Source organism: Sinocyclocheilus rhinocerous, unplaced genomic scaffold (assembly GCF_001515625.1).
Source record: "Sinocyclocheilus rhinocerous isolate Xijiao unplaced genomic scaffold, SAMN03320098_v1.1 scaffold5589, whole genome shotgun sequence".
Classification (NCBI taxonomy): domain Eukaryota; kingdom Metazoa; phylum Chordata; class Actinopteri; order Cypriniformes; family Cyprinidae; genus Sinocyclocheilus; species Sinocyclocheilus rhinocerous.
This window is the reverse complement of record NW_015650801.1, coordinates 32,200-88,171: the sequence shown is the minus strand read 5'-3', so window position 1 is coordinate 88,171 and position 55,972 is coordinate 32,200. Positions and strand designations below refer to the sequence as shown.

Genomic DNA, 55,972 nt, shown 5'->3' with positions numbered 1-55,972 from the left:
TAGCAACCCGAGTCAGACCAGTCTGAAGGTCTGACCCGAGTTTGGAGGTTGTAGCTTTAAAAGTCTAGGAGGAGATACATTTTAAAGGGATCATATGATGCGATTTCAATTGTTCCTATCAGGAGAAACAAAAGCACACGCAAACTTCAGTGTCTTTCCACAGGCGCAGCTTGGTAGCGTCTGAGGTAAACACAATGCGCATCACCATGGTAACCCACAGCGCTGCTTTCTCTGGTGGCCAGAGCTGTATTGATTCAAACTCAGTCTTTAGTGGTGAAAATTGATAGATGACTGTGTGCACAATAATCTCTTCTTCACATCATAAATAAATAAATAAATAAATATTAATAACAAAACAAACATTGCAATTGTGAATACACAATGGTGTATCACACACTCCCCAACAAAGAAAAGATGGCTCCTGCCAACATATTCTTTCATCATAACACCTATTTTATCTTCACTCTTCTAGTACCCGATTGTCATAGGAGGTACCCAAAATGGAAATGTGACTTGTGGTGTAAGGATAGAATAAGGTGTACTAACGTAGGGTGTAATGTGGTAAGGTGAAATGTGGTAAGATGATAACCCCCAATATGGTGTCTGATTTATCTCGTAAGTCTCTAAACTGTTTACTGTCGGATATGACTGAATTGCTGGCTGACTGAGTGTTTCATAAGTTAAACTAGGTGTGGGTCTTCTGTCACGTGTGGATCTTCCGACTTGGCTTGTTTGGTCAATTTCATCTGAACTCAAGGTAGGTATTTTGAGAACTTCTTGCTTAGGTATATCACTTTCATCTATCTGACTACATTCTCCCTCAACCTGTTCCTCATCTTCTTCAGATCGTGCCCATGTCACTTGTCTTTCACAGGTAAGTTCATTCTCATCAGGAAGATTACAGATAAGTCTCATTTTCTGTCTGTTTTCTTGGTCTTTCTCTTTCAGGTTGTTCACAGGATCGTCGTCGCAGAGTATCACAGGTAGGTTTATTGTTCTCTCAAGGTTGTGCTCCCAGGGTATCTGTCCACTGTCTTTGTCTTTCTCTTTCAGGTTGTGTATGGTATCGTCGTTGTGTAGGATCACAGGTAGGTTTCTCGGCAGGTTGGTTAATGGTAAGTGTCTTTGGTTGTTCTCTCGGGTGTCTCATAGCCTTAGCCAATAGTAGTTCTCGTCATCCTGTTCCTCATCACTATCAGAGTCACAGGGTTATCCCATCTCATCTTGTGGTCTTGTTTGGTTTCTCTTGGTCCTCTGTTTAGATGCTCCCTCTGGCATCTCTACTGGTAAGTCGTTAACCTGATGCAGCAGATTCCTGTGTAGAACTCTTGATTTTGAGCTGTCCGTCACTGCTCTTATATGTACGGTCAAGTATGAAGGAGCATTTTAGTTATTTTCGCTGTCATCATTCAAATCTGCAAAAAGTTCCGCCGCCGGAACTGTCGACCCCAGGAGGTTAATAACAAAACAAACATTGCAATTGTGAATACACAATGGTGTATCACACACTCCCCAACAAAGAAAAGATGGCTCCTGCCAACATATTCTTTCATCATAACACCTATTTTATCTTCACTCTTCTAGTACCCGATTGTCATAGGAGGTACCCAAAATGGAAATGTGACTTGTGGTGTAAGGATAGAATAGGGTGTACTAACGTAAGGTGTAATGTGGTAAGGTGTAATATGGTAAGATGATAAACCCCAATATGGTGTCTGATTTATCTCGTAAGTCTCTAAACTGTTTACTGTCGGATATGACTGAATTGCTGGCTGACCTAGTGTTTCATAAGTTAACCTAGGTGTGGGTCTTCTGTCACGTGTGGATCTTCGGACTTGGCTTGTTTGGTCAATTTCATCTGAACTCAAGGTAGGTATTTTGAGAACTTCTTGCTTAGGTATATCACTTTCATCTATCTGACTACATTCTCCCTCAACCTGTTCCTCATCTTCTTCAGATCGTGCCCATGTCACTTGTCTTTCACAGGTAAGTTCATTCTCATCAGGAAGATTACAGATAAGTCTCATTTTCTGTCTGTTTTTTAACCTGATGCAGCAGATTCCTGTGTAGAACTCTTGATTTTGAGCTGTTCGTCACTGTGACCACTCGGTAGATTGGCCCATCATTTATCTGCTCCTTGACAATGTACACAGTTTGCTCCCAATATGATCTCAATTTTCCCGGTCCACCTCTCTCACTTAGCTTTTTCACGAGTACTCTGTCACCAGGCTGAAGAACAACTCCTCTGGACTTCCTGTCATAGTACAGTTTTCCTCGGGCACTTGAGTTCTTACTGTTCTCTGAGGCAATTCGGTAAGCTTCTGCCATTCGCTCTGCCCACTGTTTGGCATATCCTCTTGGATCGTTACTTTTCTCTCCGTTGGTCACTTTGAACACAAGATCAATGGGTAATCGTGGGTGTCATCCATAGAGTAGGTAAAACGGTGAGTATCCTGTCGCTTCATGTCGTGTGCAATTGTATGCATGCACAATCTGTGGTAGATGTTCCTTCCGTTTCTCCTTTTCTTTCTCTGCCAATGTTCTCATCATCTGGAGCAGTGTTCTGTTAAACCTCTCAGCAGGATTGCCCTGAAGGTGATATGGAGAATTCTTGAATGGCTCATTCCTGACAATCGGCGCAAAAGGTTTTGAAGAGGTCATTCTCAAATTCTCGACCCTGGTCATGATGTAGTTTAGTTGGAAATCCAAACCGGGGAACGAAATCATTGAAGATTCTTTCTGCTGCTGTTCTTCCAGACATGTTTTTAGTGGCATATGCCTGAGCAAATCTTGTAAAATGATCCACTAGAACTAGTACATATTCACAACCTCCCCTGCTGCGTTCCAGATGCAGGTAGTCTACGGATATTAATTCGAATGGGGAGCTAGTACTTATACTACCCATTGGAGCTCTCTCGTGTATCGCTAGCTTCTTCTGTTTGATGCAAGGACATTTTCGTGCAACATATGTCTCGATGTCTTTCTTCATGAATGGCCAATAGAAGCGGTCCCTGGCAAGGTGTACTACTCTCTCCACTCCCACATGGCCCATGTCATCATGTAAGTGCTGAAATACTATCTGCTTGTATTGAGCTGGTAGGACAAATTGATGTCATTGCTCAGTTCTTCTGTACAATCCTCCCTCCAGGTGTAGTCTTGACCATTCGTGCATTAGTTTCTTTACAGGTCCACTGGCTCTGTGCCTTATGTCATTAGTGATACTTGCATTGGACTCTTTCATCCTAATAATCTCACCAATAGCTGGGTTCAGTCTCTGTGCCTTCCGCAGTTCATCATGACTTAGCTTTCCTAAGACTTCCCCAGCATCACTCTCCAGTTGATCTTCCTGGGCCTGGTTAAAGGGGTCATATGATGCGATTTCAAGTTTTTCTTTCTCTTTGGAGTGTTACAAGCTGTTCGTACATAGATAAGATCCCTGAAGTTGCAAAGACTAAAGTCTCAAAACCAAAGAGATATTCTTTATCAAAGTTAAGACTCTGCCACGCCCCCCTAAAACGGCTCGTTCTAACATGCCCCCACATATCTACCTCACTATGTGGAAATATTTGCATAATGTGGCCCAAATGTGCACGCAAAGAAAGAAGGCGTGGTTTCAGTAACCACAGTTAGTGTTGAAGCAGCCATGTCAAGGAGACGCTGTGTGTTTCTTTCTGACTTTGCTATGACAATCTGGCGCTTCTGAATCAGCTACTGTTTTGTTATTAGTTTAAGTATTTGCTATTGACTGTTCAAATGCGGATTTGGATGTCGTGTGTGTGTGTGTGTGTGTGTGTGTTTGAGAGAATGAGAGAGAGAGAGACGGTCACATCACAGTGGAGTCAGCTGTCTTAACTGTGGCTTGTGTACTGCAAGAAACTTTTCCCGAAACTTTTCACAGATTGCCCACTTCAATGCAAGGAATTCGAGTTTCCCTGAATGGAGTCTGTAATTCCGCTCTGCTGGTGTCAGTGTTCTTGATCCATATCTGATGACTCTCATTTTGTCAACCTGTCGTTGATAAAGTACCGCTCCAAATCCTTGTTCTGAGGCATCTGTATGAAGTGTGAAAAGCAAGTCGAAATCAGGATACACAAGGACAGGTGGAGTACTCAAAGCTTCAACTAATCTGCACAGTATCCTTTGATGTTCTTCCTTCCACTCAATGGGTGTTCGTGATGGTAGTTGAGCATTCTTCTTTCCATCTGCCTTAGGATTTGTTTTGACAGACCCCGTCCCTTTTTTCACTTGCAAAAGATCATATATCGGCTTGGCAATGCGAGAGAAATCCTGGACATATGATCGATAGTAACTAAGAAATCCAAACATCCTCCAGACTTCTCCAACTGTGGTAGGTTTCTTTGCTTTCCAGGCTCGTAACAGCATCCAAATCTTTAGGGTCTTCCCTGACTCCTTCGGCACTGACCAGTCGCCCAACGTATCGCACTTCTTTCTTGAACATCTCGCACTTGGTCGGTCTTAGCTTGACTCCATATCGCTGTAAAGCTTGCAACACCTTCTGTAGTACTTCCACATGTTCTTCAAAAGTTTTTGCATAGCACAAGATATCGCCAAGTTAAGGGATACAGCATTCATCCCGCAGGGAGTTGAAAGGCAGCAGGTGCATTAGTTAACCCAAATGGAATTCGTACCCACTCATAAAGGCCCCAAGGATTAATGAAAGCAGTCAGATGTCGTGATAGCTCTGCAATAAAGCCTTGGTGATAAGCTTTCCCTTGATCCAAAATTCGAGAACCAGCTATACCCTCCCAACTTGTCAGTAAGGTCTTGAATCCGAGGCAGGGGATGCCTATCAGGGACGGTTTTCTTGTTAAGTAGTCTGTAATCAACAGAGAGTCGAAGTGTCCCATCCTTCCTTCTGACGCATACCACTGGTGCAGAGTAGGGGGAATTTGACTTCACAATCCAACCTCTGGCCAAGAGGTCTTTGATGTACTCTCTCACTTCTTTATGTAGGGGCTTGGGAACTGAGGAGTATGCTCTTTGAACAGGAATGTTGTCAATCAAGTTGATGGACATTTGCAAACTTGGGACACAACCCACGTGTAACCAATGTCACCGGTTCTAATTCTGCAACACACACTTATAAAATGTCAGATTTAAGACACAATTTAAATCAATTTTGGACCAGTCACAGAAGACTAAGTGCGACTCTCTGGAGGAAAAAAAAATACACAGCAAGAGCAAGAAGGGAATAACCACTCAAAGGTAAGTATTAACCATAGGAACTATGTATTTTTGTACCTCTTTTAGATTTTTTTTCTTAGTAACTCTTCAAATGAAACGGGGAAAAAAAACAGAAACACCATATAAACAACAGTATGTGTCTCGTTCAATTGGAATATCAAATGAGAAATAAAGACAATGTCTCAGTTCAAATTCAGTGTCTCAGATCAAATTCAAGGAAAAGTAAAAAAAATAATGAAGAGGGGTCACGTGAAAAAAAATTTAATAGTGCCTTTAGTCCATGAAAAATCAGTTTCTCAATCCAGCGGGTCCATAAAGAAGGGGGAAAAAAATTTGTTCAGTCCAGTAAGAAGAAAAAAAAAGAAGAAAAAAAAAACCGAAAGTGATTAAGGGAAAAAAATGGTTTGTCCTACCAATCAATATTTCACACTCTTGAAATAATGTCACCAGGTACGAATCAGATGGGAATGGCTCGCCAGTCCAAGCAACGTGCACACAGCAACAGGCAAGGACAATTCTTCGACGACAATCTCAACCACTGGAGCTCGGGATCGACAGCAGAAGAAACACTTACACACATATGCACAGAAAGAAAAGGGAAGAGAGAAGAAGAAAAAAACCCGGCCAAGGAAAAAATAATCCATACAAAGAAAAGGGGAAAAAATTAAGCGATTCTATTAAACACGTTGATTCCACTTCTCTTTGCGCAAATCTTCCTTTTCTTCTACTTAAAAGTATCAACACTAAAATCTTGTGTTCAATACAATCCAATTTCAAAAGTTTCACACTCAATTTATATGTTTATCTCTTATTATCTGAGCTCTGTAAAGCAAACGCACTCGTTTGATTTCTCTCACATCTTCTCTCTAACGACCTCTAGGGGCGGGACTAACCTCTAGCTTCATCCAATCAGCGATCTCAGATTACTCTGACTAGTTTCAATTTGGATAAAATAAAATTATTTTTTATCAATCTCTCTTATTATTGGTATAACATTTTGAGTAGAGTTGAGGATATTCTTTCTATTCTACATATGAAGCATAACATTTTTTTCAAGCTTCTATTTTAACTTTTTAGTGACCTGGGTTACACACGTCTTCGTCATTGCGTGCAAATGCCCTAGACTCTTCGTACAACATTCTCGTTGCTGTCCTTTGTTGCTCCTCAGTCAAGTCACTGTAATTCTGCTGCTGTCGGCTCCTTCTTGTCTCTCTGCATTGTTAACTTCCACAAGAATGGATTCTGTTATTTGGTCGGTCTCCACAATTCTCTTAATGGACTGTATACTCCCGATTGTCGTTCGTCGTGGTAAGGTAATGTCATGGCTCGTATGGTTTCCTATTGGAATGCTAATGAACGGCCTTTGTCTCCCACAGACTTCCAGCAGTCCATCTCCAAGGTCAAGTCGTTCAAGCTGTGGGTTATCTACATTAGACTCGAACAAGATGGCAGGCTCTGACAAGTCGAAAAATCTACAGGTATTGAACATTTGATGTGTGCCAGTTGACCCGAAGGAATAACAACATCCTGACGTCCAACTTTGACAATGGTCTCAGTGTCACAGGATGGCTTTTGTGTCTGTATAAAGTTTGCTATCACTTCAGCCTGATCATCTCCAATTTCCATGGCTCCCATTAGCAGCGTAGTGATTGTTGCAAGAACACTTCTGTCCTTTGACCAACTGTTCAATGATGTTAAATCCCAGGAGGGGTCGCTCAAGGGCCATTTTACCCACCAGGAAAGGAACTTGAATGGCTAGTTGTGGATCACTGTTGCCAGGGAGATTCACTGTCGCCTCAACCCACCCATCGAACGGTAAGGCATCTCCATTAATGGCCAAGACATGAAGAGGTTTGGACCCCATCAGTTCACTCAGAGGTCGTAAGTGCTTATCAGGTAAATATGTTATTTTCCAGGCTTGATCAATAATACTGACCTGAGCACCTGTATCAAGTAGGGCAGTTACAGCATAACCATTGATGTTACACTTTAACAAACATTTGCTTCCAACATCCTTGGAGTGGTTGGAATCAAACCTGCAACTGGAGTGATGCTGTCAGCGATATGCCCCAGTTCGTGCACAGTCAACATGTGTAGGCTCTTCTTTATGTTCCAGATGAGTCTTTTCCTCTTGTCTGCCATCTTGTCCAGCTTCAGACCCTCTCTCGACTCTGTAGCGATGCGCCGCCTTCCACTCAGCTCCGTCCCTTTTGGCTCTCTGGACGTTAGCAGCTGTCACAAGTCGCACGCAACCCTCCTTGTCGTCGTCTCGTCGCCGTGAGGCCTAAATCCCAGCACTAGCCTCACACTCTGGATGTGATGGCTTTTGTGTCTGTATAAAGTTTGCTATCACTTCAGCCTGATCATCTCCAATTTCCATGGCTCCCATTAACAACGTAGTGATTGCTGCAAGAACATTTGCACCACTAGTCTGTCCTTTGACCAACTGTTCAATGATGTTAAATCCCAGGAGGGGTCGCTCAAGGGCCATTTTACCCACCAGGAAAGGAACTTGAATGGCTAGTTGTGGATCACTGTTGCCAGGGAGATTCACTGTCGCCTCAACCCACCCATCGAACGGTAAGGCATCTCCATTAATGGCCAAGACATGAAGAGGTTTGGACCCCATCAGTTCACTCAGAGGTCGTAAGTGCTTATCAGGTAAATATGTTATTTTCCAGGCTTGATCAATAATACTGACCTGAGCACCTGTATCAAGTAGGGCAGTTACAGCATAACCATTGATGTTACACTTTAACAAACATTTGCTTCCAATTACCTCTGCTACTCTGTTCTGAGTTGAGTTTGTCTTTCTAGACACGGAAGAGCAGGCTGCACTGTTTGCATTGGCTTCATGCGCTCTGTTCTCTGGAGACCTTCCTCCAGTTGACAATCTCAGCTCAGCAGTTTGGTGAGTATTCTTTATACCTCTTGTTCTTTTACCACATCCAATGGCCCTGTGTCCTTCTTCTCCACAGATAAAGCAATGGTTGCATGAGCTGTTATTCTCCTCTATACACCTTGGACACCCGTATGGTCCTCCTCTTCTCACTGGCGTTGGTCTACGTACAACATGTGAACCAGCTCCCATCTGTGCAGAGCAGTGACATGGCTCTTTAGCTTGCTTTAAAGTGTCAATTGTACTTTTTAAAGCTTCTACTTGAGCGCTTAGTTCTTGTATGGTCTTTGTCTTGCTCTTTTTCTGCATTTTGGATTTTGATTCACTCTCGTCGAACCCTGAGTCAATTTGTGCACTATGAGCTTGAGTCTGTCTTCGCTGTATGGCTTGGCCTAATCTTCATTGGCGTTTACTTTCCTCACTTGAGATCTTTGTTACTTGTTTCAGCAGTGCTTCATCAGTTACTGTGTGATCTGTAAGCAAAGGTTTCAGTTCACTTCAGATGTCGCTGTACTTCGGAAGGAAACCTTGGTGAATGGTACGCAGAAACACATTCTGAACTGTTCGTGGCTCATATTCAATGTTAGTGTTGCTCTGCTTGGAAGTGAAAATTACTTTGTTTCAGTCCGATTACACGATATAGAAACTGTTGTGGAGTTTCATGTTCCCGTTGTCTTGTACTCATTAATTCCTGGAAAAGCTCACTACTGCCTCTCTCACTTAAATGCGACTGTAGGAAACTTTTCAACTCTGGCACAGTCAGATCATCTTTATTGATGAGCATTTCCTTGAACTGTCCTGGTTTCACTATCCGCAGGACAGCCTGAATGATTTCACTCTCTGAGTAATCCATCTTGATGCCTTCATCAATTTGTTTACATAGGTTATTGTAGCCGATGTCTGAAGCACTATCACCTATCTGACCACCATGTATCTTGAACTCTTTATGCAGTAGGTATGGAAAGTCTATTGGACACATTATGCTTTCTCTCTGCTGTCGTGGTAAGTAATCAGGGTAAGAAAACTGTCTTGAAGTTGGTATCGTTTTATCATCTGCCTGTGTGATCTTGTACTCGGACAGCTTTTTCCCTAACTCTTCATAACTAGCAATCAGTTTCTGATACTCATTTAACTGTGTGTGTGAGTGTGGCAGTGGAATCTGTGTGTCTGTGTACAGGGTATGCCCGACTTTCTTTGTCAACTTATTCTACTAACCCTAAACCTACCCTAACAGTCTACTCTGAGAGTTAGTAGACATGTAGTTGCAAATTAATGAGAATTAGTTGACATGTAGTTACAAAGTTACTTATAGTTAATAGAATGTCTAAAGTGGACTATCGAAATAAAGTGTAACCCAGTATTGTTTACACGACTCTCAATCAATTCATTAATCACGTCTCTTAATGTTAGTAATTGTGCGAATCCTTCATCTTCCAGTTTAAGTAAACTGTCACTCTGCATATAAGAAATGATGAAATTCAAACAGCTTTCCTCATCATCCTTGGAGTGGTTGGAATCAAACCTGCAACTGGAGTGATGCTGTCAGCGATATGCCCCAGTTCGTGCACAGTCAACATGTGTAGGCTCTTCTTTATGTTCCAGATGAGTCTTTTCCTCTTGTCTGCCATCTTGTCCAGCTTCAGACCCTCTCTCGACTCTGTAGCGATGCGCCGCCTTCCACTCAGCTCCGTCCCTTTTGGCTCTCTGGACGTTAGCAGCTGTCACAAGTCGCACGCAACCCTCCTTGTCGTCGTCTCGTCGCCGTGAGGCCTAAATCCCAGCACTAGCCTCACACTCTGGATGTAGATCTCGGTGGAACCTCCATGAATCTGTTACGGGTCCCGGTCGCGGAACACGTAGGCAGATTAAAAGTATCTGAATTATCAGGAGAAACAAAAGCACACGCAAACTTCAGTGTCTTTCCACAGGCGCAGCTTGGTAGCGTCTGAGGTAAACACAATGCGCATCACCATGGTAACCCACAGCGCTGCTTTCTCTGGTGGCCAGAGCTGTATTGATTCAAACTCAGTCTTTAGTGGTGATAATTGATAGATAACTGTATGCACAATAAACTCTTCTTCACATCATAAATAAATATTAATAACAAAACAAACATTGCAATTGTGAATACACAATGGTGTATCACATATACAGTTTTGAAACATTAGTTCAGTCTTTTGTATGCACTATAGTTTTATCAAACAAAACCAAATAAAAGTGTACAGAGACAAGAGAGCTAGTTCCAGATTCTTTCTCTGCTATTTACCATCATTTCGCAAAATTACCAATTAGTAGTTTTATGTAACAGCAGTGGCTCTGGGCATGTGACCAAAAGTGCAGTTCTTAATGGGTGGCTGGTTTTCTTCAGTGCAATGGAAAACAGACTACAACACCTGTCCTTGAAAATTGTTGCATGGACTGCATGCTAATGTTCATGTTGGTCTAAACAGATGCATTAAGTGCATTCAAACTGAAATGTTTATTGCACCGAACAGCTGTCTTGGTGCGAACAGGCCTTATTCCTACTTCTGTTGGACAGATTCCATCATCGGGTTGATCTGAATTTCACACAAATTGCTTGGAACTGAAGCCAGAAGGTTGGACACTGTAACCACTTGTGGACAGTGCTTTTCTACATGAGCCAGTAGACTACGTGATTGTCTAAAACTCTTCCCACATGAAAGGCAGTGGTACAGCTTTTCTCCAGTGTGCACTCTTTCATGTTTTACCAGGTTCCCAGACTCAGTGAAACCCTTTCCACAATGTGAGCACTTGAAAGGTTTTTCTCCAGTATGGATTATTTCATGCCACTCCAAGTCTCTGGCTCTCATGAAGGAATTTCCACACTCAGAGCACACATGAGACTTCACACCGCTATGTATTTTCTGGTGCTGTTTAAAATAGTCAAGGAACAGAAAACTCTTCCCACAAACAGAGCACAAATAAGGCTGCTCGTTTAAATGCGTCCTCAGGTGTCTTTTCAGCAGTGACTCCAAAACAAATTTTTGACCACACTTATCACAGCCAAATGGCCTTTCTCCAGAGTGAAACTGCAGATGAAATTTGAGGCTTTGTGCCTGCGTGAAACCTTTACCACACAAATGGCATGAAAAAGGCCTCTCACCTGTGTGAATTCTTATGTGATGCTTCAGATGTCCTCGTTGAGTAAACCTCTTCCCACATTGAGGGCATGTGAACGGCTTCTCTCCAGTGTGAATTCTTATGTGACTATCAAGATGTGCTTTAGTTGGGAAACACTTTCCACACTGAGAGCATGTGTAAGGACTCTCTCTAGTGTGGCCTTTTATGTGAATATTAAGACTTCCTTTGCGTGTAAAACACTTTGCACATCGAGGACATGCAAAAGGCCTCTCACCACTGTGAGTTCCTATGTGTTCTTTAAGGTGTCCTTTAGATGTGTAACTCTTCCCACACTGAGGGCAGGTGTAAGGCCTCTCTCTGGTGTGAGTTTTCATGTGAATATTAAGGTTTCCTTTCCGTGTGAAACTCTTTTCACATTGTGGGCATGTGAAAGGCTTTTCACCAGTGTGAGCTCCTAAGTGTTCCTTAAGGTGTCCTTTACATGTGTAAGTTTTTCCACACTCCAGGCAAGTGAAAGGCCTCTCTTGGGTGTGAATTTTAATGTGAATATTAAGGTTTTCTTTACTCATGAAGCCCTTTCCACACTGAGGGCATGTGAATGGCCTCTCACCTGTGTGAGTTATTAAATGATCCCTAAGGTGGCCTTTTTGTGTGAAAGACTTCTCACACTGAGGGCACTTGTAAGGTCTTTCACCAGTATGAATTCTTATGTGATACTTCAGGTGTCCTTTTTGTGAAAAAGTCTTTCCACAACGGTGGCATGCAAAAGCATTTTTTGCTTCTGTGCTTTCTTGAGAGAACCCCTCTTCAATTTGTGAACCACTAAAAGAGTTTTCTCCAGTTATGGAATTGGGAGCTTCCTGATTCTCCTCCTTTTCATTCTGTGCTTGACATTCCTTGTTCAATTCCATCAGTTCTAAAATAAACATAGTAACACATCCAAAGTAAATTCAAGAGGAACAAACTTTAAATTAAAGGACATTTAAAGGACAAGTCTGATAAACTGCCTGAAAGTGATTACTGAACAATCATAAATAGACAGTACCTCTTTGTTCTTCAGCCTCTTCATCATTCATCTTGCATGATTCAGCCTCACTGACATCTTCACTCTCTTTGACTCCATCTTAATTTCAGTGTCATGTAGAATGTGTTATTACATCAGACTTGATTCTTGCTGGCTTGAACCACTGTGGCCCCTTTTATGGGGATACTTCTAGCATGTTTTGTGATTTGCTGTGGGATTGACTTCACTGAAGATTGTGTTGTATGATTTTCTATGTGGCATGGTGGACCACAGGACCAAACCTGTGAAGATAAACAACCAAATCTTTTTTTATACTGCCAACTGTTAATACACAGCAGGGTGACAATTATATAAATCCCATGTCTGATTCACAGGCTTAAAGACAGGGCATATGCTATGAGCCCCCCTTGTGAATTCCTAACAGCCAGGTGTACCCTGCACTTACCAATTTCCACACGGCATACAGATAGCTGCCACATACTGTATACTTAGACACAATAACTGAAAGAACAAGCAGATCACATGTGTCAGTGACTAATGGCACATCATGTTCCCTCAGTGAGTTAAACGGCAGACACTGCACGATTTCTCACGATGTGAACAGATCTACATCAACCCTTCCTAATCTCACCCAGATCTGTAGTAATATTGGAGGGTGGATTCTCTTTTTCCCCACGTGAAGAAGTTATCTATGTTTATGACGCCTGGCATATGTGTTATTCAGAGGGAGGGCATATGCTACCTTCTCAATACTAACATCTTTTGCAGGTAACATCCTTACCGACTTGTATGTCCTGGTAAGAACACGTTGGTCTTGTATCAAGGCAGAAATGTAAATATGGTCTTGTAGATTATTAAAGTGCAAAATTCTGCAATTTGAGTAACTACAGAAAGTGTGACCTACATGCACTACAGACTTTAAGGTGGCATACTTCGGCTGCCATGTCATCAAGCACCACTGAAGGCTGTCTCAATTTGAAGGCTACTTAGAAGACAGCCTTCGTTCCATGTCCTTCATTCAGTGCATTTTGAAGAATGCATCAAGTGTATCCTTTGCGACTTCCAATCACCCACAATCCTTTGCACACATTCCAATTAATGAAAGAAAACTAGCTGAAAATGAATCTGCATGGGGCTCATCCAATTTCATTATGAAATGCAAAACAAACATCTTTTTGGATATGAAGGCATTATGTTTTGTAGTAAATTAATCACATAACGCTAAACTGCCCATGATGTAAACCACTGGGAGACCACAGGTTGTCATTCACTGTATGTATTGAAAAGAAGTCGGAAAATAAAGCCTTTTAACTTAATAAAAGGCCATATAGACTTAATAGATTATTTCATTTTAGCATTTAATGCTGAGGAAGACTCTAGCCTAGAAGCCTCAGAAGGATGCAGAATCAAAAGGAGGCCACTTGTGATTGGATCACCAAAAACACATTTTAATACCAGGTGGAAACGGGGCCTAAAAGGTTAAAAGTAATCCATACCACTTATGCACCAAGCTATAGGTTCTCTCATGTGTGTAACCACACCAGTCTCAAGAATAGATTGCAATCTGAGACTGTAAAAGAACCATTTAAAAATGTGGACTTTTTTAAAGTAAGTAGACAACTCATATGACTACTTTTATAGTACATACATTTTTTTCCCGAGTTTCAGTCTGCGGTTAAAAATTACCATTCTATGGAAAATGAGATGTGAGAACATTCAAAAACTCCTGGAATAAACTGAAGATATCAAAGACCTTAAAATGATCTGAAAATGCAATGCAAAGTAAAAAAATATTTTTCCCTTATGTGTGAATGTCCTTTACTATAATATTAATGTTTAAGCTATTCAAAAAATAAACATTAGAACTGCACCTGCACATAACGCAATACAATATTACTTCCACTGTTCCACACCATTTAACATTTCTAACACAATACGGCGTCAGTAATATTGCTATGTTGCTGGAGCACATTTGTAAAAACGTTAAACCACGTGTAAATGTTTTATATCGATTCATGCACCTAAAAACCACTGAAAAATACTCACCTCACTAACTTCCTCGGCACACCCAGTGGAATCCCAGACTTCAGGTAAAGTAGGACTCATAAGGGCGGTTGTCCCCTAATCCACTTCTGAGATGGTTTTAACTTTTCTTAAATCTTATTTCTCCCACAGAACGCCTGGCAGCGGACTTTATGACAACCTTCAACAGTACAATCTGCCCTATGCTGAGGACATATTTGAAATAAATTACTTTCATCACAATCCAAACCCTTTTTTCTGCTTTTGCCAAAGAGCTTTATCCTGGTAATTACCAACCCAATCTGACACACTACTTCATTCGCCTGCTTCATGATAAGGGACAACTGCTCAGGATGTACACACAAAACATTGATGGACTCGAGCGAAGTGAGTGAAGTTCTTTTGCCTCACATAACTAATGGTAAAAATACGTTTGCATTGAAAAATGATACCACTTATTCATTAATAAAAAATAGGGATTTCTATGTGTAAATAACATTCAGAAACTGCATTTGAAATGAATAAGGATCAATAAATAAATACTGATACAAAAGTAAACATAAGGATTGACATTTATTTATTATGATTTTATTTTATTTGACATGCACAACATATGCAAGCAGAGGCATGCTGTTTAGGTCAGGTTTGTGTTAAAAAGCCAATAACACATTAATTTATTTGCACAAGGCAAAAATATTCAGTAGTACAAGAGTTGTAACCTTTTAATGAAAACTGGTTGTAACATGTGCAGAGCTGGTGCAACCGGCCCGAGATTCATTTAATAATTAGGCTATTTTAATTAAATCTGTTATGTATTATTATCAAAAAGTCCAGCAGAATCAAAGTTTGTGTAGATCATTTATAAATGTTATCGACCTTTCATTGAATTCAGTGGCTGGCATTCCCCCAAATATGTTGGTGGAGGCACATGGAACATTTGCCACGGCCAAATGCACAGTTTGCCGAAGAGATTACAGGGTAGAGGAACTCCGGGTAAGTATGTGTCATTGAACTATGATATTGAATATTTTACCCGGAACGGCACTTTTCATATAAACCCATAACTGACCAACTATAAACAAGCATGTCACAACCTGATTCTGACAGAATATTCTTTTGCTGTGATTTGATTATGCTATGGCTGAAATAATGAGTTGAGCTCCTGACTCATGGCTGTCTCCCAACAGAATGATATCATGGAAGGAACAATCCCCAAATGCCCTACTTGTAAAGGAATCATCAAGCCTGACATTGTATTCTTTGGTGAAGAGCTCCCTCAGCAATTTTTCACCTACCTTACAGACTTCCCGATAGCACACTTACTCATTGTCATGGGAACATCTCTAGAGGTGAGGAAAAGCTGCTGGATCTGTTAATGAGCTTTTTGTAAAGCTGAGCTCTGGATTTGTACCCACTGAACAAATGCAGTGTGAGACCAAGCCCATATAATACATTTAAAACCCATTAGTTGCTGTATTTTACAGTATGTCTCTGAGGGCCAAGTCTGGTTGGCCTGCACTCACGTAGTTGAGTCTTTGGGTAGTTAACAGTAACTAATTGCTAAAAAATTATTGCATCTGTGCACTGCGCTCTGAAAACATCCTGCAATCAAATCACTTTACAGTAGTTAATAATAACACATTTCTATAGACAAAATGCATCTGGAAAATAGCGGAGGACAGAGAGTGAGCTGCTGTGCGAAAAGTGCATGACCTAAGTTATGACCCTAAACAAAAGCATATAGTTTAACACAGCTTGCCCTGTCAGGTTCTTTGACAGATAGACCCATGTGTGCTGCATTTGAGACATGTTTTTTCCTAGCACATAACTTCAATTTTTAGGTTGTATCCTTTTATGTGGGTATTAGGCTTGTGACAGCAAGTGAGTCTCTGTTAAATTTCACAGAATGAGCGCCAATGCATGCGTGTCAAACAGAATAACAGAGTGTAATTCTGACTAAAGTACACTGAAAAAAATTTCATTCATCCAATTAAAAAAATTTAGGGTAATGATTCACATCTATATTTTTTAACTTCGCCACTGATATGCACTATATATATATATGACTGTGGTGAAATGATTAATTTATTCTGTAACTAATGGTGGTTCCAAGATAAAGTGAGTGGCATTCTGGTCAGTGAGGTGGCCCCTATGAGGAAAAACCACCCTGATGAACAATAAAAGCTTTTTCTAGTATATGAGTGGAGTCTTTATCTTATGTGAGTGTACATCGTTTTTATTGTATTTGTCAAATGTACTATTCAATTCCTTGGAAAGAATAACTTTAAATACAATATTATCAAAGTACCGTTAAGTAAAATACATACGGAAAGGTTTGGAGCCTCCTGACTTTAAATACTTTACCCGGAGTGATTGTCAAGCACAGGGCATGCAAGGATGTTTTCAATGAGCTCACTGCTTAATTGCTTTTTTCATTCCCAAAATTGTGTTGCTTTTCCCCCTTGACAGGTCATGTCACACCCAGTGGTTGCATGCGTGTCAAACAGAATAACAGAGTGTAATTCTGACTAAAGTACACTGAAAAAAATTTCATTCATCCAATTAAAAAAATTTAGGGTAATGATTCACATCTATATTTTTTAACTTGAAAAATAAATAACTTGCCCTACATTTTTTTAATTGGATGAATGAAACATTTTTTTTCAGTGTATACATTGTGCTAAAATATTTATTTTTGGACAAATGTAGGTTTAAAATGTGATGCAATACAATTACTATATTCAGATGAGTGAATGTGTGTGTTCCTTGTACCAGTTTTACATTTAGTCTGTGTTTTTGTTTATTATTTAATTTAAGGATATTTAATTTAGCGATTTTAACCTCTGCTTAAAAATGGTAAGCAATCAGTTGTTGTTGTTGTTGTTGTTTTTTTAATGTAATGTTTATATTTTAACCCTTTTTGCACAATGTATAGCATAGATGCATTCACTATAATTGTTTTCATAGCCTTCAAACTGAACATTGTTTGGAGGACAATAGTATGTTTTTTTTTTAAATATTGGATTAAAATTTAAATATTTTTTAATTAAAATGAGTAATTTTTCATAATTAATAATTATTTGATTTTCCATATGATTAATCAAAGAAATAAAATTTAAAAAAACTAGTTAACATATTAATATCTAGGTTTTAAATATATATATATTTTTTTTTTTGTATAAAAGGGAGTATATTTTAAGTGCTGCAGTTGGCCAACAATTAATATGAGGACATTATAAACATGTAAAATAATTAGACAATAATTTTAAATGGTTGTGTCAGATTTACACCAAATATACCTGTATATAATATGCAGGTCATTTGCAAAAATAGGCCTTATGTTATGGAACAACATCCCCAGCAGATGTCACTGTTGGGTTATCTGTTGACTGCTTTTAAAAAGGCTTATTTTCTGAATTGTTAGGTGGAACCCTTTGCCAGCTTGGCTGGTGCCGTGCGTGGTTCAGTGTCACGGCTTTTGATAAATCGAGATCTTGTGGGGCCATTTGCTTGGGGGTCCCAACGTCACAATGATGTGGCTGAGCTGGGTGACGTAGTTAGTGGGGCAAAAAAGCTGGTGGAGCTCCTTGGTTGGAAGCAGGAATTAGAAGCCTTAATGAATGTTGGTGGAGACAAGGTAAGTTTTAATCAATCTCTGTTCTTACATATATAAATCATATGAGTAAATGCATGTAGATTAGTCTGCTGTACTCAGCAGAACATTCATAAAATTTTGTATTCTACAAGAGGTATGGAGAAAAAAAATTTTTTATGCACCTCTTGCACGATTATCTGTCATCTTTCATATACCTCGTTTGCCAGAATGTTCTTCATGACTTTAATTTTAAAGACTGGTCCAATATAATAACATTAACAAAACAGCTTGAAGCTGCTTTACTTAACTTTAACTGTGTTTAATGTTTCCTTCTTTGTTAGGAAATAGTCTATCTACATTTTTATTCTCATTTCAAAGCCCCCCCAAAATAGAGGTATCTGAAGTTTTCCCGTCTTTTTCTATAGACTTCAGTGAACAAGGAGGAGTGAGCAACCAAATTTCATCTTGACATGCGGTCTGGAGATCCAGAATGGGACTGATTGTTGGTTGGCCCTTTGGAAAGCCCAGTCATTGAGTTCTGTCTCAGTAGTGAGCATGCACTAGTGGGACTGGGTTTCATTTGTTGACAAGGTGTAACTGAATATACTGGGTTGAGCATGAAGATCTAGAACTAAATAACTAGGTCACCTCTGTATGTGCTGTAGGAATGTAGTAATTCATACACACTGTTTAAAATAATGAATACTGTAATGTAGCTGATAATTAAAGAAGCAAAAAATGTTTTAATTTCTGTTTGTTTAGCTGGCTGTTGTCCATCGTTTAAATATATATATTGCAAGGATGTTTTCAATGAGCTCACTGCTTAATTGCTTTTTTCATTCCCAAAATTGTGTTGCTTTTCCCCCTTGACAGGTCATGTCACACCCAGTGGTGGCTCCAGGATTTTTTTGTTGGGGGTGCTAAGGAGGGGCTTAACAGTTCAGAGGGGGTGCTAAAAAACGAATTAAATTGAGTGAAAGTAATGAAGGTCTATAAGCTTCAGCTATCTAAGCATGCGATAGCATGCAAATTCGGGAAAATCGCGATAACCTCCCCGTGCTGAGATGCGTTGTATCATGTGTCGACGATAGCCAGAGATATAGTCAAAAGCATCAAAAATTGGCAATATTAAGAGGATTTAGCATTTAGCATCCAGTTAATGTAGGCCTGTTACATTCTTCTTATTATTAGGCCTATTATTGTACCGTTAAGTAAAATACATACGGAAAGGTTTGGAGCCTCCTGACTTTAAATACTTTACCCGGAGTGATTGTCAAGCACAGGGCATGCAAGGATGTTTTCAATGAGCTCACTGCTTAATTGCTTTTTTCATTCCCAAAATTGTGTTGCTTTTCCCCCTTGACAGGTCATGTCACACCCAGTGGTGGCTCCAGGATTTTTTTGTTGGGGGTGCTAAGGAGGGGCTTAACAGTTCAGAGGGGGTGCTAAAAAACGAATTAAATTGAGTGAAAGTAATGAAGGTCTATAAGCTTCAGCTATCTAAGCATGCGATAGCATGCAAATTCGGGAAAATCGCGATAACCTCCCCGTGCTGAGATGCGTTGTATCATGTGTCGACGATAGCCAGAGATATAGTCAAAAGCATCAAAAATTGGCAATATTAAGAGGATTTAGCATTTAGCATCCAGTTAATGTAGGCCTGTTACATTCTTCTTATTATTAGGCCTATTATTATTATTAGGTTACTTTTATTATTAAATTACATGAAATTATTGCCCAGCAATAATTTCATAGCACACCACTGCATGACGCGCTGTGAGCATAATTAAAGTTTAAGCTATTAGCTTACTCCTCATTGAAAATGTTTTTAAAAAGGTCTATTAATCTATACAATGAATTATATGCTTATAATTATAATTATTAACACTGCAGTCATCAATGAAATTAAGAGCAGCTTTATTTCGTGCACAGATTTTCAAAAACAACCTGTTTAACGCGAAATACGTTTCTTCTCATGTTTTTCACTATACGGGCCACAAGAGAAATATTAAGGGAATAATTTAAGACAGTTAGGCTATATACCGTTATCAGCATATGTTGAAGTAGTTTCGTCTCTCGTTGTCTCAGAGAATATGCGCCGTTAATGCAGCGTTAGAAAGTTCCGTCAGTTTTTTTACTTTCACTTTCTCTTTCTCTATAGTGAATTGACTGACGTTCACAGGCATAACTCTTGCGCACAGTTTGCGCGTTGCTTGCTTGTGTTGCTTGACCCCTACACCCCATAATATCAATTGTTTATAGGCCACATATTAGGCACTTCTTTTTTTAGGTTTTTAATGTTTATTTTTCAATGTTAATGAAAGTGACACCAAAAAACAGGAACATCATTAGGAAATCCTTGGGGGGTTGTGCCGGGGCTAAGCAAGTTTCTGATGGGGCACCTTCAAGCCCCGCCCTAGCAGTAGCCCTAGCGCCACCACTGGTCACACCAAAACAAAATTTAGTCTAAGAATATTACATATAAATACAAATACGTTGCATCAAATCTGCATTACAGGCTTTTGAAAGGCACTTATGTGGGGAAAATTTATGAATGTCAAAGTGGCATTGTTATAAACAAAGACAGTACAAACATCACAAAAATAAATTTGATAGACATACTCTTTAGTGGAGATTAAAAAACAGATTTGAACATTTTCTGGAAGTCAGCATAGTGGAACACGTCCATAATTAATGTGATGAACTACACCTGTACTTGTAAGGAAATCGCTCCCTATCCCATTATATACTGCACTATTTGAGGGGACAGTCATATGTAGTGGTGTCTGAAATCATAGTGGACATTATCGTGTGCACTCATTCAGTCCCATAATGCACTGCAGTAACGAGTGTACAACTGATGTTCACCCATAGCCACTAGAGAACTGTGTAATGTGAGGTTTACACTAAAAGAAGTCCCATGTCTCTGATGAATATGGTTTCCACTGTTTTTTTGTTTTTTTTTCGCCACTTAGTTTCTGAATTCACAGTTTCATTTTCATTCTCTACTTCAAGCGCACTATATTAGTGGGGATGTAGTGGGGATGTATATAATGTAGGGGATAGTGAATAAGTGTATAGGGGGTGATTTTGGACACATACTTCAAATATTACTAAAACTTATGCCAATTTTGAACTCTGAAAATGGTGTTAAGTTCTATGAAATGCTCTAGCATCATTGGTTTAAAGACACTACTTGGTTTGGTATGTTCTATTATCTAATGTCTTTCATACAATTAAGTGTCTACTCACATCTATCTACTAACATTTGGCCCTATATATCTTCCAGTATTGTAACCGTATAAACTCAGAAAAAAATAAACAAAAAAGTGTCCAGTGAGACACTAATGGATACAGTCTCCAGCCTGTGAAGGTAAGACTGTAACAGATACATTTAGGTTCTGAGTCTCTGGCCCGTGAGGGAGAGATGTCAACAGACCACGCCCGAGTCTCCAGCTTTTGAGGAAAGTCTTCGTCCAATGAGACAGCAACAGATGCAGCACGTCCTGAGTCTCCATCCTAGAGAGACAACGCTGATTGATCAACTTCTGAGTCTCTAGCCCAGAGAGGCAGAAGACATACAGTCCAGACATTTGCAACAAGGTTAAGCTCCGGCAAGCAAACCTTCACTTCAAGGTACGTTTGTGTGCGTGTTCCAGTTTAAGCACCTTCTGCACCTACTCCAGGCCTCGTCTGCATTCCAGATCTTAGGACCCTTTGGTGCTCCAGGAGATCAGCATCTTACAGCGCTTCGTGTTCAAAGCTGTTGAAAAGGATTCCTGCTCCTTTCCCCACTGCATTGTTACCAGCACAACCAGTATATCCACACCGGTGCGATGACTGACTGCCACACATACTCTTCAGAACATTAGATTCATCCGTGCTGGAGCCGTGCCGACTCACAACCCACGCAAGCTAGATAATTCCGCACACAGCTGCAATTCCAGGTTTTCAAACAGAGATGGCGACAAAGAGGCAAAACTTACGGACTGCAGCTTTAAGAACAAATAATCTTTTATTTATTTGTTTGAGGCATAATAAGGTTATTCACCTTATTACTTTCAGTTTATCTTTTCGTAAGAAAACTTAACTCTGCCACAGCAACACCCAACTGAATCACTTGAATTTTATGCATCTTATTGCATCTTATTGCACTTTATTCATTTTTCATTTATGGTATTCGTTTAGTAGTTGTTGATAACTCTTGTCTATCTTTACAATGTATTTTATTACACTTATGTCTTCCTTGTGTTGATAATACAGTAAGAGATTCTACAAGTTAGATATCCCACCAATCTTTCTTATCTGATCCAAAAATCATAACGTCATCGGTGGCGTGAGTACTCATTACTACATTTCGCCTCCCTAGGTTAGCAAAAGCAAAATCATTACATTTGTAAAATACAAATAAGCTTTTTATTTGGATAGGGTATAAAACATTAATGGATGTTTTTCATGCTTGTTCAATGAACCATAAACAATTATTGCACATGCACCTGTGGAACATTCCTTAAGAGACTAACGGTTTACAGGCAGTATGTAATATAGTTACAATAACTTAGGACAGTAAAGAGACCTTTCTACAGACTCTGAAAAACACCAGAAGAAAGATGCCCAGGGTTCCTGATCACCTGTGTGAACATGCCATAGTCCTGCGGACTGCAGATGTGTCCAGATGAATAAACTGCAATGTCTGTAATGTAAGATGCCTATAAGAGTGCTACAGGGAGACAGGAAGGACAGCTGATTGTCCTTGCAGTGGCAAACCACATGTAACCATGCGTCGCCCCAGATGTGTTTGAAAACTTGCAGATGGCTTATGGTGGAAGAGTAGAGTAACATCTCACAGCAAGAACTGGCAAACCTGATGTAGAACATGAAGACGAGTTGCACTTCTGAAAGCAGCTGGTGGACACACACAATACCAACTGTGACTTTTGATAGTGTTCAGGGACTCATTATTCCATTACTGTTCATCAGATGCCTGTGAAACGTGTTCAGTTTATGTCTCAGTTGATCTTTTTATGTGAATACAAATATTTACACATTAAGAAATTTGCTACAAGTAAAAGCAGTTGAATGTGCTGAATGTACTTTTTTTTGCTGAGTTTTTATCTTTACATTGATACGTGTAAATATACTGTTACATGTTATTACCACACTGTCCACATTTAGATGCGTCATTTGTCCAGTAAAAATAGCAATGCATTTTCTGGATTGGTTTATCATGCCATGTAACTTCTTGACAGTGTGTTGACATTGTTGGAGTGAAAGAAAAGCAAAAGTTCTTTGCTCATCACATTTATAAACTGCTATAAATTGACACACATTAAGGAAAATAGTTGCAGGCTGATAATGCAGAGGATTCATTGTTTGGTTGTGTTGTTTGTTGAGAAGGTGAACTGCTCAGTTCATTGTGTCACGGTGTTTGAGTATGCCAGACACTACCTCTCTGTCTAATTCAGTTCGGCCTGCTGGCTAGTCTGTTGCTCTGTACCATACAGGGTCTGAACGGATGAAGCAAAACAATACCCTCAATTATCCGACAATTCAAGATGTCTAATGGAAGAAACAAAAATCCAAGAAGCACATCATATGACATGATGGGACAGACAGACAGTGTAAAGACCAGAGCAGAATGGTGATATGACAGAATCGCTGGAGGTTAAACAGAAGTCAAGCAGTATTTTAGCAATATTTAAGATGCTCTCACCAGGGGACATACAGAATATGCAGGTTGGTTGTCATAGAGGAGGTGGCATGTAGTCAAGCCATTAGATTGCTGTGTCCTGAACAAGAAGCTTATTAGCTTAGTGGTTTAAGAATGGCCTTAATTTTCTAAACAACACTGAGAATGAAGCAGATGGACCTGCATGACAAGTGTCAGATTGTGATCACACACAAAAAAGTTCATATATACGGTTCTTGAGCTGTGTATATAGTTCTTCATGTGCATTCTTCGAAGTGCAAGTACATGGTTTTCTAAAGAACCCTAGAACGAGAATTGTTCTACAATGGCATCATGGCAAATTAAAAAAGGTTCTCCTATGGGATGAGACCCTTTTTTGAAACTTCATTTTTAAGAGTGCAGGGTGACACCATGCATTTGAACACAACCAAAGAAATTAAACAGTGAGACGATCAACTGAGATAGAGGGAAGTTTTGATTAAAAAAAAGAGAGAGCTCCACCTTTTTTGATTGAGCTATAAAAGTGACGGATAGGAAACCAGCTGGTTTCAAGTTTTCTGTCTACATGTTATATATTTTTGTTTTAATATGTAACTATTGATTTATACATGTATATTTATTCAATAATAGTACATTTTTGCAAGAATCTGATGAACAAGGGTACCAATACTTGGGAAGGATAGATGTTCCCCAAGGCCTTGGTTCTGAATTCTCTAAGAAATGCCAGTGACAGGCTTATGGGAGAAGCTGCACTTGATCATGCAGACATTTTATTTATAATTCAATAAGAGAAGGAAAAAAGAGACAAGTGGGAATTCTGCCCAGGTGTCTGATCCTTTCTTCACTGAACACAGATGATGTGCTATAAGAATAAAACTAGAACCAAGTATCGTAATATCCTTGGGGCTTTTCAGGAACTTCAACTCAGTGTAACATTAAGGAAGCCCTGATTCAAACCTCAGTTAGAGAATCTAGCAGCTTTATCACAAATGTCTCTTTTTAGCAATATGCAATTCCATTTTCGGAAGAATGAAATCTAAACTCAAACAGTATCTATAGAATATTTTAAAAACTTTACCAAAATCAAATGTATCAAAATCTGCAGTGCCACTTGAGGGCATGTGCTGTTACTAAATCACAAAGTTTGTACATTGTGGTCTTTTAATTTAAAATATTCCTGCAGGCAATAACATCTCATTGATCTGAAATATGAAATGCATTATGAATTTTGCATCATTAATCTTAACTTAACTAAGACTGAGGCATATTTTAAAATGCTGCACAAATGTTCTAGGCACCACTGAGAATGTTTTGTTGAACTGAAGAAAAAAAATCCACTATATATATATATATAAAATATGGATGTAGTACATGGTAGGCACAAACAAATGAAGTATTGGTAGGATTATTACAAAGCAACAAAATTAAAACAGTTGCAGTCCAGTTTACAACTACATGTCTTTAGCATAAATTATGGCAATTATGTCTTGGATGTTTGGTGGATCTCAACAGCAGCGGGGAAGAAATCTTCTGAAGAACTTTCTGAATTCAGTGTTGAAGACAGTGTAGATAATTGGGTTCAGAGCACTGTTCACGTAACCTAGCCATGTCACTGTGCTCATCAGGTGCGGAGAGATGTGACAGGATTCACACAGGGCTCGTGTAGTGTGAACTACAAAAAAAGGAGTCCAGCAGAAGAGGAAGACACCTGCAGGAAGATCGCACATCATGTCTCATATTTGACATTATCGAATTGAGGTACAATTCGGTGTATTTTCAGAGCATTTTCTGATAAACTATTATACAAACCTTACATAAAAGTGTACAAAAATATGTTTAAGACAAAGCAATTAATTTTGCTTTGCTAAGTTCTTTTTTTTTTTTTTTTTTATCAAAAGAATTCTAGTTCCTCAGCTTGTAAAAACAAGCAAAATTTTCACTTGCATTAAAAATTATTTGAAGAAAGTTAGCAATACATCACTTGCTCACAAGTGGACCCTCTGCAGTGAATGGGTGCCGTCAGAATAAGAGTCCAAAAAGCTCATAAAAACATCATCCAGGTGGATGCTGCACACTGGTGGTGGATGAGGAGATACCCCCTGACAATGTAAAGCGCTTTGAGTGCCTAGAAAAGCGCTATATAAATGTAATGAATTATTATTATTATTATTATTATCATCCACAAGTAATCCACACAACTCCAGTCCATTCATTAACATTTTGTGAAGTGATTTGTTTTATAAGAAACAAATCCATCAACACATTTTAACTTTAAGCTGTAGCTAAAATATAAGACCATAATTTGAAATAATGCTTCTAGTAAAAAAATTTAAAAATCCATCTTCTGTTGTCCTCTCACATAGAAATCCACCGACATATTTGTTTAGAACTGTTTTCGCTCATGAACAGTGCTTGATATGTGCATATTTCTCTCCTGATTTAGATGAGATTGAATCAGAAAGCAATATTATGGATAGAGGATTCACATTTTATCTGGAAGCAATAATTTGAAGTTAAAAATGTCTTAATGATGGATTCATTGATTACGTTCATTAATGGACTGGAGTCGTGTGGATTACTTCTGGATTGTTGTGATGTTTGTATCAGCTGTTTAGACTCTTATTCTGACGGCACCCATTCACTGCAGTGAATCCATTGGTAAGCAAGTGATGTAAAGCTAAATTTCTCCAAATCTGTGAAGAACAAACTGATGAAGAAACAAAATCATCTACATCCTGGATGGCCTGAGGGTGAGTAAATTTTCAGCAAATTATATTTTTAATAAATGTACAATTGAAGTGTATGGGCCAAGACATTGCACTATAAATGTTAAAATCCACACTGTCAAGACATTAACATTACATGAGTTTAGTGTGATAAGTTTTATTAATATTTAAGTAAGTGTCATGACCGTTTCCAGTCCAGAAAACACGTAAAGACTGCATGAGTAGAACGGTTTACAGACTTTACATAAAATCCACCCACATGAATTCCACATAAAACAGTAGTTACACTACTGAAAGGACAATGTATATCGGTTTACTGATTAAATAACTCGCGTATATAAGTGCTTTCAAAAAAACTAAAAGCAGCAGCTGAATCTGCTTTTTAACCTCCCAGAACGCTCATTACTGTAAATGTGTTTTTTGTTTGTTGTTACAAATTTGATGGATTTCAAAATGATTTTCTCTGATAGATGACAGTATGCCATAATAATCTCAAATTACTCCATTAATAGGCAGAATGTTGTGGTCAGACTCCTACTCCTGTTCTGATAAAGCAAAAAAAAAAGAGCAGTCAAGGCTCAAAATATTCATGAATGACTTTAAGAGCTCTGGAAAGCTTTGGATAACCCAGAAACCTGCAAAATCACGGCCATTAATTCTGCATTATGCAATGCTGGCATAAGAATCTCTTACGAAAGTGACCAAACTATGTCAAATCAAATGTTATGAATAACATGTGAGACAAAGCTACACATATAAATCAACCTCATGTATATTATAGATATTAATGCGCTCCTCCAGTGGCCTCAGCTCTGCTGAATTATTCAAGTATAGTAATGGTATTTCTATAAATACTCAGTAATGGAGTTAGAATAAGTTTCAGCTCATCTGCATAACTTCAATGAGATGTTTCTATGATGCAAAAAATGTTTACATCAGATTCTTTGGAAACTATCCCTTTCCCTACTTCGCTTTAGGTCCTAAAAATCTGAGAAGATAAAAACAATAAAAAAAAAAAAAAAAAATAGAGATTCTCATTCCGTTCACAATAAAAATTGGAAATGTCTTGTCGTTACCTTAAGGAGTAATTTAACCTATAGTCATGTTTAGTCATATTAAATAACATTTTTGACTTGAATAAAACTCCTTCTTTGAATAAAACCACATAAAGCACATTTTAGGTAACCTGACAAACTATTTTACATTGTCTGGATATGTGATGTATTGTCTAATGGCTAACAAAACAGGATGCTAATTTCATGAAATTCTATATAAGGGATAGTTCACACACACACACACACGCGCTTTTCCAAACTTGTTTGACTTTCTTTTGAAAAATGACTTTTTTGTCAATAAAATTAAAACGGTCTAATTGTGTATCGTCAATGTGTATGGATCTGGATCAACATGAGGGTAAGTCCTCACAGAATACAATTTTTGGGTGAACTATCACTTTAAGTTGTCGTCTAAGCAAGTACAAATGACAAAGATAAAACTCATTTAAAACTCATTTTCAACAACAACAATAATAATAGAAATAGAAATATTAATAATAATGAACACATTTCAAATCATTGCTGTATGTCATTGTGTTAATGAATGGTGGCCTAGAAATTAGGTTAAGGCACCAGGTGAACCATGACATCATAATTGGATAGAGGGATTTGCCTGTAGTTAGTTTTATCTGTGTGTTCCAGGGAAATTCAACTTCTGTGGCAATTTCATTCAAAGTTTTGAAGCTTAACTACCTACACACAATAATTAAACTGATTTGTCGATAAAAGCTCAGGAGCATTTATTAAGTAGTATTTTTATGTCGTCTTTCATTCTGCTTTTTAAAGTCACATCAAATTAGTTATATATTAAGTACGGTCAACTCCAACAAGACTGAAACAGACCACCAGCACATATGCAGCCAACACTTTAAGAAATGTACAGTTATTTCAACACTTACCCACAACAACAGGTAAAACCCTCATGGCTTTTCTCTCCCTTCCATTGATCTTAGCCCTCTTCTTTCTCTGAGCTGGCTGGCCATATTGAATGTCAGGGTAGGCCACAGTCTGAATGGTTCTGTTTTTGTACTCAGGTGGGAAGGGGCAAACGGGCTGTGTGAAGTCATCAAGCTCCTCAAGACTGGACTGGGCCAAGTCCCTCTCAATGACCCGGGGCAGAGACGCAGGCAGAGCCCCCAAAGGCGGGAAGGTGGCAGCCACTGCAGCATGCTGTAAACTGCGGCAGGCCTGGATACTGATTCTCAGTTTGGCTTTGCGTGATTCTTCCCACTTGCGCAAGCCATGGAATATCCCAAAGTACAGTAGGAGCATGATGGGACACGGGATGAAAAAGGAACAGACAGACGAATATACTATATAATTGTTGTCTTCAAGTTTGCATTCTCTGGGGTCTCTTCGTGGAACAGTGTTTATTCCGAAGATGACAGGAGATGCCACAGCCAGCGCCAACAGCCATGTGGCAGAAAGTAATAGAATCTGCCGATAGTCAACATGCTTTCTGTTGTAGTTAAGTGGTATGGACACTGCTATAAACCTGTTAACAGGATGCATATCGAAAGTTACCATCGGGACAAACAGAAATAAAAACTTTCTAAGCACTATGATCACAGCAAAACCAAAGTTTATACTCAAATGGTTCTCAAGTGGTTTTGCTTTAGGACCCAGATGAGTAAACAAGTGTGTCCTGGTAACTTAATGTTTGCATTGGCCCAACATTATGCTAAATTAACATGAAATGCTGAATAGGAAAATATACATGGAGTGTTAGGTTTCATGTGCTTAATAGCCAATAATTCACTGCTCAAAATATATTGTGGTAACCAGAAACCATATATTCTCATTGCAACAGAACCCATATTTAAATTAGTCTGGGTCATATTTTCTTTCACTTTTTGCATAGCTTTGTTCATGGACTTTGATGATGAGGGCATGTCACACAGCCGGTCCATGTTTAGCATCTGCCTAATTTGGCTGGCTTCTAAGTGAACAATGAATTTGCTCCAACACTAGACACATTGCCTTTGACATAAACAACAGAAGACATTAAGCCTATTTATTCTGATGCATTTTATTATTTGCATTTAGCATTATTTTCCTATCTGCTATTAGATCAGACCTTTTTTGGGTCACGACTCACCAGTTGAGAACCACTAATTTACAGAATATTGCTCATCTCAACTTTCTTTAATTTAGATACTTAAAGAGCACTCTGTCCAGTTGGAAACACCGATGTGCTGGAATATAGTCTTTTGCACAATAAGAATGAACTTCAAAACCAGCATGACCTGTTTCTGCAACCCCGATTACGTCAAAATAATATGCTAAAAACTGATTATGCAGTCTGCATTCTTTCTCGAGAAAATGCCTCAGGGCTCCCAAAGCAACTTTTCTCTTTCCTCAGGAAAAGTAATGCTATACAAAAAAATCAGGGATATTTGACTGAGATTAAAGAACAAACCTGTCCACACTGATTGCACAAAGGTTGAATATTGATGCTGTACAGAGCATTACATCCATGGTCATTAGTCCATCGCAAAGAGCCACATTTAAGGACCAGACTCCACCTTGAAACTGGAAAGACAGATTTATTGTATCAAAAAGAGTTTTAAGTATTTAGAAGAAACTGCACACTTCCTCACATTGAAGAGCATATTCTATTCATTTCAGACAGGTAACCAACTTGTTTTGGATACAGATTCAGACTGTCCTTGATTCTCTGAATGACTCAAACTAATGAGCCTTCAACTTGAGGATAACAAGATAAGTGGCCTAAAAGCTAAAACGCTTGAGAAAGAGATTCAAAGAGGGAGTTATATGTAGTAACTCTTTTCAAATAAACTATCTATCTATCTATCTATCTACACATACATACACTATAAACACATAATGAATAAGTTATATTGGTCATTTATTATAAATTAGAATGCAACTGTAATCCTATCTTAAATTTGTCAGTCACACTATGGCTATATGTCTCAGTGCTCATTCATACTGATACAATGACAAACAGTATTATGAGATACAGTTGACCTATAGGCTATGCCTATAAAAAATTTCACATTTTTGTTAATAATATATATTTGGGAACTTAAACAAAACGAATTACACAATTAACTTCTCATTATATGTCTCAAACATACAGTATTTGCGCTTAAACACATCACTTACCTCTGCATAGACAAACAGGGGTAAAACCAAAACTGCCAACAGCAGATCTGCCACAGCCAAACTCACTATGAAATAGTTTGTCGTTGTCTTCAATGCTTTTTCCTTATAAACACTAAGGCACACAAGCGCATTTCCACAAATGATCACTATAATGAGCAAAACCCCAAATATGAGAGCAGGAACATTGTAGGTAAAGAGATCGGGCTGAAGTGTACTGTTCAAGCTCGAGACATTCACAGACATTGTTCTTGATTCGAGCGACAAGGGCTTCTTCGGGGAAACTTTTCATAAATGTCTCATGTTGTCCTGTCCACTGTGGTCCATCGCTGCTCATCTTGTGTTAGACAGAAGACAAGCCATCTATAGCAACAGCACGGCGCCAGATAGAGCCATTGAGTAGGTCAGTCCATCTGCTGTCTCACCTTAAACAACACAGTCCGATAATCTGGGAAAGCCGCGATCTGCATTTCGTTTAATGGGAGCTGCTGTCAATATGAAACTGTTCGACGATGAGAAAAAAAAAAGATAGTAGCCGCTCCAACAGCTTAACCAATGTGGACGCACTTGCAGGCGGGCGGACGGTCGGTGTGGCGCTAAGGGCGCTCATTTATGACTGCAGAGTACAGTACAATTTGAGTAGTCTACACGTCCGCTCATCCTGCCCATTTATACAAGTATAAATAATATAGAATTAAAATATCAGTAAGCTTAATATATATTTAAAAAAATCTAAATGTATTGGGTACTTTCAATTGGGATGTGGCTGTCCCGAACCCTAACCCCTAAATTTCAATTTATGAAAAATAATATTGGAATAATTTTTGCATTTTTTTTCCCATTGTTGTTTTTAAAAATATCTTTGATTGTTTTTTCAAACTGAAGTTACAAAAAATATTTTATATTTTTTTTTAGAATCATGAAAATTTGTAAAAAAAAAAAAAAAAAAAAAAGTTCCGCGCATTTTCATGTCACTACCGCAACAGTGTATGTTTTAGTCCATTGGCTGAGACTGATTTTAACTACACCCCTATGTTTATGATCAGGGATTATTCCTGTGTCCCTCTCTCTCATAGCTACATGGTGAGTAGATTAATTGGTCCCATCATTTTGAGGTTCAAAAGTCTTTAACTTCAAGGAAAATCACTACCAAACATATTTTTTTCCCTGCAGTTAAGCACAATTTTCTGGGTGTAATTTAATAAGATTTAGTTTTTATGCATGTACAACTGTTCAGAACTGTGAGTGTGATGGCTAACCATTTGCTGATTAGCATTATTGAGTTGGCCTCAAAAGTAGGCCTAATTATGTCACTATCATAACAGTCACGACCGAAACATGTAATTGTTTTGGTAGTGACAAAAGGTAACACATAATCGCTTATTTGCAGTAAATAAGCACATTTTTTGTACAGGTATGCAAATATTTAGTATGTTTTAGCGTCTTAGTATGCAAGTTAATTTTGTAATGTTGCTACTAAAACATTGTCACTACCGAAAATGTGCAGTCATGACTGAGACATGGAATGTTTTGTGAAAAATAATGTATATTGAATTATCAGCTCAGATGATATGATCGTGTTTGGTTCAATGTATAGTCTATTCAAACTATTGAATCCTTAACTTTGAAATCAGTATGATTAACTTTATGCCTTTCACAAAGAAAGACACAACAAATTCAAAATAAAACAAATCTCAAATTACATTTGAAATGTTAAAATTGTAATTGTTATTGAATATACATGTGAAAACTTTAATAAAATAGCAAAAAAAACATTAATAATAGTATGTTGACATATTTTGTTTACACCTTGTTAAATTATATATAATGACAAATTTGGGGAGAGGAAAAATATTCCAAAACTTTCTGAAAATACAATGAGAATTAATCAACTCTGACTTTGAACCAATTCTGTAGAATGGCCCATAATATATATGGGCCATTCTACAGAATTTCACAGGTATATTCAATATATATTATATACATATAAAACATTTTACACCTAAAAAAAAAATCTCTAAAGACATAACCTGTTTTCTGTTTTTCTCCCAAGTGGATTTTTTTTAAGATCACCAAGATATGGAATTATAATGGCCTACATTTCTTAAATAAACTATGATATTTAATTTTATATATTAAATTTATTTGTAGGTTGTATAGGGGAGACTCACAGTGTCACACTCTTGTGAAGGGAGGCGCACGAAGACGAAGGTAATCCAAATAATATTTAATAGTAATCCAAGATGATGAAGATTCATACAAAACACAGGGTAACACAAGCAGCATACATAACTAATAACCAGCCAGGAAGAACTGAAAGGGAGCAACTTAAATACAGACCAAATGAGGATAATTAACTAACACAGGTGAACAGAATGAACTAATCAGACACGAGGGAAAACTAGGTCAAGGGAAACATGAAAGAAAACAAACAAAAAGTCTATGAACGGAACATAACTGTGACACACAGGTTGTCATACTTGTTCAGTGAATATTTATCAGGTTAGGTTTATTTTTGAAGTCAGTTTTTTACGGTGGAAGAGAAGTGCAAATCAAATCACAATTCTGAAAAAAAAAAAAAAAATTACAAACGCAAATGCAAGTCTAAAAAACAAAATAACAATTCAGAAAACACAACAACAATTCAGAAAACATTATAACAAGTCTGGAATTAAAAATACGGGGTGTCTATTTACATTTAGTTAAAAGTAGATATAATTCATCAGCTCCAGTGGTGCAGATGGATAAGTGTGTGTCGTTGGCTTTTTGACGCGATCGACCCGGGTTCGATCCCGCCTTTTGCCAAACTTTTTTTTCCTTCCTTTTCAAATCTCGTATTAGCAATGGATTATATTTACACTAAGTGGAAATAGCAGTATTTTTAGCAATATGCTATTTACACTAAGTGCAAATACCTATTTACACTGTTAAAATAGCAGGATTTCTGCTATCAAGTATACTACTTGTTGCAAATAGTGGCAATTATCTGCACTTCAGTATTGTAGTACATTATAAAACAGTATGCAATAATAACGTATTGAGTGTAAATTATAATTTTAATTTTAATTATTAAATGGATGCCACCTTATTGGTACAATAAAGCCCTCCCTACACCTACCCTAACCCTACCCGATACTTTATTTTCAACTTTTTGATTATTTTCCTTAATTTTCATTGAAAATAAATGCCTTTACGATGTGATACGAGATTTGAAAAGGGAGAAAAAAAATTTTCGCCAAAAGGCGGGATAGAATCCGGGTCGATCGCGTCAAAAAGCCAACAATATGAGCTTATCCATCTGCGCCACTGGAGCTGATGTTTTACAGCCACTTTTAACTAAATGTAAATATACACTCCGTATTGTCTATTCCATAGTAAGGGCAATTCATACAATACATTTAAACTGAGCTACTTTAATACCATCTCCGAACTTTCTACCACGACTCTGCTGTTCTTCGGCTGGTTCTTCCCTGTATACGTTGATTGACAGATGTCTCGTCCAGTCAGCGGTGAGTAATCCAAACCAATGGCGCTGTCTCAAACTATACCTGCCTTTTCCGGTTTGTCTGATTTGTCTTTGTGTTTTCTGACTTGTTATTTTGTTTTCGAATTTGTCATTGTGTTTTCTGACTTGTTATAATGTTTTCTGAATTGTTGTTGTGCTTTCTGAATTGTTATTTTGTTTTTTAGACTTGCATTTGCGTTTGTAATTTGTTATTTTGTTTTCAGAATTGTGATTTGTTTTGCACTTCTCGGTCACCGTAGTTTTTGTACATGTACATACCTTAAAGTATTAATAAACAAACAAAATACAGTAAATTGAAAAATTCCACTCTTATTGCAAGAAACTTGCCATTAAACAGCCTATAGGCTTCTCAGCTAAACTAAACAGCTAAATAATTATGAAATACAAAATTCATTCACTTATGAAATAGTAAAATGGACAGAGTATGTTTTGACCAACAAATATGAAAGTGAATAAAGTTTAAAACTTGTGAAGATTTTCACTGTATAAACAAAAAGAGCTGAAACATTCTTCAAATCTTCTTTTGTTTGCTGCAGAAGAAAGAAAATTATGCACCTTGTGGAAAAATAAGTGTGATTAATGGCACTGAATGTGCAATTCAATTGTACTGTACTTTAAATCATACTTTAAAAGTACATTAGAAAAGCATACTTGCAGATAATATAATATTAATTAAATAAAAGTCCACTTAAATGTACTTAAACGAAGTACACTTTCATGACTGTTTCTTAATCACTAACATACTAAAGCACATGTAAAGTACTAGATTACACTGTAAAATAACAGAAAAAGTACTGGCAGCTCATTACCGGGACATTATCCATTAATTTTATGGACATTTCTGTTAACTCTAAAACACTACACAATGAAGTGTAAAATTCAAAATGGTAAAATACCTGAATGAATGAATGAGGAAAATTGGTTACACTTTATTTTAAGGTGTCCTTGTTACAGTGTAATTATACATTTAAGTACTGAGTAATATTATTTAACTACATGTACTTACTATAAGGTTAGGATGATTTAGGGTTAGGAGTTTGGATTAGGGTTACTTGCATGTGATTATGCATAATTAATTGTTATTATAATAGTAAGTACATGTAACATGTATATTGAATTATCAGCTCAGATGATATGATCGTGTTTGGTTCAATGTATAGTCTATTCAAACTATTGAATCCTTAACTTTGAAATGGCACACAAGAACGAAGATACAATAAATAAATACTTTAATGACATCCAGGAATAAGGGAATCCACAGAAGGGTGGACACACACCAATACAAACATGTATGTTGATGTAAAATACCGAACGAAGACTAGAACTAAGGAGTGAGTTTAAATAAGGCAGGCAGATGACGACACACAGGTGATGGGAATTAACTAACGAATCAATGAGCTAAACTAGGAAAGGAACAGAACCAAATATGGGCACAGACGAACTAAACAGACCAGATGACTAAACAGAGTGAAAAACAACAAAAGAGTTCATAACCGTTACAGTTCGCCCCCCTCCCGGAAGGCGCGACCTCGCGCCGTAGAAGAACCAACAGTGGAGGGATGGCGGGGGTTTGGAGGGGGACGAATGACAGAGTCCAGGGTGGTGATGAAGGAGGGAGGAGCCAGGGTGATGACAGAAGGGAACTGGAGCAGCAGAAGGAGTTAGGCGGGACCCAGGCCGCAGTGAAGCCGGAGTGACAGAGGACTGAGGTGGAGCCGGAGGGAAGGAGGAGCCAGAGGGACGAGGTGTAGCCAGAGGAGTGGAGTCCCAAGGCGGCGGATGGTAGACGACTAACCAAGGCGGAGCCGGAGGGTCGATGGAGCCTGGTGGAGCTGGTGGACTGACGGGCCACGGTGGAGACGATGGAGCTAGGAGCCATGGTGGAGCCGACGGATCGATGGGCCGAGGCGGAGTCAGGGACTCGGAGGCTGGAGGAGGAGACGAGGGATCCTCCAGCCATGACGCCGATGGAGACTGGCAGACCCGCGGCGATCCCACTGCACAGATGGTGGGCTGAGGGTGAGCAGCGGGGCTGACAGGCAGCAGCAGCAAAGGGGCAGAAGATGGCAGGGCTGAGGCAGCAATGGTAATATGAGGCAGGAGAGGGAGGGTGGGTGGGGATTTGTGAGTGTCCGGGTTTTCAGGGATGGTGTGTGCTGCCCACACACACCAGATTGACACTCCCAATATCGGGAGCACAGCAGACAGGGGAACGATCTCCATGGTCGCAACAGGACAGATAGAATGTTCATAGGATGGCAGGGGAAGAACGGGCATGTCCACATATAAATCCAAGTTTGAGTCAATAGAGTCCACTGAGTCCAGCCCCTGTGCTCCCTTGCATCATCCACCGGCGCACGCTCGTTTGCCGGTTCTTGCACCTGGTCAGACGGGTCAGGCTCAAGCTCCGAGGCGATCCTCAGCTCTGTCGCCCCCTTTGGTGATGGCTCGTCGGTCGCGGCGGGCTCTGGCTCTCTGTCTGCGGTGGGCTCAGGCTTAGCGGCGATTTGTTGCTCACCAGCACCCACTCCACAAAGGCGGCGAATGAATCCCAAGGTCCACCAAGGACAACCGCGCTCTGCACTCCTCGTTGAGGCTCGTCCGGAAGAATGCACAGAGGCTGCTGTCCGGGTTGCTGGAATGGTTGGCGACCTCCACAAAGATCGCCGAGTGGACCTCGAGAGGCATCTCCCCCTGCTCCAGCAGCAGGAGGAGGACATCAGGATGATGTCCCTGCTTCAAGAGGGGAAGGAGATCCTTCAGGTAATCCATAAACGAAGAAAATAAAAACTGACAACAAACGGAAACAAAACGGAGAGAAGGGGCGTCGCTACTTTAATTTTTTGAGGTTCGGTATTCTGTCACGGCTGTGTCGAGGAAGGCACACAAGAATGAAGATACAATAAATAAATACTTTAATGACATCCAGGAATAAGGGAATCCACAGAAGGGTTGACACACACCAATACAAACATGTATGTTGACGTAAAATACCGAACGAAGACTAGAACTAAGGAGTGAGTTTAAATAAGGCAGGCAGATGACGACACACAGGTGATGGGAATTAACTAACGAATCAATGAACTAAACTAGGACAGGAACAGAACCAAATATGGGCACAGACAAACTAAACAGACCAGATGACTAAACAGAGTGAAAAACAACAGAGTTCATAACCGGTACACATGTGTAATAAGGACACCCTAAAATAAAAACGTTACTGGAAAATTCCTTCAAATTAATACAGCACACTGTGCCCTATTTTTACGGATTTTTAAAGTGTAAAATGTAAGTGTAGGGTGTTATTCAATATTACATTTCAGTCAAAAGTATACTTTAGTTTACCATAAATGCTTGTCATTACATTTGGCAGTACACTTTAACCAAACATGTTTTAATGACAAAAGTAATTATACAATTGCATATCAAGATGTACTTAAGTCCTACTTTTTACATTTTTTTAACTCTAAGTTAAACTTAAGTTGCTCTTTAGTTGTTCTTAACTAATTGCATTTAAAATAAATTATAAATAAATACATTTTAATTTAACCGCAGATAACATGCAGTTAAGTGTTTGAAAACATTATATTCAGTTTGCACTTAAGTATATTCTTTTAAAGTGTATTATTTCCGTAATGCTTCTTTCTGTACTCTTTTTAAAAGTATGTTTAAGTGTGCTTCTTTTTCACAAGGTTAAAATGGCATGAGGGTGAGGAAATGGTGGCAACATTTTAACCCCGGGTTAAGACCATATTTAACTCTGGATTAAAGGCTTGCTCCATGGCAGGGTTTGCACCACAACCCACATTCTGGTGCCAGAAGCATCTAGTGTACATTTCTAGTCCAGGGTAAACTATGAACAGTGTAAAACCTAGATTAGCAACTTAGCATCCAGGTTTCAAGTTTTCGCTAAGTTCATTTGTAAACCTATATCTTAAAAACATGTTAACCCACAGTAACGCATAGTGTAAAAAAAAAAAAAACTTTAATATTTTGGCTTTTGGTTGACCATCTGTTCTGTTATTCTTTAACATTTAAGGTTTTCCTGACGTTGCTTCAGTATGCAGCATATGTTTCCTCTGATCATATTGCCTGGGGCTAGGAGATGAGATCTCTGTAATCATGTGTAAGATGAAGGGCTACAAGCAAGATGGTTTTAGTCTGAAGTGTTTTGAGCCCTTTTGATCCTTTTTCCTCCAGGGAAAGTAGACTCCAAGCTTACACTCATTGTCTGAATACTGGGACTGTAAAGAATATTGTTCTCATATTTTCACCTCCGTACGCTCAGACAGAAGATGAAAGTGTAAAATGAGAATAGCAATCTGACCGATTGTGGGGGATGATAAAGAAGAGGCCAATTATAGCAGATAGTTCATTCAGAAGGGAAATAAAGTCTCATATAACTCGTGGGTAACCTGAAGATGTAACCTTGTCTTCCTCAAGATTCTAATAAAAGTAATTTCCACTTTGTAATATGTATAGACTGCAGGCTGTAGTCTACAGAAAGTTCAACAGATGTTGGTTTATATATATAAAAAATACATTCTTTTTGTACATAAAGGGATAGTTCACCCTAAAATGTCATAATTTACTTACCATCTTATCTTTCTAAACCTGCATGTCTTTCTTTCTTCTTTGGAACACAAAACATTTTGAGAACAAGATTGAACCCATGAGACTTTTTTTTTCTCTCTAAAATATATTACTCCACAAAAGAAAAAAGTCTTACAGGTTTGGACCGGCATGGTGAGTAAATGATGAAAAAATTGTCATTTTTGGGTGGACTAACACTGAAGCTAATTCAGCTGAACTGATTATAAACAAATGGTTTGCAGTGTTCTCAGTGTTACATTATGCTTGGAGTCTCAAAGAAACATAAAACAAAAAAAAATGCAATTAATTTTTACATGCTAAAATGAAAAGATTAGCTAGTGTGTTAAGTGTATCGGATTGAAACGAAACAGAAACAATGTTACTATATTTTTCTGAAAGTGCATGTCTAGTTACCTACTTGATACCAAACAACAGAAGGTTAAAGCTATAATAATATCTGCCGACTGGATTAGGTCAGAGTAACATATTACTGGTATTTGAAAGGAAAAGGTTTTCACAATTACTATTATTATTTTTACATATACAGCTTTTTGGGAAGAAAGTCAATCTCAATAGAAAATTAGAGTTAGCAGGTTTTCTCAGGCTGTTATCAAATCAAATACAGTCTAATTTGATATTTTAAATATTTGAATAAAAGTTTCCACATTCACTATTTTGATATAAACTCTATACAGTACAGTTCATAAAACACTTTATAAAACTTAGTTACAAGCATTACTGATTGATATCTAATAAACAGTCTCAATACACCAGAGAATAATCTAGTGTTATGTGTATAAACTGGCTTTTTAAGTGATATAGTTAAGGCAAAAAATTTTAAAATAAAATAAACAGTATACTGTAGTATTGAGAATAAGATGAAACCGTTTAAATAAGCTCTGCGTTCAAGATTGTTGACTTTCACATCATGCTGAAACAACAAGTTATTGTGTTATTATATATAGGCCTATATTATATCATGCCTTGTTATTGTTTTCTGTTCCTCTCATGATTGGCTTAGAATTTATTAAATCCTTGTTATTTTAATTTTTGCAGGCCTAAGGACACACCTGTTTTCTCAAAATGGCAAACATGTACAAAGTCAAACAAATGTTATGATTGGATTTTATCCAAGGGCCTAAAAATAACTGTGTGCCTTTTGAGAACATCATAGTCAAAAACATACTTGAACCCTGTGATCTGCTTTTAAATAACTTATCAATTTTTATTTCATATTTTCATGGTTTCTTAAAATTTACAGTTAAAGAGTAAAGTGTTTTTAAAGAACTTTTCTTTTTTTTTTAAGGCCCTTTTAGTTGTACACACTCAATACTGGATATATAGAGTTATAGATAGTACTGTAGTTGGATGCAGTGTAAATGTCTTCAAAATAGGTTAGCTATATATACAGCCATCTATATGCAGACTCTCTAGAGATTTCCTTTTCTGGGTTTTACAATAGGACATAGGACAAATTTTATTTATCTGGCCATACAGAATGGACCAGACCACCACTGTATTGTAAAGTTGAATAAAAGATATGCTACTGCACAATGATTAAGGTAGCAGTTACATAATAGACATTTTTAGACATTTTCCCTTATTTTCAGTAGGTCCTGTTAGTAAATTATTGTTACTGCATTTAATACATTTGTGATGTGCAAAATATGGTATTGACACCATAAGATGATGACAGATCAAGAGGTGAAGCTGAAAATCAGTTTGAAACCATCCTGTAGTTTCAATCGGTTCATTAATTGACCTTAATGCTAAATTTGGCAATATTTCTGATAAATATTCAACATATTATTTTGTATATGATGGTGTATATGATTATTTTGTATATGACTGATTGATTTATATAGAATTAATTGTATTTTTTGTATTTTTTTTTTTTTCATTTTTTGTTCTGTTAGTCAATAATCAATGTATGAAACTAAGTACTCTTCGGCTCTGAGCTTTGAGAAGATTGTCCCTTGTGCAACACATTCAACAACCTTCTAGTCTGGTGTTTGGACTGCCAGCATGTGCTACTAGGTTCAGTGCCATCTAGATCCGTTTGTAAAAAAAAGTTAAGTTAATTATTCCATGCTTCACTAAATATAGCCTTACAGAAGAAAGGAACGTTTTTTTTTTTCCATATGACAAGACAATGAATGCATTTCGGACTGTGCATTTTGATGTAAAATACCCTTCTCAAGACTAATGTTTAGCTATAGGGTGAGCTAATGTGGAAATAACTTTCTCATGAAATGCTTTTGCTCATGATTATGGATCTCTCATAATCATGAATATTGTGAATGTGGTCTATACCGCATGGCAATAGACCAAGGAAAAGTCTACATGTTTCCAGCCAGTAATAGATCATGACCCAGATTTTGATCCTAAAATCTAAGAAATAGATGGAATATTGTTTAGATCACCGCAAAGGTGGAGAATGTGTATTTGTTTTGGTTGCGAAGATGGTTTTAAATTAGGTGTCTTTGGACTACTTAAAGTAGTCTTTGTCTTTGTCATATAAAACCATGTTCACTTTGTATCCTTTCCTTTCATTTGAAATGAGGAAAGACAAAAAAGTATGCCAGCAGTTCAGCGAGGCAAGACATTCTCAAAACTGTGTTCTAAAAACAACGGGTGACCTAAAACAGGACGTTTTCGCTGGCTACACTTCTCCAGTATACTTCATAAACAGCCTCTGAGCAACACCATACAAACCATGAACCATAATGTTTTTGTGTCACTGTACAACATAACTATCACAGTCAAAGTACACAGCACATGTGTGACTATTTGACATCATGTGAGTTACTTTTACCAAAGCAAAGTTCTCCAAAGCTTTATTCCAAGACAATCCTTAGAACTTGTGCGTGTGATAACGACTTGTATTTGTACAGGTAATATTGGGTAATTGCCTGACAACAAATATATTGTTGTGATATGTTGGAGATTTATGTCGCTTAGCTTTTTATTACCCAGTAGTATGTAAGATGGGGTGCAGATAAACTCAGACTGTAATATATATATATATATATATACAGAGATAAGAAATTGAGATATTAAAGAAATATTTCAACTAAAAATGTAATTCCAAAATTATTATTTCTATTTTTTTTAATGAAACAAAAAAGGAGAATTTAAAATGATACAACAAGTGTTCATTGTGACCATGTCTGTCAAACGTCAAAAAGGACCATTACACTCTAAAAAATGCTGGGTTAAATATAACCCAGCGCTGGGTTAAAAAGGGACAAACCCAGCTATTGGGTTGTTTTGACCCAGCGGTTGGGTTCAAAACAACCCAACCGCTGGGTCTGTCCCTTTTTAACCCAGCATTTTTTAGAGTGTAAAGTGATCTATACTAATTGTGCTCTATAGTCTCATTTTGCAGTATATTTTTATGATATCTCAGTTGCATACATCATTGTGGTTGTCTCATTTCAGAAAAGTAACCATTATAAAATTGACTGTTATTCATCATAAGGTGTAAGTTATTGTAATTTTGCTCTTACTTTAGGATGCAATGTTTACTTTTCTGAAATGAGACAGCCTCAATGACATATTCAGCCGACAAATGCGACCTCCGGAGTGTGCAGCCTTCCAAATGAGACACAGCAGACATTTAAAGTCTTATGAATCATGAGACCTTTGTGTGAAGAACACTGAAAATTAAATCATTATTTACTTAAAAATCTCTGGTTAAAAACCCATGCTGAAGCTTTTATTATGTTCGTTGTCCTTTATCTGAAAATCTATGTTGTGTTACACATGTGCAAATTCCACAGTAAAAATAATTACCACTGGTAATGGTAACCTAATGTTTTAAAATATTGATAGCTAACAAAGATAGCAGGTTAAATTCTAAGAATCAGTGACCCCAAAACTGTTGTTGATGTGCTGAGATTGTAATACTCAAAGTGGTAACTTATTCATATGAATTTGTACAATCTCATTCACACGTTTTTGTACAATCTGCTTACGCCCCAGTGACAGTATAGGGTGACAGTTCAATGTCATATCTGGATCTTCTTGTGAAAAGGACATACTTCTCTCTGGTGATGTGTGCAGGACCTCTCCAATTATTTAGTCTGCTTAAACCTGGCCCCTGCAAGCTTGCGTTCATCTGCCTCGGCTTTTGAGTGGAACTCCCTCTCTTGCGATAATCCGTCAGACCCAAATGTACATCACAATACGGAAGACAAGATCTATCGCTACTTCAGTTTCATTGGGACTTCAGATAATATCTATGTTATGTTATTGGCATCCTGTTATGCTACAAGTCATTTAGCAGATTATGTGACATAACATACATCAATTACAGGGAAATTGTTTTGAGGCAGCAGGGTGTTGAGTGGTCTGCTCACCTACTGGACATAACTCACAGATTATAAATCACTCCTTTCAAGGAGTGAACCTGCAACGTTTGTGTTACCATCCCTGAGCCTTAACCACTAAGTTACATTTTTCTGTTATATCAGCTACTGATTGTGTACTGAACTATTTCAGTCGCTGAAATTCTCATCAACTCTGTTTCCTTTAATGGTTAGCTTAGGGCTTGTTTTGAAAGATTGATGTTGCCAACCAATATTTTTTACAGCTTATCTTGACAGCATATTACATGCACCCAGTTACTTTAATATAGCAAGAATTTGTGACATCAATGCTAAAACCTGTTTGGTCAAACCCTGTCCTAGTTGTCAAGCCAAGTTGGCATGGTTTGGGAGAAAATAGGATTTACCTTATCCTTTCTACAGAAGGACTTGTGAAATGGAGCATGCTGTTTTGAGAAGATTAACACATTGTTGGTATTTGTATTTAAATACTTTGCATTCCCCTAGATTGCAATTCATCACTGTATTTCTAAAATATTTACACATTGGCAGATTCCTGAAAATTCATAAATCTTTCATGCTCATAAATTATGCTTATCCATTTTAAACTTCTCATGCTCCACTTTATATCTACTCAACTCATCTTCAAGGTTTAGCTGGTTAGCATGAGCAGTTAGCCTCTGCTGGTAGATGCTGTAATACGCCGTCTGGCTTAACAGCCATTCAAATCATCAGCGTATTCTGACTTAATAAACTCTTTTCCAAGAAACATTCAATTGCAAACATTCCATTTTATTATAAACATAGTTTGAAATTAACACCTACTAATTGTGGGTGAAAATCAACCGTGGCAGTTAATGCTATCAAAACACTATAGCCAATTTGGCGGGTTATGATTACTGTATATTCTTTCATAATCCCTACAGAAGTTGCCAACACAAAACAGCATTGCTAATGCACTGGTGAGGAGGCGAGAGGCTAAATTTTAAATGCTGCAAGACTTTTGTACAATTTGTAACTTTGCAACTACATGTCAACAGTTATTAGAGTGGAAGTATACTATCTGCGTAATATCTCCAAACAGTTTATTTTGATGGTCCCCCAACAGACAATCGACTATAAGTAACTTTGCAAGTAGGCCTGCATGTCAACTTATTCTACTAACCATAACCCTAACCCTTAGTGTAATATAAAAGTTCACTAATACGCTAATGAGAGTCAGTTGATGTGTAGTTGCAAAGTTACTTACAGACAACAGAATGTCTAAAGGGAACCATCAAAATAAATTAAAATTAGTGAAACCCAAAATTCACAATTCAAAATTTCCTGTCGTTTTCCTCTACTTTGCTGATCTTCTGTAATTCTATCCCCACACTACATTTCTTTGAATGCCATAAAACCTAAATCTAACTGTTCTTCATTTCAGTCTAATATTTAACATTTATGTCTAGTTATGTCTCTTTTCTTGGTATATCTCTTTCTTTGCACTTCAGTCTCATTTCCTTTTACGCCCACATGAGCTGGTACCTATAAAAATGTAACACCTAATCCCATTATCTGAATCCTATATATCATTTGTAATATTTCATTCAAGATATCTGCTCTACTTTCAGTATGTTCTCAGAGTTAACCCTATGTTAGCACAACACTAACTCTAACATATAAATCTGGGGAACATATGAATGAACCCTGGGAACATCGGAATGAACCTGTTAAGAATGTTCTGTGGTCCCTTGAACCAAGAAGGCAGATTTTAGATTACTTGCATACTTCCACAAGGTCCTGTTCCAGCTTAGCCCTCTGCATGAATGGGAATGCTACGGATTTCTCCATATATAGATAGATCTCCTTGAATCAACTCACTCATTACTTTAAGCCTGCACAGCACTGACCTCTGCTGGTGAACGAAAAACTTGCAGTTAAAATGGCCTTGCATCAAGTGTGCCTTGCTCACGTCCTGAAAATTGAAGCCAAAACTCTTTGATCGCTCCCTGGTGGCTGGCTGCAGTATAAGTTTTCCCAACTCTCCATGTAGAGTTTTCCCAAAGATAGTTTCCATAATTTTAGGTAATTCTTATCACGCTGATGTGTGTTCAAGTGTTCCTTTTTCTAATAAGTTTACTTTTAGTTATTCGAAGCTATAAAAATCAATCAAATTAAATCAGCATCAACAAAATCCATCTTACCATTGAATACAATTACAATAACAAGTGCATAAATAATGTTATTATTGATGTTTTATATATAACATTTTGAATATAAATGAAATGTTGGAAAAAAATTTTTTTATGTTACTATGATATATGAAACTGCAATAGTTGGTGGCAAGTCTTAATAAGTGAATCATAGAATCATTGATTCAACTGATTTATTCAAACCCGCTGATTCATTCATGAATGAAGCAAATGACCACTGTCTTAATGAATGGGTCATTGAGTTGGTCATGGGTTGTTGTTCAAAAACGCAAAGGCAAGCTTCACTATTACAGCATATTACATTTTGTAACACTGTTCTTAAAATATATATCTAAACCCTTATAAATCTGAAAACACTGAAACTTAAATTGGTCTTCTAAAAATGTTTTAATAAATGGTGCAACCTTTAACTCTTTTCAGTGATTTTTTTTTCTATAAGTTTGAACACTTTTTAATTTTACTTGTATAGTTTTAATTAGTTTTAATAGGACCGGTTGTAATGGTTTAAATATTTGTTATTTTTATATCTCAGTGACCAAGTCATTTATAAAGTATAGAAATGGTGAAACTGTTTTGAGAGAAGCATTATATTAGCCTGTAATTCTTTCAAAAACCTTGCAAAACAATGCATCCTAGCTCCGCTGTGCAAGGCCTGCTCAAGCAAATCCATGACAGCAGCACACATGTACATGGCTGCACAATGTGTCTGCTTCATGTGACACTGTGTTCTGTTGTTCCCACACAGAGAAGCAGTGGGGGTGGCAGAGGGGCTTCTTCTTGTTTGTCTCCAAACATGTATTATACCAGCTGATGTCACGGTCGCATGTGGCGGAGAAGAGCTCTGATTGGCTTGGAAGGAGGCAAAATATTTTCAAGGAAATTAATTAAGTACTATCAACAAATAGGCTAAAATAAATAGCACACTGCATAAAGAGGGTGTGTTCTCTCACTCTCAGACTTGGTCAGAGCTGATCAGTGGCACACATTATTGCATAAGACTTCAGAAGACATTCGGGCCAGTACTTTCACACATCACAGAATCTGAAATCAGAACACTTAAATGTGTAGTGCAGCAATGATTACTAGTGCTGATATATGGTAGATCTCTCATCAAAAAAATATGATCTACATTAGTCCAAAATTTGGAATAATTAAGATTTATTTTTAATGTTTTTGAAAGAAGTCTCTTATGCTCACCAAGGCTGCATTTGAAAAATACTATACTGAAATATCATTGCAATTTAAAATAACAGTTTTGTATTTGAATATATTTTAAAAATGAAAAAGAAACATTTCTTAAATCACTACAGTTTTTTAACCATGATACACTACCATTCAAAAATCTGACAAATAATAATAATAATACTTTTATTCAGCAAGGTCATGTTATTGATCAAAAGTGACAGTAAAGACCTTTATAATGTTTCAAAAGATTTCTATTTCAAATAAATGCATTTTATTCTTTCTAGTCATCAAGAAAAAAATACAAAATATATTACATTTAAAAATATATTCAGATAGAAAACAGTTATTTTAAATTATAATAATATTTCATATTATTTCTGTTTTTACTGTATTTCTGATCAATGCAATGCAGCCTTGGTGAGCATAAGAGACTTTAAATACTGAGCATATGTCCTTCGATACTGCATATAGATCGCAGGATTTTTTTTTTTTTTATCTCATACTGTAGACTTTACTATTATTCTAAAATGTGGAGAAGAGTTACATTATAGAATGCAATACAGTAAATGTGTCTAAATGTTTGGTTGTTATCTCATTATTAGTATTAACTAATTATTATTATTATTATTATTATTGTAATTTCACTTTTTATGAATCCAGTGTTGCATAAAGATTTAATTTACAGTCATCTGGATAGACAGTAATTTAAGCGTATTTCACGTTATCAGATTTCACACGGCCTCCCATTCCAGGGTGCTTCCACTAATACAAAATGATCTCTCAAAAACAGATGCAAGTATTTGGGTGGGAGGGAGCAGTCCACTGCTGGCAAGCTCTTTAGGCAATATATGACCGTAAGATGAAGTCACAAACATTGCGACTGGAGTCAACTCCCACTCATCGGCCAGCACAGTCAATGCTTTATGCGAAGAAGTACCAGCTGGTGCCACGGTCTCATAGTCCTCCATACTTATTTGTGTGCATCAGAAACTGGGAAATGGACATAATATTTAAGCGTAAATCCATAACTACCATCTTTGGGTGTTTATTTGCATTATTCCTTCACAAAATCTGCATTGCTGATAAAAGTAAGTAACTCTTGTTTCAGTTTTTAGATTTAAGTATTTGCTAAACTCTTGTCAGCAACGCTATTGTGTTGGTACGGCATGTGTCAGTCTCTTTTTGTGGGTATTTTTATGATGTAAGTAATTTCAGTTTAGTCAGTGGCAATAAAAAGATGCCATGTCTGTTCATTGTCATTTTCTACAGACGACAGGAATGCAGAGCTTCAAAATATTGTCCTACATACAGTATATTGTGTCATCACAGAAAATAAACTGCCCCTCAAAAGCTTTAATGTGCTATAAAAACTGCTTTGTACAATTTCGAAAAAAAAAAAAAACAGCATTTGGAGTTTAAAATATTGATATGTTCACACAATTCTAGAATAAATAAATGCAAATTAAAATAGTCAATTGAATTTATTAAAAAAAAATTTACATATTACAATCAGATTCAGAAAGTTAAATTGACATGCTGAACTGAGTATCATATATCTGTGCATACACATTTATACATTCACACAACAAAGATATCGTATTAATGTATTATCTATAAAATATGAATTTCTACAGAAAATATTTTTATTATTGTATTTTATTACATTATGACAAAACATTTTTGTAATATCTGCTAGGTAAGAAAATGGTAATATGTGACCCTGGACCACAAAACCAGTCATAAGGGTCAATTTTTTAAAATTGAGATTTATACATCATCTCAAAGCTGAATAAATAAGCTTTCCATTGATGTATGGATTGCTTTAAATTAAGTTCTTAGCAATGCATATTACTAATCAAAAATTAAGTTTTGATATATTTATGGTAGGAAATTTACAAAATATCTTCATGGAACATGATCTTTACTTAATATCCTAATGATTTTTGGCATAAAAGAAAAATCGATCATTTTGATTGGTTTTGTGCTCCAGGGTCACATATTTGTTTTCTCTCTGCAGTTTGTACAGTCCCCTCAGAGCCTGTGACAATTAAAGAGAATAACACAGCTGATACAGTTGTTGTCCGTATTAACACAACAACAAAGGATGTAACGCTGAATCTCACGGAGAACCCTTGGAATGCCTTTGATCTGAGAGGTTCAGAACTGATAGCAAAGAAAGGCCTGGACTTTGAAGTATGTTTATTTCATGACTTTCCATTGTCTTGTGCCAGTTTGAGTAACAAGGCTATGATGACACTATTGGAAAACCCAGCTAAACCCAGCTTAAGATGGTAGCTATGTTTACATGTTTTCTAGCTGGTCATTCATGGTCCTTATCTGATCCAAATTGATTTAGATAATGGTTAATCAGCCACACTAAATAACAGCGGACCTGGTTTAAACCTGGTGGTAGACCAAACTGGACCAGCAACAAACCAGAACCAGCTTGACCATCTTAAACTGATATGACTTTGGTTTAACATGACTTGGTTTAACACTGGACTACTCATGAAATACATAATGAAAGATCACAGAAGTTTGATCCTAACTTCAGTTTATATTAAATTGTTTTCCAGACACTTTCAGGTCCTGAAGAACTAACTGTCCAGATCCGATGCAATAAAACTGGCCACAGAAGTGTAAGTTACTCAGAACTGCAATTACAAGTATGGATTCTATGCAGATGAATGCAAAGCAAAAACAAAAAGTCTTAGCATTAGATAATATATGATACCCATTTGTCATTTAATTGAAAGAAAAATAGCACAAGCACACTTTTTAAGCAAAACATTTCACAAAAATACATTTTAAGGTTTTAAATGACAAAATAATATAAATACTGCACAGAATGAACAAATAAATAAATCACTACTTGGATTTCAATGAACTACATCTGTGATTGCTCCATTAGGATACCTGAGTGACTTCATATATTCACTAAAAATTCCATCTGATTAAATCTGAAACCATCTGATTTAAAGTAATTGCAAGAATGGTTCAGAAAAGTGTAGACTGGTGTGAGATAAGCTCTAGCATTTATAATTTGTTTGCAGATGCCACTTGGTATTATGTTATCTAATGTAATGACATCCAATGTTCCAGTCCTTTTGGGGGGTCACTGTTATATCGAGGATTACTATAGTAGTTATTTTGTTGTTGTTCATTTTTAGCATTTCATATTAATTTGTACATTTTATCTACAGATCACTCTGACTGTGATTGTTCGTGTTGTGAATGTCAATGACAACCCTCCATCATTTGAGAAGAGCGAGTATACACTTGACGTAAATGAGGTGAGAGCATATTGTTATTCAACATTTGTCCTAGTAGGACATGTTTTAAATAATTGTTTGTCCTGGAACAACATTCCCAACAACCAATCAATCCAAACCCAATTTTAGAGATAAGGTTAAACTTAAGCTTAAACAACATTCATATTAAACAAACAAAATAAAAAAAAATATTCAGGCGTAGTTTAGGAATGGATCATTTTTATATAAATGTTGTTAGGACCAGCAAAACTTGTTGATCAAAGTATACGTTCTTCTTGGCAAAATCATGATTGCATACATTGTAAGTTAAGTCAGACAGCTTGTTCATCATTTTTTAAATCTACTGTCAAAGTGAGGATGTTGCCATTCTAGTCCATTAATGCTGCATTTTGTGTGTTGCATAGCTCACACCAGTTAATACCAGCATTGCCCTGATTGAAGCAATAGATGATGATTCTGAGGTTCTGTATTATTCTATGGAACCAACTGTGGTAAGTAATCAATTCCTTTTCTCTATTGAGAAGATTAAAAATATATATATTTCAGGAATAGTTTACCCCCAAAATAAGTGCATCATCATTCTCTAATCCTCATGTTATTCCAAACCCATATGAGTTTGTTCTGTAGACAACAACAAGAGAAGTTGAGCAGAATGTCCAAGCTGCTCTTTTTCATACACTGAAAGTACCAGAGCCAGAAGCTGTCAAGCTCCAAAAAGGACAAACCCGTAAAAGCATCATAAACATGGCTGGTGTGCTGTTTGAAGTATTATGCTAGCTTTGTGTGAAGATCAGTCTGAAGCTTAAAGGTTCACACAAAAATGAAAATTCAGCCATCAGTTTCTCACCCACATATCATTCCAAATCCATAAGACTTTGTTCATCTTCAAAAGACAAATGAAGATATTTTAATGAAATCGGAGAAGTTTCTGACCTTGCATTGAAAGGGTCATTAACCCAAAACTTCAGCTTGGGTAAATCCTTCAAAAAGTTCATAACGACGTAGTAAACATAATCCATATGAATTGAACAGTTTAGTCCATGTTTTTTGAAAAAAAAAAAAACACAATTGCTTTATATGATGAACATATATAGTGAATAATGTAGGCTTTTATTCACATATAAACATTGATCAACACTCATAGAACACATCAAATATGGTAAATGCAAGCTCAAACATGCACGCTTGCAACCTTGTCTCTTCAGAAGTCTTGGACTAAACCACTCGATTCATATGGATAAAATCTATATTAGCTTTTGAAGCATCAAATTTGTGAGTGAATGGACATTCAATAAAACGACTGAAATAAAAAAAAACTGTGAGAATTTAGAGCTCCCTGCTGAAAAAAAAAAAACAGCATATGCTGGTTAGGTATGTTTTGAAGCATGGCTGCTGGTTTGAGCTGGTTTAAGCTGGTCATGTGCTGGTCCAAAGCTGGTCCTAAGCAACTAGCTCCAGCTCATGACCAGCTAAGGACCAGCTCAAACAGCAGCTTCAAAACATACCTAACCAGCATATGCTGTTGTTTTCAGCAGGACTGTTGGTTTGAAACAGTAAATGACATTATTTGCATAATTGCTTGGACTATTCCTTTAATATAAACATTTCTTTACAGAACAGACACTTCAGACTTGAGACCATGTACACACCAAACATCCTTGTGAACAAAGTTTTAGATTACGATGTCATCCAACAGGTGAAACTGATCTTGTATGTGCAGGTATGTAAAAATTGTTTTTATTTGAATGTGATAATTGCAGAAATTCTCTCCTGATCTCAAGTATGACACAAGCAATTCTTGACTCTTACAGGATACTCCACCTCCATCACAACCGGTTGAACACTCTTTCACAGCTTCAGCAACCATCTTCGTCAATATTATAGACATTGATAACCGTCCTCCCTGGTTTCAACCATGTACAAGAGTAACCATTGGTAATGCCAAAATCTGCCTGAGCCTGGGCTACAGGGGCAGGGTGAACTTAACAGAGAAACAGGTACATTTTCATTAATATTATGACCATGGCAATAGTTCACCCCCCAAAAAATGCAAATTTGCTGAATATTTGCTTACCCTTAGGCCATCCAAGATGTAGATGAGTTTGTTTCTTCATCAGAACAGATTTGGAGAAATTATGAATTACATCACTTGCTCACCCTGCACTGAATGGGTGCCGTCAGAATGAGAGTTCAAACTGCTGATAAAAACATCACAAAGTAATCAACCAACTCCAGTCCATCAATTAACATTTTGTGAAGTGAAAAGCTGTATGTTTATCATAAATCTATCATTACAACGTTTTTTGGCATCACTTCGGGCTAAAATGTGAGTCCTCTATCCATAATATTGATTTCTCCAGTTAAAAAGGTTTTTAGTCCGAATCAGGGGAAAAATACAGGAGAAGTTATAGTTTAAAGTTAAAACACCTTAATGATGGATTTGTTTCTTGTAAACAGACAGCGTTTTTGCTTCACAAGACTTTAACTGATGTGCTGGAGTCTTGTAGGTCATTGTGATGTTTTTATCAGTTGTTTGAACTCTCATTCTGACGGCACCCATTCACTGCAGAGGATCCATTGGTGAGCAAGTGACGTAATGCTAAATTTCTCCAAATCTGTTCCCATGAAGAAACAAACTCATTTAAGTCTTGGATGGCCTGAGGGCCTGAGATTTTGAGGTGAACTTTATCTTTAATAAATGCAATGGTGTGTGTTGAAATGATACATACTAAATTGATATTTCCAGGATGGAGCCTTGCAATTGCAGCCAGGTCCAGTGTATGCCAGAGATGGAGATAAAAGCATAAATGAAGAGATAAGCTATAAAATTGTTCGAGGTATTAAAGCATTTTGGTAACACTTTATTTCGATAGTCCACTTTAGACATTCTATTAACAGTAAGTAACTTTGCAACTACATGTCAGCTAGCAGTTAGTAGAGTATTAGTAGACTGTCTGCTTAATATCTTCTAACACTTTCTTTGTCAACATTCTACTAACCCTAAACCTACCCTAACAGTCTACTCTGAGAGTTAGTAGACATGTAGTTGCAAATTAATGATAATTAGTTGACATGTACTTGACATGTAGTTACAAAGTTACTTATAGTTAATAGAATGTCTAAAGTGGACTATCGAAATAAAGTGTAACCAGCATTTTTCCTAACATAACTGTTATTCTGCTACACACTCAATGTTCAACATGAACACAATCATTTCTGTAATTGTCTAGGAAATGAGGACAACATATTTCAGATTGATGAGAAATCTGGAAACATATCCATGCTGAAACCAGCAGATATAGCTGGCCCTATATCTCTCTTAGTTTTGGTGAGTTTCTTGTGCATATTCTGAAGACTTTGAGAAGTTTAGTCTACATATGCTTCCTCGTGATATCTGGTTGGGTCTGAGAGCAAATACAATTTTCACTGCTTAATTTTGATAATAGCGACCTTCCTTTATCTGTCATTCCCAGGCTTCCCAGGTAGTAAATAGAGATCAGTTTGCCACCACTTCAGTCACTATTGATGTATTGAAAAAGAGCAGAAATGCTCCAAGGTTTGAGAAGGACCGATATGAAGGGTATGTTTACAGTAATTCAGGGCCTGAAAACATGGTGCTAAGGGACAGGACATCCAACAGACCCATCAGAGTCAGAGCAAGGGATGAAGATTTTGCGAGTGTAAGTTTTACTTACTTTTTACTTTTATGCAGACATTGTACTGTGACTTACCCATGTGAACTTAGAGCTACGTCCTTGATGGTTTTGGAATAACATCCGTTTTTAGGTTTAGGGTTGATGTTAGGTCTGGGGTTGGGGCTTAAGCAACAAGCTAGTTAATGGTTAGATTTGGGGGTAATATTTGTTTGAGAGAAATGTTTTGATCAAGGATAAATATCCTACTTGGCAACATTATGGTCAACCATAAAGACTGAATATATTTAATAAGAGAATGCCAGTTTCTCCCTTTATTTTTCAGGGAATCAATCCTGACGTAAGATATGAAGTGCAATATAGCAGCTATGTTAATATCACAACAGATGGGTTTATACTTTTGAAGAAAGCCGTTCGGACTGATTCCTTTGCTTTGCAGGCAAGTAAATATGTTTTGCTGCATCTATTTTGAGAATATTTTAACCACTAGTTGATAGTAATTGTTTGCATATGAAATCTGTATACTTTTTATCTTTTTATTGAAATACTGGTCAAACTTTATATTGGCAATTTACTACACTAGACAAATTGTGCAGGACTTACTTTGAAACAGTTTTCACTCTGACTGAGAGTTTTTCACTTGCTAGTAAATTTCACAAAGAATTACAAAGAAACTGCAAGTAACATATTGAATTAAACACATTTTTTAAGTGGAAAGACTGAAATAGTATTTTCTTGTAAAACAGAATGTAATAATTGTTGTTTTATTTACAACTTTGAAAAATACTTTTTTACAATTTATACTTATAGAAAAATAAAATAAAATAAATGTATTTGATATAATGCAGTTGTGTTTATGTTGTATTGCCAAACACTTGCTGATATTGAGGTTGGACATGGGTAAGATTAGGGACAAGTTTTGTGGTATGGGTAGGTTTAAGGGTGGGTAGGGATAATTATAGTGTAATTACAGAACTTAATTACAGATACAGTTTTTTGCATGTTGGTATTGAAACATAAATTAAAGTACAATGTAAACGGATGTATGTACACAATAAATGCATTGTATCAAATAATTATTTTAAATGTTTGTATATAGCAGTTAAATACACTTAATATAAAGTGGGTCCAAGAGACTTTGTCACTGAAGACTGTCAGTGTTAAGGCTAAAATCTTCAAAACCTGAATTAGACAATTCAGTCACACTGTATTTTAGGTACTGTAGCCTTTATTACTAGGTACCAACATTAAATACCTACAAGACTATGGATTTACTGTATAACTACATTCTTGCTGTTCTGGAAAATTCCCACATACTGCTACGGCTAGGGTTAGGTTTATAGGGGTTAGAGTTTAGGGTAAGGGTTGGGTTACGGTTGGAGTAATGCTAACAGTGAAACTACAAATGTTAATTTAAGTACTTCAAATGCACAAACTTGTATGTACAGTACATAGTACTGGTTAGGTACATTGTACAAATGGTTAGGTACATTGTAACTAAGGCTATACTTAATATAAAGTGTGACTGAAAATTATTTCTTTTGTCACCAGCTTCGGGCAGTGGATGTGTCTACTGGTGAGACAGGGACAGCTAGTCTTTCTGTGACTGTAGTACCATGTAAGTTATACTTCAAGAAAGTTTCCTATAAAGTTTTTTTTTTTTTTTGCTTTAAACAAACAGGGAACATTAATAGCCTGTATATTAAATACTGCAGTTGTAAGTGTAGACAACAGGGTTTACACAGCCATTGTTTGAGAATATTGTATACAAAGTGATCAGCTAACTAATTAGCTGACTACATATGTATGCAGATGTATGTATATACCCATACACACACTTTCATATAACATGCATCCAAACACCCATATATATATATATATATATATACACATACGTACATATACAAATTCCCGAATGCATTTACACCCACATGTCACTATTAAGATACTTGACAGTGAAATAATTTAACTGACTAAAATATCGAATATACGAATACAAGAAGTTACTAGTGACTATTACACCTCTTATCTCTCAGGATACTGCTTTTTCCCTAACATAAACATAAGCAAGAACTAAACAAAGGCCATAGTACAATAACCTAATTTTCGGATATCTTATAATTCTTTGTTCAAGAATTAAACAATATATAAAATTATTTCAAACTCTCAGAGTGCACCCCTAATCTTGACCCCTATGCCAATATGAAGTTATAAATCAAAATTGTTAATTAAGGATTTTATTGGGTTCCATATTCTTGAAAATATTAGTTTCCTATAAAGTTTAACCCAGGGGTGTCCAATCCTGCTTCTGGAGGGCCACCTTCCTGCAGAGTTTAGCTCCAACCAGCTCCAACACACTTGCCTTGAAGTTTATCATGAAGACCTTGATTAGCTAAACTTTGCTGGAAGTTGGCCTTCCAGGAGCATGATTGGACACCCCTTGTTTAAGTGTTAAGTGTTAAGGTTCTAATATTTTTTTCTGCATGTTGCTGTCTAATTTTTCTCTTTGCACACCCACCATATCAGCAGTGGGGGTCCAGTCGCCCGACGAAGGGTACCGTGCAGGGGACATGGCTTTGCTGGGCTTTGTGATGGCTGCGTTACTGGTGCTTTGCCTCATTGTGATTGGCTATCTGATATCCCGTGTCAAGAAGGGGAATCCTGATGCATTCAAGTCTGAGGTCAGCATCTTCTCATCAAAGCTCAGTGAGTCCAGCTCTGAGTGTCCACTTTGTAAAAGAAATGATGCTTAAGAAAAAGTTCCATAAGAATGCCGT

At 37.3% G+C, this 55,972-nt stretch overlaps 4 protein-coding genes across 5 annotated transcripts in view; 2 read left to right on the top strand and 2 right to left on the bottom strand.

Annotated features, from left to right (window-relative positions):
* Nucleotides 1-10,420: 10,420 nt before the first annotated feature.
* Nucleotides 10,421-14,291, bottom strand: LOC107712621 (gastrula zinc finger protein XlCGF57.1-like). 2 transcript variants are annotated; one of them, XM_016517940.1, is made up of 3 exons: nucleotides 14,277-14,291; nucleotides 12,252-12,511; nucleotides 10,421-12,122 (listed from the first exon to the last, which is right to left on the bottom strand). In XM_016517940.1, the coding sequence occupies exons 2-3, from the start codon at nucleotides 12,280-12,282 to the stop codon at nucleotides 10,627-10,629; spliced, it is 1,527 nt and encodes a 508-aa protein (XP_016373426.1). In that variant the 5' UTR covers nucleotides 12,283-12,511; nucleotides 14,277-14,291; the 3' UTR covers nucleotides 10,421-10,626. The 2 variants fall into 2 exon arrangements, with proteins under 2 accessions (XP_016373426.1, XP_016373427.1); XM_016517941.1 differs by lacking the exon at nucleotides 14,277-14,291 and adding an exon at nucleotides 12,676-12,727.
* On the top strand, nucleotides 14,271-18,599 carry LOC107712611 (NAD-dependent protein deacetylase sirtuin-3, mitochondrial-like; the record flags this gene model as incomplete). The annotated part of the gene is given in 7 exon segments (XM_016517932.1): nucleotides 14,271-14,320; nucleotides 14,406-14,511; nucleotides 14,513-14,639; nucleotides 15,145-15,245; nucleotides 15,440-15,601; nucleotides 17,677-17,889; nucleotides 18,273-18,599. Coding segments are annotated over 7 exon segments (783 nt in total), but the record flags the coding sequence as incomplete, so codon positions are not given.
* Nucleotides 18,600-24,867: 6,268 nt separating this feature from the next.
* LOC107712616 (D(4) dopamine receptor-like) lies at nucleotides 24,868-30,741 on the bottom strand. The gene is made up of 4 exons (XM_016517937.1): nucleotides 30,447-30,741; nucleotides 29,737-29,849; nucleotides 28,217-28,812; nucleotides 24,868-25,244 (listed from the first exon to the last, which is right to left on the bottom strand). Exons 1-4 carry the CDS (start codon nucleotides 30,687-30,689, stop codon nucleotides 25,042-25,044), a joined length of 1,155 nt encoding a protein of 384 aa, XP_016373423.1. The 5' UTR covers nucleotides 30,690-30,741; the 3' UTR covers nucleotides 24,868-25,041.
* A 16,511-nt stretch (nucleotides 30,742-47,252) lies between these two features.
* LOC107712615 (cadherin-related family member 5-like) overlaps nucleotides 47,253-55,972 on the top strand; it is a 15,422-nt gene continuing 6,702 nt past the window's right edge. Inside the window, exons 1-13 of the mRNA XM_016517936.1 lie at nucleotides 47,253-47,358; nucleotides 48,288-48,463; nucleotides 48,847-48,909; nucleotides 49,474-49,563; nucleotides 49,947-50,033; nucleotides 51,158-51,262; nucleotides 51,354-51,539; nucleotides 52,289-52,379; nucleotides 52,773-52,870; nucleotides 53,016-53,222; nucleotides 53,521-53,634; nucleotides 54,747-54,813; nucleotides 55,722-55,876. Coding sequence (XP_016373422.1) covers nucleotides 47,268-47,358; nucleotides 48,288-48,463; nucleotides 48,847-48,909; nucleotides 49,474-49,563; nucleotides 49,947-50,033; nucleotides 51,158-51,262; nucleotides 51,354-51,539; nucleotides 52,289-52,379; nucleotides 52,773-52,870; nucleotides 53,016-53,222; nucleotides 53,521-53,634; nucleotides 54,747-54,813; nucleotides 55,722-55,876 — 1,530 coding nt within the window. The 5' untranslated portion in view covers nucleotides 47,253-47,267. The remainder of the gene's footprint in view (nucleotides 47,359-48,287; nucleotides 48,464-48,846; nucleotides 48,910-49,473; nucleotides 49,564-49,946; nucleotides 50,034-51,157; nucleotides 51,263-51,353; nucleotides 51,540-52,288; nucleotides 52,380-52,772; nucleotides 52,871-53,015; nucleotides 53,223-53,520; nucleotides 53,635-54,746; nucleotides 54,814-55,721; nucleotides 55,877-55,972) is intronic.

What these genes read in the sequence shown, in the direction of transcription:
- LOC107712616 (XM_016517937.1), bottom strand. Translation starts at nt 30,689, where the DNA reads ATGTCTGTGAATGTCTCGAGCTTGAACAGTACACTTCAGCCCGATCTC. An exon ending in CCCTGTTTGTCTATGCAGAG is followed by an intron (nt 29,850 to 30,446) that starts GTAAGTGATGTG and finishes CTGTCTTTCCAG; the next exon opens with TTTCAAGGTGGAGTCTGGTC. An exon ending in GGTTTTACCTGTTGTTGTGG is followed by an intron (nt 25,245 to 28,216) that starts GTAAGTGTTGAA and finishes ATCTTCCTGCAG; the next exon opens with GTGTCTTCCTCTTCTGCTGG.
- LOC107712621 (XM_016517940.1), bottom strand. Translation starts at nt 12,282, where the DNA reads ATGAATGATGAAGAGGCTGAAGAACAAAGAG. An exon ending in AGAGGCTGAAGAACAAAGAG is followed by an intron (nt 12,123 to 12,251) that starts GTACTGTCTATT and finishes TGTTTATTTTAG; the next exon opens with AACTGATGGAATTGAACAAG.